At 33.4% G+C, this 72089-nt stretch overlaps 1 pseudogene; it reads left to right on the plus strand.

Moving 5' to 3' along the window:
* Positions 1 to 16563: 16563 nt before the first annotated feature.
* LOC101721807 (small integral membrane protein 19 pseudogene) lies at positions 16564 to 16908 on the plus strand (annotated as a pseudogene).
* Positions 16909 to 72089: the final 55181 nt, after the last annotated feature.

Raw genomic sequence — 72089 nt, forward strand, 5'->3', positions numbered from 1 at the left:
TGTCTAAACTATATATGATATATTTAAATTGTTCATTTTCAGCATGTAGTTGAGCATTATTTACTCAAGCTGACACAATCAACTGTCACAATCTACCCCTTGTCAACTTGACAACTGGACATATTTCTTTAGACCATAGTCTCCAGATAAAAGGACAAGTAAAACAGAAATATATATATGATACATATATATATATATATATATATATGTATCATATATATGTTCCTGTGAACAAATACAAAGCCCATGTTAATGCTTTGGAAATGTATCATTTTTATTAGAGATTTTGCAACTGTGGTAGTTATTACTGGTTCCATTTTATGTTTTCCTTCTACTTCACTTTTAAGAAGGTTATCACAGAATATATTTAATATTTTAGTGGAGAAATCTTAGGTAGAGTATATTTATAATCTTATCCATGTATCTCTAAATCATCTTAATTTAATCTTTTATCTAAATTGTAAAAATTCCATTAACTTTTTGTATGTAATTCCAGAAAATAACATGAGAAGAAACTGAAAATATCTTTAATTCTGTTCATTATTAATAAACTAGCTGTGGCTGATGGAAATTTTTATTTGTTTCTTGTATTTGATGATCAGGACAGCTTTGTGAGAAATATTCACATCATCAAAAAATGAGTTTGATGGAAGAATGATACAATTTTTCTAAGCTTCAAACTTATAAGGATATAAATTTGAACTGAGATTTCCTAATTCTAATGAAAATGTTGTCAATCTATTTCTCATTTCTTTTTAATATGCAGAAATATCCAGACAGCTGGATCAGAGGGTGGGATAGATGTATCTAGTGGTCTTACAGTCTCATTCACAATAATGTCAAAGCAGTCTTGAACAATTTAGGTCTCTGTATCAGTTTGTATTTAAGAAACAGATATAATACAAGGTACACAAATGCATAAGAATTTACAGATTGGCTTACAATGGCCACCCTCAGAGGCAGATGTGAAAGAGTGCAAATCATCCATCTGCCCCCTGGGGACCTGAAGGATCCAATCAAAGTCCTGGAGCTCTGTGTAGTGTCCCCTGCAAGTCCATATTGGAAGGCCAAAGGGTCTGTATTGGAATATTGAAAAGTCTGAACCAGGAGGCTGAAGATTTTGTGCTGGAAGCCAGGAGATGACTTCCAAGGTGAAAGTGAAAACTGGAGCTTCTCTGAAGAAGACAGAAGAATTCTTCCCTGTTTATTTCCCTTTTATAGCATTCTAACAGTAATCATTCCTAGGATAAGCCTTCCACACCCAGAGCTATTCTGAGCCAATTTAGTTGGGCATTACTTACTCAAGCTGATATAGTCAACTATCACAATCCACCTCTCGGCAACTTGACAACTGGATACATTTCTTTAGACCACTGTCTCCAGATACAAAGGCAAGTACAAACAGAAACACACTAATCCCTTCCCCAAAATAGAAGGCAAGTTTTCTTTGAGTGATGCTTACTCAACATTTCATAACTTAAACATTATAACATAAGTTTAACAATATTTAAGAATCAATATGAAGTCTGTCAACATTATATTACATTGGAATCATACTAGGAACAACCATTACAATTACAATCTTTATTTCTGTAGCTGATCATGGGGTCATAGCTGGTATTTAGAACTGCCTTCTTCTACTACATATTCTGTATTCCCTTGGCCTTCGGTAACAACTTCAACAGGTCTTGCTCCCCCATTCTGTCCCTATTTCCCCTACCCATTTGAACAAATATTTTTACATCTTTTGCCCAAATAAAGTGGTCTATCCACATACCTCTTCCCCAAATATCTTTTTCACCAATTTTCCAGTTATGTTCCTTCCAAATTCCTGACCATCTGGCCAGACCATTGGCTACAGACCAGGAATCAGTATACAGTCACACATCTGGCCATTTCTTCTTCTAGGCAAAATGTAATGCTAGGTCCACTCCACAAAGTTCTGCCCACTGTGATGATTTCTCTTAACCACTGCCCTTTAGGGATGTCCTGGAAAGGGGCTATAATGCTGCAGCTGCCCACTTGCAAGTGGTGCCTGCATAACATGAAAAAACATCTGTAAACCAGACCCTAGCCTTCTCTTCCTCTGACACTTGATAATATGGTACACCCCCACAAAGCCATAGATGCATGCTGGAAAACAAAAGGCAATGTAGCAGGCATAGGAACCATAGACATTTAGGCAACTTCTTCATGTAATTTACTTGTACCTTCTGGACCTGCTCTGGCTTGATCATGTATATACCATTTCCATTTAATGATAGACTGTTGCCGTGCATGTCCAACCTTATGATTTGAGGGATCAGATAACACCCAGGTCATGATAGGCAACTCAGGTCACATGGTGACCTGGTATTATCGTTCTGTTGGTGACCCGATCAAGGATTCATTTTCCACTAATGCCCAGTAGCAATTGGAGTCACCACTTAATTCAGTTTAAAATAATCTACCCTCACTGCCCAAGACCCATCCATCTTCTGCAAGGTCAAATGGGAGAATTGAATGGAGATGTGATGGCAAACCACCACTGCTGCAGCCTTCAAGTCCTTGGTGCTGGCACTATTCCTTACAATCCCTCAAGGAAAGTGATACTGTTTTTGGCCTACTATTTTACCAGGCAAAGTGAACTCTGATGGCTTACACTGGGCCTTTTCAACCATAATTGCCCTCACACTATAGGTTAGGGAACCAATGTGAGCATTCTGCCAAGTACTAAGTATATCAATTATGCATTCTGGAACAGGAGAAATGACTACAGGATGGATTAAAGAGCCTGCTGGATACACTGTCAGTCAGACTTATGCTAATACTCCATTGATCACCTGACTTCCATAGGCCCCTATTCTTACTGGAGGGCTACAATGACATTTTAAATTCCCTGGAATCAGCATTAGTTCAGAAGTACTGTCCAGTAGTCCCCAAAATATCTGATAATTTTTCTTCCCCAATGTACAATCACTCAGGCAAAAGGGCTTAGGTCTCTCTGGGGAAGGATGGGAGGAAGACTGACTGTATAAATTTTTGGTGAACTAGAGTCTTTCCCCGAGGTGGCCCAGCCTCCCCTTCATTCGAGGGGTCCTGGGTCTGTAAATTAGCTCAAATCTGGGAACTGGTTGAGGGGCTGTGATTACCTGTTATCATGATTTGAAGTAGATTTCTGTTCATTTGCCCTAAAATTTTTTGATTACATAAATCTAGTAAAATTTTTGTAGGCTTCCCCTCTATTTCATTTTTGGGAACACAGTGGCTGTGTGATCATCCATTGCCATAGGTCTACACCTGTCAGACCATTCTAGTCATTGCTCTGCTTCTGCTGTTCATTATGGTAAGTAAGGTACACCCTGCCTTTGGTGATTAGGTGCCTGCCACTTGACCTTGACACTCCAGGATTCAATCAAGCCCATTGCCCTTAAATTTCCCAATTGACTAACTGCACTCCCCACTGTAAGATCTGGCATACAGAGAAGAGAAATGACAGAGCTCTTCGGGGATGCTGGTGCTCCCTTCACAAATCTGTTTCTCAAGGTGCTAGTGTAGGATATTTTCTGAATCATTCAGTGTGGAGGATTAGGTTTAATATGACAGATCCATTCCAACATTCCCATTTTCCTAAGCCTCTGAATACCCTCATCAATAGTAAATCAGGAAATAATCAGTCATCTCTAATTCAATCAGTGGGGCATCTTTTGATCCATACTTCTGCCAACCAGACAAGTAAACTATTAACACATTTCTTTACTCCATGAGCTGCAACATTAAATTCAGGATCCCTGCTTAACAGGCCCATATCAGCAAACTCAGCCTGATCCAAGTGTATATATTTGTCACCATTATCCCACACCTGAGAAATTTATTTCATTTGCTCATCAGGCCTCTGCTTATAAGAGTTAGAAAACTCAAGAAGTTATCTGGGAGAATACCAGACCTCCTAATGAGTCACATTGTGTGCCTCACTATTAGGATCCTTCTGTGATTTGAGCCTGGGTATACAACTAGAGGTGAAAGTGAGTGGTGAGGGTGGGTCCTGAGGAGTATCAGCATTATCATGATTGGTCAACACAGGATTAGTTTCCTCAGGTATACCAGGAGAGGCCAACACCACAGGGAGAGGGGATGGTGATGCCTCTGCCACTGTGAGTGAGGAAATCTCTTCCTTTTTCCAAATTTCATTAGCATCTAAGAACTCAACATCCTCAGCCATGTCAGGATCCTCCTAAATGTCTCCACCCCACTTCGTGGGATCTTATTCTTTTCCAATCAGTGTCCTCATCTTTGCTTCAGATACCCTTTGAGATTGAACTTTGAAGTTACCTTGAAGTTTGGCTAATCAAATCATGAGGGCCTGTGTTTGGGTTTCTGCAATCTTGGTCTTGTGGCTAAAAGAGAGATTTTCTTTCAGGACACACTTAGAAACTTTTAGATTTTTTATGTGTGTCTGAAGCTGGGAATTTGAATCTTTGAGCTCTTTATTTTCCTTTATTAATTTGGTCTCACAGATGAATTTAGATTTCCAATGGATGTTTTGAGCTTATTGTTTTCTTTCACTAGTTTGTCCAAAGATGCTAAGACCAACCAGCCAGCATCATTATATTTCCCATTCTGCCAAAAATATTCAAAACTTTCATATATGGAGTCACTAAATTCCTTACATCTCACAAGTGGTGAATTAGGATAATCAAATGGATCTACATTGCATATTACTTTAAACAATTCACACTAAGGACTATCAATAGTCCCCATGGTACTAGGAGAGATCATGGCATCTTTAGGTCTCACCAAATGAAAGAGCAGACTACAGGAGGCCCTAAAGCCATTAAAGAATTTCATCTCTACAATTATGTTTTTCTAGAGCCACTCTTGTTACCAGAATCTGTATCAGTCAATATGTACTAGAAAAACAGATATAAAACAAGATATACAAATTATAAAAATTTACAGATTGGCTTATGATGGCCACCTACAGACACAAGTGTGGAAAATGCAAAAGATCTGTCTGTGCACTGGGGATCTGAAAGATCCAGTTTAAGTCCTGGAGCTCTATGTAGTGTCCCATGTGAGTCTAAGTCCATATCAGGAGGGTAAAGAGTCTGTGCCAGAAGGCTGAATTGTACACCAGAAGCCAGGAGATGACACCCAAGGTGAAAGTGAAGACTAGAGCTCCTCTGAAGAAGACAGAAGCAATCTTTCCTTCTTCATTTCCCTTCTAAAGGATTCTGATGGTAATCCTCCCTAAAGTGTGTCTTCTAAACCCAGAACTATGTGGAGCCAATTTAGTTGGGTGTTATTTACACAAGTTGACACAATCAATTATCACAGTCTCCATATATTAACACTCTTTACTACTATCCAGAAATGTCATATGTAATGCAAACTAATGACAGTTTACACAAGGAAAAGACAGCACAACAAATTAATATCTTGCATATAAATTTAGTGCTGGCTTTACTATATTGGTTTATGAACTTTCGTTTCCAAAATAACATATCTGGAAATAATAGGAGAGCTATTGTTTCCTAAAATAAATATTTAATATTAAATAGATTCACAGAGATGTCTCCAGTTACCAGGTCTGTTTGCTCAGATACTCAGATTTAGATTTAGGGTGTACTTGGGGTGCCTGTTTGGAATTTCTCCTCTTAGCTAAAGCCTTGCTGAATTCTCTGAGAAAGTCACTCTTCCTTCCCAATCAAATTATCATAACATTCTATGTATTTCTCTTTTATAATCTGTTAGCTGATAGGAAGCTAATTTCTCTCTAATCTCAGTCTTCCACTGTTCTACCCACAAAGTGGAATATTTCTCTGAATAATTCAGTTAACATAATTTGCCTTTCATGTGTTTGGTCTCCTAGAAGACTTGCATTGTTTTCCTAGAAGCCTGGAGCAATGAGATGCCTAAGAAGATTCAGTGATATTCTTACCTGTTTTTCTTCTAAGACCCTTCTTTCCATGGTGTGTAAGAAATAAGCAGACTGAAACTGACCCTTCTTACTCAGAGTGCTGTCTAGGGCAAAAACCCCAGCTCAGTGCAAGGCATGGGCTTAGTTTGGCTCTCTTCTTGCAGCTGCATTTTATGTATGTACTGTGAGTTTCTCTAGGATAGATCTTTACTCATCAATAGAGTAGTAAAATAAAAAGACCTAAACACCAGATGGATGCTTGAAAACAAACAAGCCAAAGGAAAGATTTTGCCTACTTTGATTCTGAGCCTTATGCTGGCCACTATTCTCAAAAATATAAGTTTCTGTGTTCTCTAATCATATCAGGGGCTGAACTAAAAGTTGGAGGTCAAAGACTCAAATAGAAAGTCTGGTTTTGTACTTATTTATTTATTTGCTTATCGCATCTTTTGTCTAGATAGTTTCTTTGAAATTCTAGGAAAGTAATGAGTGGCCAATTAAGGAAAATATTCAATGTTTCCAAGATCTGGACTCTGTCTCTTGGTCTCTTCCTATTTTGAGCACACCATGTGTTTGTAATATTGTGATTATTTGTTCCTATTCATTGTCATTTCTGTCAGCTTATACTCCTTATAATAATGGACCATTTATTCTTCACACTGTGTTTACACATTATCTTATAGCCTAGGAGGAACTTGATCCTTGGGGAATAAAAGACCAATGGAATGAAAAAATTACTACATGGCAGCCATTAAAATAACTTAGCATTTGAAAGATGGAATTCAGAAACTATAGCTTGAATGTTCAATTCACATAAAAACAGGCTTTTACCTAATGCTTGGCAATTAGATGCTCCAGCCATATAGTTTGTAAACTATAACAGCTTCAGTTCTCAGCTTTTTCTACTTTTATACTTTTTAAAGTTTTTTTTAGAAAACCACTTCACATAATTGAAGATTATGTGGAAGTGTGTAAAAATGAAGCAAATTTCCCTATTAATCTCTGAAAGTTTCCCACACAGTTTTATGTCTTAAATTCAACTTGTAGACACAACTTATGGATCATTTTTTCAGAAACCGTGAACAAAACAGAATAGACCTATACCTGACAGTTTATTTTATAAACCTAAGTTCCAGGAGTTCCAGGAATTGATGCTTCTCTTCTCTTTATTATAATATCAAAGGACATATTCAAACTTTTTGTAGGCAAAATGCAATTTAGGAGACAAAGTGAATATTAGGAAGAATGGTTCTAATTTATTATGGGTTTATCCAGCAGCTTGTCAAATAGTAACTCTGAAGAGCTTTGTAAAAATGTAAAATTGAACGATTTCTCTGCTTATTTACTTTACCTCTTTTATTTTGGTAATAGTGATTGTTTTGGATGTTTGTGCTTTGCAGTTTTAATTCACTTGGTGAAAACAACGTTTATCTCTGTTAAGAAGTCATCTTCTCTTAAGTGCTATGATCTGAACAAAGAAAACAAACTTGGCATAAATAGGAATGAGGAATGCATTCTAGCCAGAAACAAAGGCAATGTTTTGCCAACCTAAAAAGAAAAGCAGTCATTACAAGCTTCAGGGGGAAAGGATTTAACTACCCCTATATTTACCTAATTTGTATTCAGTATAAGAGTCTTATTTTCTGATATTCATTGAAAGAATCTGCACTAGTCTTTTAAAACAGTCTGAGTTTCCTTTCTTTTGTTTTGGCTGTTCTAGCTGCAGGAGAATCAATAAACAATGAGGAATAATATTAACATTTTAGATTTTATTTAAAATAATTATTCAGCTGTCCTAGATGTTAGTTCAGGTGGTAATTTTGAAATAATTGTGCTGTGATGTTTCCTGCCTAATAGACTAATGTTTATTCAGTTAATAAACATTATTTCATGATTAGCTTTTTCCCCCCCTTGGAAGTTCTTGAATTGGCTCATGTGGAGTGGTTCTAAAATAACTTGTTTCAACGTGAACTACGGATGGGATTCAGAGTTTGTTGTCATATTAATGTGATTTTATAATTTGGCAAAGAGCAATCTTAATATTGAACCAAATCAGCAGTATTCATTTAATTATTTCTATGAAAGTTACTTTAGGGCAAGAAGAATTACACTGCTAACTATAAAGTAAGCTTTATTCATTTATTTTAAAATGACTGTATGGGTATATGTAAAACATTTTCTCTTATTTCTTGCCTAACAGTTAGCCATCTACTTTATTTGTGGATATTATCTTATTAGCAGATATCGTCAAACATCCATGTACATTTTAAAAATGATTTTTGACATTCTCTAGGTCTTGATCTTCAGAAAATACACAATAGCTGAACTCTATTTTATCATGTAACAACTGTTATATTCCATCATTTAATATGGATAAACTGAGCAAAGAAAATAGACTCCTGCTTTGCCCATTATTTACCAAATATGAACCCTTATTAATTTATTTTCTTCTAGGACTTTTAATTCTTACTTAAAGCTCTTTTTATAGGAAAACTCAGTGTTTCAATATCAAGAACAAGAAGGTCTTCTTTAGGTTAAAAGGTTCATGCTGCAATTTCTTTCTTAATGTAACACTCAATACAAGCGCAAATAGAACTATGCCCTAAACACATCAGTGATGTTTCCTATTTAGATTTAGTGTCATAACCAGAAGGAGAAGAAAGAGAAAAGACAAGAGGAAAAAAGGAAGGTGGGGGAGGAGATGGAAACAGTCCAGATAGAAACAATAATATGGGACAAATATCCTAGAATTTGTGTCAGATATTAAAGTTGTCAAAATACTATTTCTTTCTGAATTCTGTTTTTCTCTGCATGATCCTCACAATCATTTGGGGGGAAAATAGGACTATCAACAATAGATGAAAAAAATGAAAGCATGTTTGGAGCTTATAATCTTTTTTCCAGTAGAATTAAACAAGATATGCGTGGCTTTCCTAAGATGAGTTACCTACTCTGATTCTGTTTGGTTATAATAGAAATAATAACAATGTATGTTATATTGAATGCACCCAAATTCATTTCATGAAGTTTAAGTACTAGAACACTAATTTATAATTACACATAATCTTTTTGCTAACTGGAACTGAATCAGAACGGTTGAAGTTTCATAATCTCTTCCAGAATATAAAAATATTTTGAAATATATTGGTATGTTTTAATACATTATCATAGCACACAATTTCAATGAGAAAATATTGCAGTTTAAGAAGAAAATACACTTCTATAAAATGCTCTACAATTAAAAATTCAAAACTCATCACAAGATCATTTATATAGTCACATGCTTGTATTTTGGTCATGTTTCATAATCAGACAGTTCTTTAACAAGATTTAGAGAGCAGCAAAGGAACTCAAACTTAATAGCTTCTCATTTAGTTTTTCTTTTTATTTTATAAATTAAATATAATTTCTGTAGAAAATGAGTCACTGACTACAAGTCTTTTAAAATTATTCTCCTTTATTACAGGAATGTTATGTTTAATAGGCTTAACCATGCCCTCAGAGGTTTATTTCAAGGATTTATACTATTTACAAAATGTCTTAGAGTCTTATGTTTTAAAATGAATATCCATATCTTACAGACGAAAAGTCCATCTGGCATGCCAACTGAAAGTTAACGTTTATGTGCACTCACATATGTTTATATAAAACAATGTATCTTATTTATATTACCAAAAGCTAAAATGAGAAAAAAAAGATTGATAAGAGAAAATACTCAGAAACACTAAAGAGAGAGATTTAATGAAATATATGGCTGGAAGAGCTTGGGAATGAAAAATATATAAAAAGGAGTACAAGATCAATCCAAGGAAATGAAGCAGAAATCTATAATCAGATTCAATATATCTTTGGAATCAACTCACAATAGAAAAATGTAAGGAATTATAGATGTTTTTCAATCTACTTATCATGAGATTCTGTGATTATCTTATATCTTGTTTAGTTTCTGTGCATGGTATAACCTTAAATTTTTAGCTAGACATTCTAGATTAATTTACTTGTTTTGAAAAGGATTTAATTTCCTTATGCTTTAATGCTGTTACATACAAAATGGGGGGGGGCAATGTGTCTTATAATATAATGTTAAATAGAATGTATGAAAGCATCTAGCATATATTTGATCGTAGTATGATGAGTACTGTTCTATAAAAAAGATATATTGAAGTTCAAAGTCTCAGGACCCATAAACATGACCTTCTTTTAAATTAAGGAGTATATAGATGTAATTAAGTTAAATATTTCCAGTTGAGAATATCCTGGATTTAGAGTGGGCCCTAAAGTCAACAACCAGTGCCCTTCTAATGGAAAAAAAGGGGGAAATTTTACCTATAAAGGAAAAGGCATGTAAAATTAGAGGCAGAGATTGGAATTATGAATCCCCAAGCAAGCCAAGGATGCCCTAGAGCTCTACATGGCCACCAGAAGTTAGAGGAGAATATTTAAATCATTGGTTCCCAGCTGTGAGCACAACACAATCACCTCTGAAACTTCTAAACCTCAGGCCATACCCCAAAATAATTAAAATCAGAATCTTAGATGTGAGATCTAGTAGTTGTCAGTCAAAGTTCAAATCTCCCAGTTGTTCCCATGTGTCACTTCACTGTTTCATCTACTTCAGATATTTGAAAGTACTCACAAACCACAAACTCTACAAAGTTTACTCACATAGATTTGTATTTAAAGACAAAGGATATGACACAGCAAGAAAGGCAAGAATTAGAAGTCTGAAAACATTCCATGACGTGACCTAGACAATACCACTTCACTCACACATATGGTGTCTTTATGTGTCTCTGACTTGAACTCACTAAGTTTTGCAGGAATAACCTGGCCTTTGCATGTGTTCCATGTGTGTCAAATAAGTCATATCAAGTTCCAACCAGTTACGTTTTAAAACTTTACACATCACAAATTCCACTTGCATTTATTTTACTCAAGAATAAAAATACGTATTTCTTTAATATTTAAAACTAACCCTCCTCCTGAAAAATCAAGCTTCCTCAGAGATAAAGCTAGAGCTAGTCTAGTTTAGCCATGGAATTCTTGTCCACAGCAGCAATACTTGGAGTTACTTGTCTTATGTTTGATGAACATAGTTTCCTTTATTTTTAGATTTTTATTAATTAATTTATTTGCACATTCAAGTTACACATAATGATCACATTCATCATAGAGAATCTATATCTGTACATGATATATCTTACCTGCTCTTTTTTTCCATTCCCTACTCTCCCTTCAACTCCTTTTCCCCTCCTTATTTACAGAGCTTTTTTTCTTTTTTTTTTTTTTTTTACTTTGAATAACATCTCATTACCTTTTCATTTTTTGAAACAGGGTCTCACTTTGAAATGCAGGCTGGCCTTGAACTCATTGCAATGTTCCTGTCTTCTTCTCACCAGTGTTGGGATTACAGGTATGTGCTACCACACCCAGATCTCATTTAGTTTTTTATAAATTTTGTAGGATTTCTCACAATTTCTTGTCTTCTGATAATACTCTGTCTTATTTTCCATGATTCTCATGGCTTTTTCCTTTTGTTCATTATTAACATGGTTTATTTTAAATGTACGTTGGAATTGGGTAGAGGTAGGTTACATGTTTTCAGAAGACCTTAATATTGAACCAGAATTGATCTTCTAACGTTGGTTTATTTTTATTCATTATCTTAATCATTCTTTTATTGTAAATTATAACTAGTAAATGTCATAAGATTGTGTCTACACAAGTCAACTGATTTCAGCAACATACAAAATACCTGATTTAATGAAATAAAACAATCTGACATGTTTGTAATAACTTCTCTCTGGTTTTGACTCATCTATTTTTGTCTAATTTCATTTTGTAATGTTCTGCAGAAATCCCTTTTCTTGTAGTTAAAAGCTTTAAATCTAATCCTAATTAAATTATTGTTTTTAGAATTCAAGAATTTTAACATTAGTTAATTTTAATATCACCAACAGTAGTTACACATTTTCTTTTCTTAAATCATTAAGGGTAACATCTTTGGAAACACAGGAAATTATAACTTATCTCTTTGGAACTCTCAGGTATTATTTCATAATGTAACATATTTCTACATTTTAATCATTTTTTGTCACTCTATTGGTTAAGCTCCATAGTCTCTGAATCAAAATGTCTTTGTTACCTTCTAAGACATGTTCCTAGTACATTTATCTTCTCAAAAAGCCACTTAGCTGAAATAATTATTAATTATTAATCATTATTAATTATTAATAATAATTATTAATTGTTATCATTACCTCTTGGATTATTTTCTTGTTAAAGATCTACATGGAAAGCATGACCTATGTGGGAAGATTAGAACTACCATATTATTGTAAACTATTCAATAAATCATCTGGTTTATCGAAATACATGAATGTATTTTTATATTTTGAATGATGTTTCAATGAATCAGGAAAGTATCAAAAAAGAAAGAAAAGTACTAACTACTAATATTTGTAATCAGCAAAAACCAAAATGACTGACATTATTCTACTTGCTCTAAAAATAAAAAAAAAAAAACTAAGTAACTATTACAGAGCAGTTCTAAGATGAATCAATTTTACAAAGGTTTCCTTGGGGGGGGAATAGCTTGAAATTTTAATGGCTTTTTTTGATGCCAATTCAGAGTTAAAGAGAAGCCTAAGTTATTTTAAAATATTCCAGTTCTTTTTTTATTCTAATGACTTTAAAATTCAAATAACTCACTACCTTGATAAAATTTCAAGCATTAGCTTTTTCCAACTGATTTTTCTAGACATTTTTCTTTGAGGAAAATAATCATTTTACCATTTTCATAAGCTCAAATTCAGTCATTGTTGCTAAGATGAATAATTGTATATTCATCTTCAAAACCTGGGCTTTAGAATGCAACCATTACTCTAATGTAAAATTTAAAAGCAAAGATGAAGTTATGATCTCACTTATTGAAAATTGTGATTAAAAATTTCATCCCTATAAACTATAGGTCAGGTTTTACCATAATTTAATAATAAGATAAAAAATCTCTATATTACCATAAGAAAATTTGATCAAAAGTATTGCAAAATGGCCTACATCCCATCAATAACATTAGGATTGAAAGAGTTCTTATTAAGACATAAGTGGGGCTGCTCTTAACTTTGTGCCACCTGGCTATCAATATTCTATTTATCTCAACAAATGTAGAGGAACTATTTAAGCAATTGAGTTGTTAAGAGGAAAAATAAAGGGATAAGGTCCCTACATTTAATTTGAAATAACAAATATTGATAATAAATGATAATAAATTACATGTGTATACTGCAATTCTTTGAGTAACCATTAAAAAATTCTGTGAAGAGGTATACTCAAAGCCTATAGATAAAACAAACAACACTGCTAAAAAAACATTCAAATGACAGTGAAAAGGGCAAGAAAAGAGAAACAAATAACACATAAAATGACCAGAAAATGCATTAAAAATATTTTATTTGCATTTCTTAAGTGGTGAATCACAGACCTATAGAAAAATAAGATAAAATGATACCTTCAGTTTTCCTTGACAAAATTGTTGACCTTTTCCTAGACTTTAAGTTCATTTTCTTCTCATTAATGTTTAATTCATGTAGCAAATGAATGAAAAGGAAAGCATTCAGATTTGTAAAACATTATCAAGCATTGCATAATGAAAAGGAAACTGATTGGTTACTTTCTCTGATTTTAATGTTTAATTAAAACATTATGTCAATTTAAGAGCAGTAAACTTGGCTTTTCTGATTTGTGAGAAGGCAAGGCATATTTCTTGCCAATTATATTTGTTGTGCCTTCAAATTCCCAATTCATATACATCTGTGATCATAATCTCAAATTATTTTTAGTAATGGAACCAAGAAACTGAAATATATTTAAATCTTAATATGTAAGGGAACTATTTAAAGTAACAGCAAGACCAACAAGAACGGAATTAATAGGTTGGATTGTGCCAGTGAAAAATGATCACTAGCCTTCAGAGTATTTTAAATAAACATTTTGTTTAAGAGGAAGAAAAATGATTGAAATTTTTAACAATTTGACACTGATGCACATGTAAAGATAACTATTTTCTTTCTCACAGTATCATATATTTCCCAAACATTATAAAAATTGAGAATTTAAACAAATATGCCCCAAAGAACTTAGCTTTCCTAAAACTGCTTGGCTACCTACCATCAGTGTGAGCATGGCAGCAGTCAGTCCATGCAGGACAAAATACCCAGGATGTCTTAGTTTCCTGGCTGCTGTTTCACAACTGAGAGCAGGAACCAAGTATTTAATCAGAAGTTACCCTGGGTTGAATTTCTTGTCAGGTGTATTACATGTACTGAATAATTAATTGCAGAAAAGAACCTTTGAAATAGGAAATGACCTCCTTTAACAAATGGTGACATTGAATCTCTGGGGCACTTATAATTTACCACAGTATAAGAGGCTCAGTTAAATGTTGAACCAAATTCTTTTTGTCCAAAACCCGTCCTATCCAAAACTTAATCTTGAGTTAAAATATTCAATAATTAATTAAATATCTAATGGATTGCCCTAGGGCAATTACTGAGAATGATTTAGAGGCCTAACTTAATTTACAGAAAGCCTATTTTATTTCTCCCTTGCTCACTTTGATGGTTCATCTTAATATTTCATACTGGACTCTAAAAATGGAAGGAAAAAAACTCTGTCTTGGATATAATAAATTTGTAAGCAAAAACAATGATGTCAATTGTCCTTTTTACTAATTACTACCTGTTCACAAATGAAAAGTTTTTAGAATGTTCATTAAATTGAATTAGACTCACCTTTAGATATTTGGTTTTGTTTTCACAATGAAATCTTAGAGAAGAGTGGAGAGCAACTTCCAGAGCTCAGCACCTCATCCTTTGGAACCAAGGCACAGATGCATTGACTCCTGTCCCCAAGATTAATTTCTTTCAAAATTAGAAAAATAGGTGTAAGTGAGACTAAAAGAGACAGTCTTTCTATAGGTAACCAAGGGAGAAAAGTTCTAGTGATATATATCATAATAATTCCTTGTTAAATTTTTCTAGAAATGCAAAATTATCAGAATTCTACTATCCAGTTAGTAACTCCCGGTCCTGCTAGTTGGTCATCAATAATTACCTCTCCAAATGCCAAAGTGTCTTCCATATATCTAATCTGGAAATTTTTCATAATGCTGCTTCAATTCTCCTCTGACTGTGCTGGGGATTTAGCTCAGTGGTTCCACCACCTGCCTCACAAGCGCAAGGTCCTGAGTTCGATCCCCGGTACCAAAAACAAAAAACAAAATCAATTCTCCTCTGATTTATCTCTGTTAGCTGCTTTATTGAACTATTCCCACCTGGACTCTCTGGAAACCATTATTTCATCGACTTTTTACTGAAAGGCCTATCCTGAGCATAACTGGTCCTTGAACACCCATATATATACCTCTGTGTTCCATGTCCATGTTATTGAACAATCCCCTTGAACATCTCCTGTACATGATCATGGGGACCCATTAGCTTCGGTGTCCCTCTTCCTTCCTACTCCCTTGAGTACATGGACTGTCCTGTGGAAAACTAGTTCAGGATTGAGAATTGCTAGCCTTTCATTAGCTCCATGATTAGCACCCATGGAAATCCTAATTGAAAAATATTTATGTTAATACAAATCAAGTTAGAAAAAAATTAAAAGTAATTCATTCATCAGTTTGTTAAACAAGCATTCATAATCATGAAATTTTCTTTGAATTTCAAAGGCATTACTACAAATTATTTGGACCTTGTACAAGGCAAGAGTCACTGTTGAGTTCTCCTTCACATACTTCACCTTTCTTGCCCTCTAAATTATGATGAAACCTCAAAAACCTTATTTCTCCATGATTCCAGCACCTTCCCAACTTCTTGAATAACCCATAGAAAGTGTAACTATTTTTTAATCTGAAGGTATCTCCTTCAGTATTCAGACCGGTATTCTGTAAAGCCAGTGACACCAGAATCTTGAACTATGTGTGATTTTTATGGGAAGTAAATGAACTGCTTCTAGGTAAATTTCCTTTATGGTATTTTTAATATTTTAAGAATTGGCCAGTAGACATGTTTTGTTATTGCATCTATTAAAATAGATGAATTCATGACTTCATAAAATGAAATTAATTTTCCAGGATATTAGATTGTAAATACAGATTATAAAATAATTATTTCTTTATTTAGAAAGTTTTTTGTTTCCTCCCAATATCACAAAATCAGCACACACATTTACCTTATCTATCACTATTTCAACTGGCTATTTTCTTATGTATCATGAAAAAACAATGCAAAAATCTACTTGGAGGAATCCATAGGTAGATAAAATTAAAATTATTATTACAAGAAGACTTTTTTTTCTATTTATTACTTTTATCAAGAAACAGTGTGACAGTCGTGTCCAAAAGGATGTATTAAGCTCTACTTCTAGATTAATATTCTAGAAAGGACCCTAATATATAGAAAAATTTAGTGAAATAAATATGGATGTTCAAAAGCATGAAAGTTAGGTATATGAAAAAGGTCCTGAAATCAATAACTCCGTACTGAAATATTCCACTAAAATACACGTTTAATAAAGTTTCTAGATATAAAGATATCAAAGAATATAGACCCGGCCCGGCCCGGCCCGCAGGACTCCGGAGAGACCCGCGGCCACTGACAGCTCACCACCAGCAGCCCCCATGGCTGGGAGTTACAGAGTCATGGGGGACGACGGTTCTATTGATTACACTGTTCATGAGGCCTGGAATGAAGTCACCAATGTCTACCTGATTGTGATCCTTGTTAGCTTCGATATCTTCATGTATGCCACAAAAGGAATAAAAGGAGAATTATGAAGATATTCAGTGTGCCACTACAGAAGAAACTTTGTCAGAGCCCAACTTTTATGACACAATGAGCAAAATTCATTTAAGACAACAATTGGAAATGTATTCCATTTCAAGGAAGTATGACTATCAACAGCCACAAAGCCAAGCTGACAGTGTGCAGCTCTCAATGGAATGAAATCTCAGAAAATGAGAAACAGAAGTAGCTGCTAGCTGCTGTGGTAACCCAAAGGCCTCTAATTCCAGCACTAGGGAGGCTGAGGCAGGACATTCACCAATTCAAGGTTAGCCTGGGCTATATAGTGAGTTCAAGTGTAGCCTGAACTACAAGGCCAGTGAGACCTGTCTTAAAGAGCAAAAATTTAAAAAAAAAATTTTTTTTAAAGAGTAATTGTGAAACAGTACCATAGCAAATGCCTGCTTCCTTCTACTAAATCACAAATGATATTAAAAAAAAGAGAATATAGAAAAAAATTAAAAAAATATATTGATAAAATGTTGGTTGAAGCACCTTGTCATATGATAGAAATATAGGGGGAAATCACCATTTGTAGTAGATATCATAATAAATACAATTCAGAAAACTAATATAGTATATTATGTTAGTAAGTAATGTGCATTTCTAAATATAAAGACTGACTTGTCCTTTTATATATAAGCAAAAGTGTCTGGTGTTAGAAAGCTATTGCTAAGAGATTTGTTCTCAGAAGTATTTTTGCTTTATTTTATTCTTCCACCAGCCCTAAGTTAAAAGGGCACAGTACGAATCTTGGCAGCTTCAAATGCTCTGTCTAGTGTTCCTGAGGTGCCATCTGGCACAAAAATCTCAGCTGCACACAGCGCTTAATGACCATCCTGGCTGACAGCTATTACGGATGCATCATTGCTAGTGTTGCACAATCTATGAGCAATTCTAACCAGAAGGATGACAGTCACAAATCTCAGCAGAGTGTTAGGTTGTTTTCAATTCCAAAAGCCTTTTAAGACTGTGATATTTAGCAAGAGTAAGCAGACTGGTTAACAAAGGTGGAACATGTCCTCATACATAATGAAACAGTCAATAAAAAGCAAAGGCTCAGTGTTTATAACACATTGTTGTTCTGAGCAGTCCTGCTGCAGGACTTCTTTGCTGGAAGCTGAGGACAATTCATTTTCTCAAAAAATCCAGAAGCCATTATTCCTTTGAAATTCAAACAAAATGAAGACATGATATATCAGAGAAAAATATATCTTATATATATATATATATATGTTTACAGTCTTAAATAGGCAAAAAGTGGAAAGAAAACCAAAAGAATCTTGAAATGAAAGTGAACAACTTATAGCACAATCTTGCAGTGTGATGTTGAGAATTATGGAAATTATATCTAGATGCTAATTTTTATCAAAATATGTACCCATGACACTATAGTCATAGTCCAAGTGTATCAGGGAACTTATAGATGATGACATGTTTAAATTCAGAAATCTCATTAGAAATAAATCATTGGAATCTCAACACATAGAAGGAATATATTATGTTTTAGGGCAGTCAACTTCTATAGAAAACAAACTATTTTATATCTGGTCTTAAGAAAGTAATTCACCTATATAAATAAATCTGTTTTATTTGTACAATATTGCCTCTCCTAAAAAATCTACAGATAAAAGCAAATGACTGTTAGTCCCATTTTCTACCTGCATATTGTGACAGAAAGCTATATCTAAATATATGTAGGTGGAGTATTGAAATATTCCATTGCAATAGTGTATAAAGCACAGAATTAACTAACATAAATTCAATGCTATGCTTTTACATATAATTTATATTATGATTATCAGTCATTTCAGGGAGGATTTTCAATGTGCCATGCATGTACTAAATGCTAAGCCTGCTAAGCATAAAAGAAAAAGAAAGAGAAATACTTCCACACAAGGATGCCTTGCACCAAGGGACATGCTATTCAAGAAATAAGGATTAAAATGATTAAAATGAATAATTGATAATCTGAAATAGGAAGAAAAGGTCCAAAGGGTTAGGGGAAGTGGGAAGGGAACAGGAAAAGAAAGAAGGAAAAGGAAAAATTATGAGAAAAGGAAACAAAGTCTTTGTAAATAGGGAAGGGTGGAGTCGGGGAAGGGAGCACAGGGAATGGGGAAAAAATAAGAACTAAGATACATCATGTACAGGTACAAGCACCCAGTGATAAACATGAAATTATTGTGTACCTAAAATGTACCAATAAGAGAATTTAAGCACAAAAGAGAACTATGTATTCAATATTTTCCAATAACATGGACTAGATGGATGCAAACACCCATGTTCTCTAGTTTTATCACATTGTGACTATTCCTATGGTTTTAGAAGAGGGTTATTAGTGAAGAAATACCATTGGCTAAAATAATAGTATAATGCCAGAGAAGATGAATATTCTATAATCAATGGAATCATATTTAGACATATTTGACATCCCCGTAGTCAATTTCAAACATATTATCTTTAAAATACTTTCTGAATAGAACAAAAGAAGAAAAGAAAGAAATGAGGAAGGGCAGAAGGAAAGAAGGAAGGAAGGAAGGAAGGAAGGAGAGAGAGAGAAGAGAAAGAAAGAAAGAGAAAGAAAGAAAGAAAGAAAGAGAGAGAGAGAAAGAAGAGAGGAGAGAGAGGGAGAGAGGAAAGGATAGTTGTATTTTTGATTGGAGCCTGCACCTACCTCATCTCTCAAGAAGTAGAAGTCCATATCATATGAATACTCCTAGTACCATCTTTTAATTTAAAAGCAGTGTCGGGGCTGAGGATGGGGCTCAGTGGTAAAGTTCTGCCAAACATATGTGAGACCCTGGGTTCAATCTCCATTACCTCTAAAAGTAACAATAAAAATAAAAATAAAGCAGTATCAGTTACTAAAATTTGGCTAGCAACAGTCTCTGGATGTATCAGTCAGTGCTTACTAAAGAAAACAAATTTAATGCAAGATATATAGATATAATGATTGACAAGGTTAGCTTACAATGGCCATCCACAGAGTGGGATATGGAAGAGTGTAAAATGTCTGTCTGCACACTGGGGATCTGAAGGATCCAGTCGAAGGCCTGGAGCTCAGTGTAGTGTCCCATGTGAATCCGTATCAGAAGCCAAAGTGTCTTCTATGGAAGGCTGAAGGGTCTGTGCTGGAGGCTGAAGAGTCTGCACTGGAAACCAGGAGATGATCTCCAAGGTAAAAGAGAAGACTGAAGCTTCTCTGAAGAACACTGAAGCAATCCTCCCTTCTTTGTTTCCTTTTATACTATTTTGGTAATAATCCTTCCTAGGGTGGGTCTTCCACACCCAGAACTATGCTGAGCCAATTTGTTTGGGTGTTTCTTATGCAAGTTGACACAATGAACCATCACACTGACCATCCTGGAAATGCTTTGTTATCCTGATATATTGGAGTATAATTGACAATTAGGAATTGTATCCATCTAAGTTGTATGACATGATGAATCCACATATACCTTGTGTATATATTATTCATGTATACATTGTGAAATTATTACAAAATCAAGATAGAGTATCCCTCACCTCACAGTTTCCTTTGTATGTATTTCTGTGCTTATGTGTAGAAAGAGAATGCTCAATATCTACCAGCAAGAAGTTTCTGAAGCACTGCTTTACAAATTTAGTGCAATCCCTATTAAACTGTAAATGGTGTTTTTCACAGAAATTCCAAAAAAATTCTAAAATTCTTATAGAACCAAATAAAAACCCTGAATAATAAATCTTAAGTAAAAACAACAAAGTTGGAGATATTATGATTCCTGATTTTAAATTATATTACAAACCTATAGAAACCCAAAAAGTATGGTATTTATGTAAAAGCAAATACATAGAACTATGGAAGATAAAACAAACGAATATATGATTAACTAAGCTTTAGTAAGCACACTAACAAAGTTTAATGAGGAAAAATTTTCTTCCATAAGTGGTGCTGGGTATACTGAATATTCACATGGGAAAGGATAAAATTGGATCCTTTACACCACACATGAACATAGTTCACTGTAGATTCAAGACTTAAACATAATGACTAAATCATAAATCTTCTAGAAAAAAACAGGCAAAAACTTCCTCGACCTTGGTCTTGGTGGAAATTTTATAAAATATGATACAACAGCACTAGACTGAAAAGCTAAAATAAATGAGTGAGAATACATCAAAATAAAAAGCTACTTTACATAAAAGGAAACAATTAACAAAGTGAAAAGGTAACCTGTGGACATGAGAAAATATGTGTGGAAATCATATATCTCATAAGACGTTAATATCCTAAATATATAGGAAACTCATACAACTCAAGATCCAAAGCGACCAAATAACCCAATAAAAATGGGACCTGAAAAGAGTTTTTCAAAGAACTAAAAATGGCCAACAAGTATAAGAAAAAGTCCTGAAGTCACTAATTAACAGGAAAACATAAATCAAAACCACAATAAGTTATCAGCTTATACCTCATAAGGGCTTTATAGTAGCTATGATCCAAAAGAAAAGAGACAAGTGTGGACAAGGATATGAAAAAAAGGAAGTCCTTGTACACTGTTAGTGGAAAGTAAATCAATTCAGTGATTATAGAAAACATTGTGAAGATTCCACAGTTAAAATAGAACTACCATGTAATATAATTTTACTTACAGATATGTATCCAAGGGAAATGTTCACCTTAGGAAGTCACTGAATGGCTTTCATGAAAATAGAAAGTGAGTTTAGAAAGGTATTTTATATGAATCTCCAAAGCCTCCCTTTCTTCCTGGCCTCTTGCAATGTTTTGTAAGCCCGTAAAGGACATATGGATAATAGAACAAACCATATTAAGATATAATAGTTACTAATTGTTAATTATAATCTAGTTCAGAAATATTTAAATTTTATATCTTGTAAAGTCAGCCTGTGAAGGAATAGTTATAATTTACTAACACACATATATCACCCCACTTATCTTTTCTGTGGTAAGAATTTTTACTCTTCTTTTTAGTAACTTTCTAATATATATCATCAATTGTATTTAATTAACACTCTTGCATATTCCTTTAATCTTATTTCTACCTTTTTTCCCAAACTTATGCATTATTTTCCATGTTTACATTATCCACATGTGTATATACACCTCTGTTTAATTTTATATTTTAAATATCAAAAAAATAGTAAGGATTATCATTCTTTTGGAAGTATGAAACTTTAAGATTACAAAATCTATTCCATTCATAGAAAATTAATATCAAAAGTTATAGCAATAGCTTATATATTGTACAGAGTTTTTGACTTTTTAATGTATTTTGAGTACAATATACCTTTTACAAAAAAATTAGAGGTTATTACCCACACTCCTCACACACAAATTTGGCTGTTTAGTTTGGGTCACAGTAATATGGAATGCATCTCCAGCACTCTTACGTCAGCAGCTTTCTACCACTTTGCATATATTTCTCCATACCAAATTACCTACTGAACCGCTAAAATGATCCATTCATGTTACAAATCTGATTGTGATTTATCTGTTTAAAATAAGACAAAACAAATATCAAAACCCCTTATATTTTGAAAAATGACTAAGTCTGTACTCTTTAATAAGATATACAAAACCCTTAGCAGTCTTAAATATTTTATGCCACCTCAAATTTTTATTTTCCATTCATGTTTTAATTATAACTCATATCCTAGCTGTATTAAATAACTTAATTCACTAAATGAATTTCATTATGAAAATATATATGAACTTTTTAAAAAAGTAGTTCCACTAATTCTTATGCTTGTTTCTGCTTTTTGTAGAGACCTCTTCCATCAGTCTCTGACTGGTCACTCCCTACTGATTTCATGACCCTATGATGTATTTCACTAGTAGGCAACTTTTGCTTGGCTCCTTCCTGTGAAATCTCACAGCAATTTTCTCTTCTTTGACTATAATTGTTCATTTAAATGTCTGTATCCTTCCTTTATTTCTTGTGGGATAAAATCAGTCTTCTTTTACTGATATAATTCATCTTTTTATATTTGGTTTTGGCTTGGCTGAGAGAAGAGCCAATTATTTTATGAACAGCATAACCTTTATTTCAATATGGGAATTATTTCTGTATAGTTAGTTGCATATTATTGCCATTATTGCCATTATGATCAATTTCCATTTTATTCATTTTGGGTCTGGTCTGAATGTGAAATTTTTCATTGTATCCATCAACTGAAGAAACAGCATGGGTCTGCGAATGTAAACCCGAACTAAGAAGGAAATTTTTAAGTAAACTTTAGAGAGAAAGAACATTTAAACTCTTTTGTTCTCAATAATCATTTGCAGAGCAAAGATTTGCAACAGATTGTGTAGTGGTTACTGCCATGTGGTGAGTGGACAGACTTAAAAAGAGAAGTGACAAAGTTCCTCAAACTCTCTGGGGCTAGAAGAGAACCACCACAGATGATACCTGGGTTTTAATGTGGGTTTTCAAGCTCTGAGAAAAGATTAATTATGAAAGATCTACTGTATGTCTTTTTAACAGCTTTTCTGGTATAAATTACATACTATAAAATATTCACCCATATTAAGAGTACAGTTCACTGATTTTACTAATAGAATTGTGCAACATTCACAAAAGTCCAGTTTTAGAACAATAGCATCACCTTAAAAATAACTTTTTTGGACAATTGGGGTCAATTCCCATTCTTGTTCCCAGTGCTAGGTAACCACTGATCTGCTTCTGTGTATAAATGTGCTTTTTCTATGACTGTTATACAAATAAAATCATTAAAGTAATTTGCTCCTTCAGACTTAGCATAATACTTTTAAGTGTCATTCATTTTGCTGCATGCACCAGCAGTTTATTCTTTTTGTAATCATTAAAAAGTATAATATTACATTGTATAACATACCACATTTTGTATTTTCATTTGGAAATTTGAGTTTCCAGTTTGTGGCTATTATGAATAACGCTGCTGTAAATGTTCATGTATATATCTTTGTATGAATATTTATATATTCATTTTAATTCACTTTTTATAAAATATAAGATAATGTCCAGGTTTATTCTTTGGCAAGTGGATATCTAGTTGACAAAACACCATTTTTTGAAAAGACCATTTCAGTTAAATACCTTGACACCCTGTCAAAAAACACTGACTATGGAAAGATAGTACTTACCCTCTCCATTTTACTTTACTGATCGATATTTATATATCAATGACAACATGCTGTGCAGCATACCTTGGCTTTGTAATAAGTTTGGAAATTCTAAGTCCTCCAAATTTGATGTTTTTAACAAGTATATAAAGAGTGATAAAAATATGGAAAAAATTGTAATAGTAATAATAATTACAGTTATTATAATATTATAATAATTAATTGCTATTAATCCCCTTCAAAAATTTCCTTTTGTTTCAAACACATTTATGCTTTCACAACTACCATTCTCTAAAGCATTTCTGAAAGTCCTTTTTAGTATCTTTAGTTATAAAGCTGGTTGATTTGATTTCCTGAATTGACTTAAAATATTCAACTTTCGTGGTCATTTAGACTTTAGAAAGAGCCAAGAGTCACATGATGCCAGATCTAGTAAACAGGTGAATGAGGACAGGCCATAATGCTTTTATATCTCTGCCTTTCTGTTGGATAGCACTTAGCAACTACATTAACCATAATTTTGATCACATCTTGCAAAGACACTGATGAAAAATGTCTTCCATAATTTCCTCAAAAAGTGCAAAGAATGATGGGATAAGTGTGTTCAAAACAAAGGAAAGAAGAGTATTTTGAGGGGGAATAATGGCAATGTGTTTCTTACTGTAATAAAATTTTTAATTTAAATGTTCACCACATATTTTGATCATCCCTTGTATGTCTGTTCTGGTCATACAGAACAGTTTTTGCATTTCCATATGAATTTTAAGATTAGTACGTCCAGTTCTGTAACCAAGTGTGTTAGGGTTCAATAGAAGAACAGATTTAATATGTAATTATTTAATATATTATTAAATATAGATACAATTAAATATCTAATTATATGATTATATAAGACTTACAGTATAAGAATTAGAAGAATCCCAACGTCTGTCTGTTAGATCAGAGACAGAGGAACTAAACTGATCTTCTGAAATTTGGAGAGCTGAAGGATCTTGCAGCAGTCCAAGGTTGAAGGCCTAGAAGCTAATTGTGCAATCACCGTGTGTAGGACAGTGGAAGAGTCTGTGTTGAAAGACTGAAGAGTCTTTACTGGAAAACTCAAGGAACTGAAGACCATCATCAAAGGCAATGACAAAGAATGGAGCTCCTTTTAAGAAAAGGAAAGACTTCTTTCTTCTTTACCCTTAACCCCCCTACAGGCTACAAGCCTATTGATTGGTGCTGCCTACATTCAGGGTGAGTCTTCCCTCCTCAATTTGTTACCTACATGTCAATTATCCATGGCCACACCTAGAGCTTTACTAATCTGCTAGGTAGTTCTTATTCAAGTCAATTTGATATATCACAATCAATGATCACACAAACTAATTGGAATTTGTTAGGGATTGAATTAAGTCTGTAGATCAATTTGAAAGGTATAAATCTTGATAAAATTGAGTCTTCTGATCCAAAATCAGGAACTACTGCTCTAAAGATGACCAATGGGTGAGAGTAGCCCTGAAGCCAATTTCCTATGACTTTCACTCTTATTTACCTGGGATTCAAGAGCTTTTTAAAACTAAATGCTTTTAAAATTTTGCATACTTTGATCAATTTCCATATCCTTATATGACTGTTCTGAACAACTTTTTTAGTATATCATTTTGGTTTGAAGGGAGGATTTCCTGGGTTTCTCACTCCACCAAACTAGAATTTCTACCTCAGGATTATATCTCTTGGACAAAATATTTCTGTGTTACTGTACCAGTAGTAACAGAAATTTAAGGAATACAAACAAGAAAAAATATGAGGTTAAAGTTTTTTACTATGTGCAGTTTTCTAATCTAAAGATCTGCCTTCTAAAAAACCAATTGAGAAGTTTTCCTTTTGTTTATCAAGAGTTGTAGAAATCTATTATAATTTCCTACTCAAGTATTTTATCTTCTCAGATATGCATCAGTTCTATTGTGGCTTAATCAACAGTATTGCTCTGGTCCTTTCTACAGTAGTTGACACCTGAAGAAAAGATTGTTACATAAATGTCTATATTAATAATAATGTTCACTGAAAACATCTACATATACTATTCTCTGTATAAATAGATACTCAAGGGCTAGTGAGGTATATAACCAAAATAATAGTTTATCACAGAGGACTACTTTTTCTTTTTCATTTAGTTATTAACTTGATTTTCTGAGTCTTTATTCTTAGTTATAAGAGTGTAAATTATGTTTTTAAAAAAATTCTGCTGTTAGGAAAAATTAGAATATAATTATCTTATCAATTTACTTTAAATTTGAAATTACATCTGTCAATCTTTTGCAAGAAGGACCTAAAATTTTGTATATGATTCAAACTTAGAGATATGGGTTTGACTGTGATTAAAGGTTTTTCCCTAATATGAAATTCTAGTTTGAGGAGATGAGATTGCAAAATAAATGCTATTTAAGTAAATGAGATTTATTTAAGCATCAATGCTCATATTTAATATATGCTTCATTGAGAAAGTTTAGTGTTATTATAAAGGTTAAATATCAGTAGTGTAGTTGGAATTATCACACATTCCCTTTCTACTATATAATTCCATTAGGAAATTAGGCTATCTTATATTATTTTCTTTTCATATATTTTTATTGGTACATTTTAGATATACAAAATGATAACATTCATGATAGAGAATTTGCATCTTTATATATTTTGCTTCTTTTTCCCCCCATTCCCCTCCCCTCCCTTCAACTTCTCTTCCACTCCTTATTTACAAAAGCTTTGTTTCCATTTTTCCTCCTATTCTTTTTATCTTGTCCCTTCCTTCCTTTCCCTCTCAATCCTCTTTTGTTGCCCTTCTCATTTGCACATTTGCTTAGCATATCCCAATATTTATTATACATTTTTGTCATTATTTACACTTTTAATTTCTCACACTGGAGAGCAATGTGGTATTTAAACACTGGTGCTCAATTTATTTCATGTAGTAGCATGATCTCCAGGTACATCCATTTAGCTAGAAATGTCTCAAAATTGTCCTTATTTATGGCAGAGTAGTACTTCATTGTATTTTAAAAAACATATCTTCTTTATCCATTCATAGGTTTATGAGCATTTAGGCTGTTTCCAAGACTTAGCTATGACAAATTGTGCTACTATAAACATGGGTGTGCACATATCACTGTTGTATGGTGCTTTAAATTTTTTGGAAAGACTCCAAGAAGAGGAATAGCTGGGTCAAATGGAACCTCTAGTTTTAGTTTTTGAGGAGGCCTCACACTGATTTCCACAGTGGATATACCAATCTACACTCCCACCAAGAGTTAAGAAGAGTCCCTTTTCCCCCACAGCCTCACCAGCATTTGTTATTAGTTGATTTCTTGATAATAGCTTTTCTTTCTGGAGTTAGAATGTCAGAGTCATTTTAATTTGCATTTCTTGAGTGACTAGTGATGTTGAACATTTTTTCATGTATTTATTTGCCATTTCTACTTCTTCATCTGAGAAGTGTCTGTTCATTTCAGATGCCCATTTTTGGAATGGGTCTTAAATTTGGGAGGTCTGATTTTTTTTTAGTTCTTTATATATTCTAAGATAATAATCCTTTGTGTGAGGAACAGCTGACAAAAATTTTTCCCACACTGTGAATTGTCTCTTCACTCGGTGGTTTCTCTTGCTTTGCAAAAGCTTTTTAATAAGATAAGCAACAAGTTATTGATTCTTTGTGATACTTCCTGTGTAATCAAGTGTTTTGTTCATAAATTCTTTGCCTACACTAATGTCTTCGAGAATTCAACCTATTCTCTCTTCCAACAGATTTAGTTTTTCTGCTTTAATATTTATATCTTTGGCCTATTTCAATTTTAGTTCAGTGCATGGTGAAAGATATAGAATATAGTTTTAATCTTTGGCAAGTTGAAACCCAGTTTTCCCAGCACCATCTATAAAAGAGGCTATCTTTCTTCTAATAGATGTGTTTGGCTCATTTGTCAAAGATAAGGTGGATAAGTGTGTTTGGACTTGTTTCTGCATCTTCTAATCTGTTCCCTTGAATACTCCCGTCTTTTTTGTTGTTGTTCCATTGAAACCCATTTTGGGGTTTTTTTTGCCAGTACCATCCTGTTTTTCGTCACAGTAGGTTTGTTGTATAATTTCATATCAGGGACCATGATGCCCCTTACCTTGCCTCTGTTACCCATAATTGCTTTTGCCATTCTAGGTCTATTCTGGTTCCAAATGAATTTTAAGATATTTTTTAATTGTGTGAGATATGCTATTGGCATTTTGATCAGGATTGCATTAAATCAGTATAATAATTTTGGATGTGTGGCCATTTTCAGTATACTGGTTCCTCCTAGCCAAGAACAAGGGATATCTTTCTATTTTCTCTTATGTTCTTTAATCTTCTTTTTCAGAGTACTCTAATTTTTTTAATAAAAGGTCCTTTATTTCCTTTGATAGATTGATTCCTAGATATATCCTTTTTTTGTTTTTTTTGTTGATGTATAACTTTATTATCATTCACTAAACTCACACATATTCAAAAATTAAAATTATTCAAAGAAAAACAATGCAAGAAAAAAACTATAATAACATTTAAATATAATAGAACTCAACTAAAACAAAACTGGAAAATACTTAAACATTTTTCCATATAATTAAAAAAAAATCTCAAGCATTAACAAGACATCAGAAGATGTAATTTGTTTTAGAAAGATTTTCAAAACTAATATTGGACAAATAGTGGTCTGGAGAAAAAATTCTAATTAACTAGTAGACTCCACATAGGCCAAAAATTTTTTTTATTTAAATTTCAATGCAGTCATATGACACGTGATGGAAATATAATCTGAGAAATATGTTATTAGGCAATTTCATCCATGTGTATCACAAAGTACCACACAGACTGCCAAATTCTAAGTGCAAACTGAAAAGGTGTACATCAATCATCTGTGATGGCCCCTTGATATTATCGAAATATGCAGTTAAACCTGAGATACATGAGGCTACCACTGGCATAGCAGCACATTGTTTTACAGTAAACTCTTTTATATAAGTAGGATTATGCTCTAAAGGATGAAAAACACAGCATGTTTTGATAAGTACCTAAAACAGTAACAGTCACACTATCGAGTACTGTGTACTATGCACAGTTGTATGTGCTTCTTCTGGAAACACACCCTTCTCTCCTTTGATCTCAGTGACTCTTCCTTCCCAACCCACTGATGAGCTCCAGCCTAGTCTCTATCTACATTTCTTTCTGTAGTTTTAAACTGGTCCCTCTTGATTATTGGGCATTGACTTTGTATTCAGCTATGCTACTGAATTTGCTTTTTAAATCTAGAAGTCTTTTGGTGGAGTTTTGGGAGTCTTCTATGTAGAGTATCTATGTAGATACTCTAGGTAGAGTATCATGTAATCCCCAAATAATAATTTAATTTCTTCCTTTCTTATCCTTATTCCTTTTATTTCTTTCTCTTGTCTAAGTTCTATGACTAATGTTTCCAGACCTGTGTTGAGTAAGAATGGTGATAGTGGACATCCCTCTCTTGTATCTGATTTTAATGTGGAAGCTTTCAATTTTGACCCTTTAGTATAATGTTGGCCATCAGCTTGTCATGGATGGCTTTTATCAGATTGAGATAAAGATCATCTATTCCAATTTTCTACAGTTTTTTTTATCATGAGGGCTGAACTTTGTCAAATGTTTTTTCTGCATCTATTGAGATGATCATATGGTTTTTTTCCTTGGCTATATTAATATGGTGTATTACATTTATTGACTTGCATATGTTGAACCATCACTGGGGTGAATCCTACTTGGTCACATGTATAATCTTCTTGATGATTTGCTGGGTTCTGTTTGCCAGTATCTTACCAAGGATTTTCGCACATATTCACAAGGGAGATTGCCCTGTACTTTTTTCATTGGGTCCTTCTTTGGTTTTAGTACCTGGGTAATGGTTGCTTCCAGATATACATTTGGGAGTACTGCTTTCCTTCTGATTTCATTAAAGTGTTTGAGAATTATCAGTAATAGGTCTTTCCTAAATGTCTCCTAGAATTCAGCAATGAGTCAGTCAAGTCCTGAGCTTTTCTTTGTTGGTAGGTTTTTATTAAACCTTCAATTTCATTAACTGATACTGTTTATTTAGTATTTTTATATATTCATGATTCAAATTGGTAATTCATATGTATCTAGGAATCTGTCCATTTCCTCTGTGTTTTCCATCTTTTTATAATTCAGGGGTTCTTTTTTTTTTTTTTTTTTTTGGTACCAGGGATCGAACTCAGGACCTTGTGCTTGTGAGGCAGGCGATAGAATCACTGAGCTAAATTCCCGCCAATTTCTTGAAGTAGGTATTGGTGATCTTCTGGATTTTTGTGGACCTGTTTAGTTTTCATGCTTTTTATTTATAATTGCATGTACTTGAGTCTGTTCTTTCTTTTTTATATAATGTTGGCTAAGAGTTTGTCAATTTTATTTAATCTTTTAAAGAACGATCTCTTCAATTAATTGATTCTATGCATTGTATTAGTCTCCATTGCATTTGTTCTTCTCTGATCTTTATAATTTTCTCCCTTGCATGAGCTTTGGGCTTGACTTGCTCTTCTTTTTCTAGAATCTTGAGGTTCAACATTAGGGCATTTATTTGAGGTCATTCTATATTTCTGATAAGGAAGTTCACCATTATAAATTTCCCTCATAGGAAACTGTGTCCCATAAGTTTCAGTACGTTGTATTGGTATTATAGTTTATTGTAGAAACTTTCTAATCTCTTCTTTAATTTCATCTATTACCTATTGATTGTTCAGGAGGGAGTTATTTAATTTCTGTGTTTATGAAGTTTTTATGATTTCTTTTGCCATTGATTTCCAATTTCATTGTACTATGTTCAGATAATATGCATGGAATTATTTCAATTCCTTTGATATTACTTAAGCATATTCTATGGGCTGGTATGTAATCTATTTTATAGAACTTCCCATGTGCAGCTGAGAAGAATGTATATTCTTATGTGGTGGGCCAGAACACTCCATAGACATCTAAGTCCATTTGTTCAAAAGTTTGGTTCATTCCTGATATTTCTTTGTTGATTTTGTCTAGTTGATCTACTTGTTACAATGGTCCCCAATTACAGTTTTACTCAGGCTTATTTGATTTTTCATATCTGTTAATATTAGTCTTGTATAGTTGGGTGTGCTAGTATTTGGTGCATATATATTTATGATTATTATTTCTTCCTCTTGAATTCTTCTCTTCACAAGGATGTAGTGACATTCTTTGTCTCTTTTAATCAGTCTTGGCTTGAAATACACTTTGTCTGCAAATAAAATTGCTACCTCTCCCTTTTTTCAGGTTCCTGTAGCATGGAGTATTGTTTTTCATCATTTAACTTTCAGTCTGTGAATTTCCTTTTGTATTAAATGTGTTTCTTGTATGCAGCATATGGTTGGATCTTGCTTCATAATCCATTCTGCTGGTCTATTTCTTTTGATTGATGAATTGAGAACATTAACTTTGATTTTTATAACTGATATGTATTGACTTATCCTTTTTATGCCATTTTCCTGTTGGTGGTTTCCCCGTTGTTTTCACCCTCTGTTTAATTGCCTGCTTTGACTGGAGAATTCATTCTGATGGGTTTCATGGAGTTGTGTAGTCCTGGTTATTTCTTTCTAGAATATCCTTAAGAATATTTGGAAGTGTTGGTTTGGTAGTCATGAATTTCTTCAGGTGTTCTTTGTCATGGAAGCATCTTATTTCTCCAATTTTGAAAGATAGTTTTGCAGGTCACATCAATGTGGGTTGAATATTGTTTTCTTTTAGTGCTTGAAATACTTCACTCCAAGCTCTCCTTGACTTGAAGGTTTGTGTTAAAACATCTGCTGTGATTCTGAAGGGCTTTCCTTTATCAGTGATTTGTTTCTTTTCTCTAACAGTTTTTAAAATTCTGCTCTTGTGTTGAATATCTAGAATCTTGACTATTCTATGCCTTGGCATCATTTTTTTCATGGCTAATAGAAGTTTTATATGCCTCACTATCTGTATGTCAAATTCTTTTTCCATGCTTTGAAGTTTTCCACCACTACTTCTGTGAACAGTGTTTTTTTTATAGCATTTGCATTATCTCTTGCTTTTTCATTGACTTCTATCAATCTTATGTTATTCTTCTTTGCATCATCTACCAGCTGTTGGATTTTTTTGTGGTCTCTTGCTATTTTTAAGAAATCTTTCTTTTCATGCATGTTAACCACAATCCTGTCTTCTATTTCTGATATTCTATCCTCCTATTGGCTCATTCTACTCTGTATACTTTCATTTCAATTTGTAATGTCCTGGATATCTCTTTGAATCAGTTTCATGAATTCTATTTCTTTCCAATTTTGGGCATTCATGGTTTCTATCATTTTCCTAAGCTCCTCTATTTTTTTTTTATCTGTATCTGTTCTAGAATTTCTAACCATGCCTGTCTTTGATCACTGGCCTATAGTATTGTTTATGACCCTTAGGCAATCTCAGTCTTGGCATACCAGGAAGAACAACTGATTAGAACAATTATGTCACCTTGGCAAAAGTGGTAAAATCAGCAATAACAATAGCTTCAAACACAGCTAGAAAATTACAAATTGTTGTTAACTATTAATTTGCCCACCTTTAACCATATTAACAAAGATTGTGGTTATTTAATGAAATCTAAACAAACCAGAAAATTGTATATTGTAAATATACCTCAATATGGTAATTTTACTCTAAGGGGAGAAAATTTAAATGGGTTAGGGAGAAAAAATAGAGAAATAGAAGAGGAAGAGATTAGAAACAAGGCTGGAGGACAAAAGTTATGTAAACTTTAGGAAACTATTGAAGAAGACAGGAGGGAAAGAAAGAAGGGAGAAATAAAACAAGAACAGAGCAGAACAACAAGAAAACCAGAAACAATGCTCACACTCATAAAAACAAGAACAAACAAGAAAAAATAAAACAAAACGAATCAAAAACAAAAAAAAATCTCCACTTTAGGACATGTCTTTGGTCTCACTGGTAGAGAGTACCCAGATGGAGCCCAGATCCATGTTGATTAATTCCAGAAAGTCAGCCACAGATTTACAACAAGTAGTGGATAAGTAAGCCTACACCTATAGTTCTATTGAAGTTCAGGTTGATTTGTGGCTGTGAAGCTGGAATCTACTTCGCTCAGCCTGAACAGTCCATGTGCCTCCTGCTAGCTTGAACTAAGGCCCATGCCAGCTTGAACTAGGCTCCATGACCTCCAACAGACTTGAACTCAGTTGCACTTTGCCCTGACTTGGATCCACTAGATGGACCCACCCTGCAGCTGCTCTGAGTTCAGAGCACAGTTAACCCCTCTCTGAGATAACAACTAGCCTATTGCCCTCTTTGGAGGGATGTTTGAACCCAAATTACTCATCAGCCACAGCAGTCTGCTGTGTTCACTGCTCCATTCTATTGGTATGTTTCTCCATGAAGTCCTCTGGGGTCACCAGCAGTTACTTTGCATCACAGGTTCAAGCCACCCCTCCCACACCATAAACTGGGTCAGAGAGAAAGCATCACTTGCCACTTCCCTCTTCTGCATTGAGGTTTCTCTCTTCACTCTCAATTCTCACTTCAGAGCCTTACTTGGTCCTGGGGACCAACATCCCTCCTTCTTCTGTTTCTCACATTGATAAAATCCAGTGCCTGGATTTTGAATCTTGAAGAGTCTATTTCTCTGATCCTCACCACTCTGCCATCTTTTCAGATGTCAGGTTTGCAAATTTTAGTCTATTCTGGGAAACTTAGTGACTTAGGAAGACCCTTGCTTTCCATCTGTGAAGTAGTGCTTTCCTTCTAGGGTCCTCCAATGGTGATAAGTATTGTTTTTCAGGTATTTGGAGTAATCCCAGGCAGATACCAAGCTCTGTGAGAGTTCATGAGCATCCAAGAGATGCCAGCCTAGATTCCCATCCTGGGAGATCAGGGAGGGTCCCTTGCCTTTCCATGAAGCCTGTTTGGCTATCCTCTGTTCTTGATACAGTGAAATGACTCAATGTATCACATGCTGGAGATAAGGATTCTTAAAAATAAATTAACAAGAAAAATGATAAATTTTTGTCCTGATTCAATTATGAAGATACACCATTTAATAGTTTGTGTACATATATTTCTTACTTCTTGTAAGTGATAATTGATGTCTATACACATCAGAATCTTGGCTCACTAGAAAGACTCCGTTTGTTGAATTTGTAATGTGTCATTGCTGATCCATCTGAAACACATGACACCATATGTTAATTTACTTACTGAAGCTGAAAATGGATCCATCAAGAAAAAGAATGTTCAACCGGTATTTGTCCTTCTTTAAAGGAATTTTCATATTTCCCAATTTTATTTGTTCCTTTTTTGGTCTTGGCAATTTAAAATTCTGATGACATTTTAGCTGATTCAACTTGAAATGTCATTTTCTAGAATCTGTAAATTGTTATAGGCTGCAAACCAGACATGAATTTGTTGGGCATAACAGTTAAATCTGGCCTGTCCCTTTATGTACAGTTCATTTTATTTCCTTGCAAAAAAAAATCTAACTGAAACAGCTGTGGCCAGTTCTATTCTAGAAATAAACATCATTTCCCACTCCCTCTCTGTGTGCCTGCATAATATGGAGAGTGTTATTTGAATTTAGAATGACTGGCTTGGCCAGGTTCAAGCAAGCCCCGCCTTACTAAAGAAAAAGTTGAGTTTTCAGCTACAAGGTCTTACTGTGCCATTCATGTATAGAGTATAATCAGCAGTAACAGTCCTAGCAGACAGATACAAAATTTGTTTTTATATTTCAACATCTTTGCTGTCTAAATGTCTTAACTAAAGGTTGCACATTTTGCACTTTGGCTCATTTTCACACCTATAGCAAAAAGAAAAGCATATTCAAAACACTGTAATCAGCTGCTGTCCTATGTAAGCCTAATTTAATTCATTGGTAAGAATCTCTTCCCTTTGCCTCAATGTCCATTTGAATGCAAAAAGTATAATTTAATCATTTCATAATACTTGCATAAACAGATATTAATACATTTTGACTTGGCCTGGTAAAACAGAATTTGACAAAATCTATTCTGATGACAAGAAAATATTTATTCAAACAAAAGGTTATGTAAGTGTCATTTCTGAAGTCTGAAGTCTGGTGTCTCTCCAGAACAGAATTTGTGCAACACATTGGTTTGGACTGTCTCTCATGCTGTTGTCAATATTTTGGTAGATCATTATTACTACATTTTCTAAATCTTGCAACAGACTTTATTCTCTCTTCCTCCGTTTTATTTTTGTAGTTGTTGGGTTTTTGTGCCTAAAAATAATTGAATCTTTTTTATGTCTTAGTAGTAGTATACCAAAGCAACAATAATATTGTAATAGCTTTAAAAATGTATGTCAAAAACATTATTTTTAGTCATCATCATAATGCACTATTCTTTTTACAGAAAACATGAGAAAGGTAAGAAACTATAAAACTAATGGCAAATAATGTTCCACCTTGACTAAAATATGTTCAGAATACTAAAATAATAGCCATATACCTTCTGCAATTGCACTTGTATTTAATGACACTGGAATCAGGGATCCTTGGTTGTCTGACTTGAGATCCTAAGTCATGTGTAGTTTTAAAATTAGTTTTAAATAGCTCTGTTATCAATGAAAACTTACAGCAATATCGCTTATATGAATATATAGTCAATTAAAATATGTATTTTGCCAGTGGGTAGGATTTTTATTCCTCATATTTTGATTTTAGTAAGAAGAATAATCCGCCAGTTCACCCTTTGGCTATAGTAAAATTCTTCTTTGAAATGAGATAGAATCAATCATTAGATATGGGAACAACTTAACCATTATGAAGAGGTGTGATACTTGACATGAAATTTCTTATTGCCTCATCCTATCTTAGCTGCTTTTGGCTTTGTTTACAAGATTAAATTCATGTCAATATTAATGTAAATTATGATTATGTTCTTGTTTTGGGAGCAGCTCTTATCTTCTTGATAGTTTACATTCTGGGAGGAAGAGAAAATATTTTGTAAATCTAGAGAAAGGGATTAAAAACTATGCCCTTTCAAAGTTAAAGGATGATTTGTCCATTACAGAGGGATTAAAAACAAATTGAAGATTAACTGTAGTATCAAAATACAGTTTCATACAGTTATGAAGCAGATTATTTAACTGACTCATAGAGTATAGGGTATTAATTCATTTATTCATTTACCCAGCCATCTTTTCAACGTTCTTTGTTCATTTACAGTGGGTAGTATAGGTCATATGGTGTGTGCTTTTAACTGAGAAGTGGTGTGTTATTTGTTTATTTATGCAAGATTAGAGTACTATTGCTTGGCACAAGTCAAAAGGCTTACAATTTATTTTTTAAAATAAATAGCCTTAACATTTATTTTAAAACTCAAATGAAAAATATGTATGGATACTGTAGATAAATTGTCTGTTGCTAATAAGCAACAAAATCCTTTCAAGTTGAAAGCCATAATAAGCAACAGTGATATGAAAATTCATGTATAAGATACAGATGTAGAATTTAAATTACACAAAAATTCTAGAGTGGGGGTTCCTGCACTATAGTTGGAAATAAGAGAGAGCAATAAGTTTTGGTTAACAACGTGACATTGTATTTGTGTTGTGTGGGATGGAACCTAGGATTTATTTATCACCCATGACCTTTGGAATCACAATGTCTCTGGGCAGATACCTGTTAAACTGCATGAGGGAGAGTATTATAATAACTTACTTCCTCAAGTTATATAAGAATTAGAAGATATCATGCATTTAAATTCCTTAGCATAGTGTCTGGCCCTCAATAAATATTACTTTAGTTTTCATACATATGAAAATTCATTGGTGTGACATCCTCAAATTTTCACTTATTTTGCTTAATATTTAATATCTAAATTTCAACTTTAGCACTTTACAGGATTAGTAAACATGCAATCATGGTAACATTGTCATATGTGCCATATAGAAGATATGTGTGATAAAATAGTAAGTGAGTAACTAAATTAAACCTGGAGAAATATTTTTAGAAGACATGATGTTGTACTTACTAATTTCAACATAAGCAATTGACAATGAATATTAATGAGCATCATATCTTTGGATGATGAATACTTTTTACTTTAAGATTTTATGGGAAATTGAGATACAGAGGTATTGCAAGAATGATGATTAAAAAAACACCTTTGATTCTTCTTTATTGAAATCATAATTTGGGGATGAGAATGTCACTTTAGTAAAATGTTGGCCTAGTATGCATGAGGCCTTGAGTTCATATGCCAGCACTGCAAGATAGAAATAATACTTTGACATCTTTAGATATGTGAATTTTCAATATTTTCAAAGAATATTTTGTTTTCCTATTTGAAACCCTTGTAAGAGAGGGTGCTTACTATTCTGATGAAGTTTATTTATACAGTAGTTTAACATAAAACTAAATGGTTGTAAATGTGTGTGTCTATATAGATGTGGTTATTTCCACGGCAAATAAATATGCTACTGTCACTTGATAGAGCAATGGTAGAAGTATAATAAATATGCACTTTGGGATTTCCAAAGATAAATTTTCCTCTGCAGCAGAAATAAATAGGACACACATGTGTAAATACCAAATAGTTTCTCTAGTGTGAGAAACTGAAAGTGTAAATAAGGACTAAAAGGTATAATAGATAATGTGAAGTAGGAAGAAAAGGGCCAAAGGGGAAGGGGAAGTGTGAGGGGTAGGGGAAAGAAAAGAAAGGAATGGAATTAATATGAGAAAATGAAAAAATGGAAACAAAGTCATTGTAAATAGGGAGGGATGGAGAGGTTGAAGGGAGGGCAGGGAAAGGGGGAAAAATAAGAAACAAGAGAGATTATGTAAAGGTGCAAATTTCCAATGATGAATGTCATTATATTGTATACCTAAAATGTACCAATAAAATAATATTTTAAAAAGGGTGCTTGTTTGAGTGTTAAAATCTATATGGAATACCTACTCTTACTGCAAATATAAACCAGAAATTTGAACCATATGCCAAGCCATTGGTAGTTTCCAAATTGTTTGCAATCAGCTCAAATGTATCAATTAAAAAATAGAAACAGTAATACTTCTGCATCACTATGAGAAATTATGATTTAATTGATTTGTGGTGGATATTGATCCTATTTGCTTGGGAAGATAGGAGTGGGGTTGACTTTTAAAATTTTAAAAAATATTCCAAAGTGATATCATGCACAAAGAAATTTGGAAACCTCTGTGGTAAGCAATCATTTTTTAAAAAACATTCCTAGTCTTTAGTGGAACTCATAATTCTGTCATGAAACAGGACCAAATCTCTATTACTTTCTACAAATAGAATCAAATGAGATCAGTGTCTCAGTTACTTTTCTCATTGCTGGACAAAATATTCAACACTCAAAGTTAAAGGAGGAAAGGTTTCTTTGGCTCACAATTCATAAAGGTTGCAGTCCATAGTCAGCAGGCTCCAAATTAGGGTGGCACGGCAGAGGGCCATTGCAGAGGAGAAACAGTTCATGGAAAAGCAAGGCAGGGACAAGGCAGCAAGCAGCAAGCAAGTGATAAGTAATGACCCTCTTTCTGTTCCTAATATTCTATCCAGGCTAGTCACCCTTAAGGCAGGTAGCACTCACAGGAAGTGGGACCCTTTATTCTACCCAGAACTATGCCAAATCAATCATTGGGCTAATTTAGTAATCACACACTCTTGATCCTAGCATTACACATTTAATCTCAGCATCACATACTCTCAATCCAGCCAATTCTGAAAAGATCTATGATGAGCACATGAAACTTTGGGAGGACATCTAGACACAAGCCATAACAATCAGTTTGCATGAACTTGTTCAAAGATTCCTAATATGAGAGTTTTATATTTTCTATGATGTAAATGTTCATTTAGTATAATATCTACCAATTTAATATTAGCAAATGTTATAGAAAATAAGGTTTTATTCAAATACCTCATGAGTTTTTTCTTGCTCTAACTTCCTGAAATGGAAATCTACATCACACAAAGAAAGGTGGCCTAAGGGGAAAAGCACATATGTATTCATACATACATTCATAGATACGTATTCATTTATTCATTCAATCATTTATTTATTCATTCATTTATGTTTTAGTTTATTACACTTTCCAGTCTTTAATCAGTGGCTTCTATGGGACAGGTCCTATGCAAACTTCAAGTAGATAAAAAAATACTATTGTTCCTTTTTATTTTTAGAAATTCCATTAGTCTTTGGCATAGGAATAGTAAATTATCCAAACGAAAGACTATGACGTGAGAACAAAATTCTTATATAAGAATACTAAGCAGTATATGAATTATAGTAGAAATTTCAAAACCGAAAAACTTAAAAATTATAGTAAATTCATATTTGAGGATGTTAGGGATAATTTGTACTTTAATTTTTAATAGCCCTATGTAAGTATTACAATAGTTTGTGTTGAAGAATGTGGAAAAATTTCTTGTGATCTGTTCATAATTTTAGCTTTCAATTTGGAGTATATATGCATATACATATATATATCAGACACTGATAAATCTTTTACATGCATGACCTCATGCTAATATTTACAGCAAAGGAATTATGTAGATTATATCAGTCCATTTTATAAGTAATAAAATTGAGGAAAGGGAATAAATTGCACAATCCAATAAGACAGAGCTCAGTAGGGAAGTCTCAAGACATTTTTTCTTAAATATTAGTGTATATTGTTAATAAAGAAAGAAGAGTATATAATCTTACAGGTAACAGAATCAAAATTTTATTTTACAAAAAAAAATTTTTAGTATAGAAGGATACTGAGTAATTTCTGCTCAGTATTATTATTTTATTATTTTTTCTTCTCTATTATTTTGCATAATAAATATGGGTCATATTTATTATCAGGAGAACAAAATAAGTATATGTGCAAAGAGTACATATGTGCTCCAGAAGCTCCCATCCATCTGGGGAACTGTAATTCCTTCCTCCTTTCAGGCTTCACTCAGCCTAGGAGCTGCTGTAAGGAGAAGAGGGTTCCTTACTCTCTCCCACCTTCATCTCATCATCATTTGTTAAAATTGATGTGAACATGGCCACCTTCAAAAACTTATGGAATAAGAAAATGTAAGGGGAAAGGTCATGCCCTACGTAACTGGCTACTTTTGCACTATTAAATCTTGCATATATGAAAAGCATCCTCCCTAAGTGGTCTGGCAGATGAGAGAAGCCAAGTCTTTCTGTCAATAAAATGTTCCTGTCTCTTTCAATGTTTCCAGTGAACCTTCTCATTAACCCTTTGTTGAGGTGGACAGAAAGCATCTTGAATGTGCATTACTTTGTGGGCTCCTTTCATAGCCATGTATATCGTGTGATATGTTCAGGCCTTTTCTACTAAAATCTTCTGTCCTCTTACTTGGATCATGACTCCGTAGAACAGGATGAAGAAATGAAAATCTTCACATTGTTTTCTCCCTCTTGGACACATTTGGCCAACAGAAAATATTCACCCATCCCTTGTCCCAATAGAAATTAGGCAAGCAAGATAATTTATCTTTTAAGATAAGTGAAAATCTAAAAAGGGAAATTAATTTCCTAGATGTAAAAAGAAAGACACTTCTTTTATTTTAGAGCACTTTAAAATATTCTAAGTGGGAATTGTTTACTTCTATCAGATATATATAACTTTTTTTAAAGACAAATCATCCCTCTTGTCATCTTTACAACCAAAGAATATCATTCTCAAGGACACAGGAGGCATCTCCTTGAATTGTAATCATCAAGGAAGACAGGGTTTTATCTCCCACTGGCAGGATAAGAGCTAATTTTGGTGGGTTACCTAGCATCAAATTGCAAAACTACCTTCTTTTGTAAAGATATGATTTTTCCTCTAGAATAAAGCCATTAGCTAGTACAGACAGCCCAATTACCAACTGAGTTTAAGATGCTGTCAAATCTTCTTAGTTGAAGACTAGTTATTGTTCTTAATGTATGTAATGGGTTGCATTTACTTGACTACATTAAAGGGTACAACTTCATTCTGCTTTTGTAGTCTTCAGAGACTTCTTTGCCTTTTTTAATAGACTGTGATATCCTTAATGTTCTGGTTTACTAGTTATTCAATAACATTGTTTGGTTTTTTTCTCTCCTGCCTCCATGGAAATATCTTCTGGGTTGGGAAAGATTTTGTTTTTAGTCACATTTTTTACAACTAAGTGCCACAGCCCTTATTCTCTGACTCCCCCACCCTGCCCTTCCACTGCCTCGAAAAGCTTCCAGTCCGAACCCCTTCATGAATTGGGCACCTAGGTTTTGATATTTTTCCATACACTACAAACTCTTCCTTTCCCTATAAGGAGGAGAGGAAGCTAAACAATTAGAATTTGTGTTTGTTATTAATTATAGATTATCATCTCTTTCCCTTTCCTAAAAGAAAGTTTGGAGGTATAATTATGGTAACAATTTTCTCAACTTCTTCACCAACCACTTATTATTATGTTTCTGTCCTCTTTTTTACAATATTCCTCTGATATGTGGCTCTAACAAAACACAAGAAAATTTTTCTTGGAAACTTTCTAATTCTGTACATGGAAGTAAGGGATCTATAGTCACTGTGGTTTTCTGATGATTTTTCTGTGGAAAATTCATTCAAAAGTAAAGAATCATTCCGCTCCAATTACACTAAATGCACTAATAAAATATATATAATGCCTTGGAAACCAGGAAGAGCTATTTGATGTACCTGCAGGTGGACAGAAGGTTTTAATAGTTAGAAAATCTGTTCAGGGAAACGTGTGTGTGTGTGTGTGTGTGTGTGTGTGTGTGTGTCCTTTTGTTGTATGAACTTTTAAACCATTTTCTTTAATTGGTAGTGTAACTGTTCTAATTAACAGATCCCCTCCTCCTGGATAGGGTGGTTAAATTACAGGTAAGAAATTTCCCTCTTTTGAAATTCAAGGTCCGGGGTATTCAGGCACATTTTAATCTGAAATGCAAGACTCAGCTATCCTTGACCCCAAACAACATAAGCTTTGCTACTTTAACTACAATTGATTTTCATTTTTAAAATGAATGGCTTATTAGCTAATGATTGTGAGAAAGAAGCTCTCCTTGGTGAAATTAATTACATTAGAAATATATTACTTGGAAAAAGAATTCTGGAGACGTATTTCTAATATGTGTTAATATGCATAAGAGTCTAGCCAGGTTGATGCATGTTTGGGAAAATAAAGCACTGCTCTCCAGGCTGAATTCCAAAGAACTCAGTTCAGATGAGTCTTGGTATCCCACATATTCAACTTGCACATTATCCCATTTGGCTTAGGTTATCTTCCCAGAAAAAAAACTTCAGATAACCCAAAAAGAGAAATACATATTTTTCTAAACTCACTGAGATTATATGACTATTTAAGAAATTATTAGGTAAATAAATTGGAAAGCATAACTAGTACTCTAGTTATTGGGAAATAACTATCAAGCTATCTATCTTATACTATATATGGTTAGAGATTAAAAATAAAGAACCTGACAGTTTTGCAATACCGAATATTTTGGACCAATTCAAAATAGCTAGTGAAAGATGGGGGTCACTGAAGATCATGAGGAGGAGAGTGCTTAAGTAATCCACAGTGCAAATGATATTGAAATTGATGGTTAGACAATGAGTAAAACAACCTGAAGTTTATGGGAGGGTGTGATGGGAAATATATTACAAGGAAATATACAGAATGTCCCAAATTGTGACTGAATATGGATTACTTCAACTGAAGTATGGTTGAAACTTTGAGATTATGAGGTATAGATAAAATCAAAGGCAACATTATGAAGGGAAATATGTGATCAACTGAAGTGTTTATCATACTTTTGAAAACAATCCATAGTAAAATATATTAAACATGATAAAAATATATTATAAAATATATTAAACATGTAAATATATTAAACATGAATTAACACATAAAAATTAAAAATGTTTGACCTATTACATCTTACTGCATAACATGGACTCAGATATATTACATTTTATCCATTTTATTTCACTAGAATTGTTGGTTTTCAGTAAATAAATTGACTGCCTGGCACATTAATAGGTCATTAACCACAGTGTGAAAACTCTGCCCTGAGGGCAATCCTCTAAAGTCCAGAGCTACTGAAAGGTTTTGGTGATTGCAAAGATCACTAGTTTGGTAGTCCAGAAAATGGCTAGAGATGTGGGGCTGAAGATGGAGAAAAGAAAAGGATTATTACATCATTTTACACCAGAAACTGAGTACATGAGTTTGACCCTGACTTTGTGATTTGGGGCTAGTGAAAGATAAGTGAATTGAGAGATAAGTGGATAGAATTAGCAGGACTTGGTCACTGATTCTGTGTAAGTATTCAGTTGTAATGAGGGAGGTGGAATGACCTAAGAAACATTCAAGAATTCTTTTTAGATTAATGGGTTAGATGAGAAATGTGTGCATGAATGGGGTGTTGGATCATGCAGATATACTAGATAAGAGAAGAACTATAGTTCAGTCTTATTTTTTTTTAAGAAATGATCATATTCAATTTTTCTCTGTGTGGTTTCCTATTTTCCACTATTATGTAATTTTCTTATGGAACATATTTTAAGGACATGTGTGTTTAACAAATTCCAGAATGAATCTTTGCATCAGTGCTGTGACTAGAAGGTTACTATCACTGTTCTATTTTACACACAAAAAAATATAATGTCTTGGATTTGGTGATTTCTGAAATTCTCACTATTTAGAGGCCCAGATAAAACTAAAATCAACCAGGGCTATCACTTTTTCCTACATCAGTGCTTTATTTCAAACTCTCACACTTTATTAGTCACTGTAGACTTTGCCTCATACTTTTGAGGCTGACAATTTCACCTTAAAAATCTTTCTGTACTTTCATATTTCCACTCTTCCTTCAATTCTGTCAGTAAGACAAACTCTTCTTTTTGGAACGACTCCTTTCTACCTGTTTCTATGGTTCTCTTTGCCCCTTTTTTCTTCCAAGATCAATGTGTTTTTCCACTTGCTTTCTAAGATCAATATTTTTCAGTGCTCCACCAGCATGTTGTCTGGAAACACTTCATTTAATAGTTATGTTATTTCCATTTCATTAATGTTTAGAAACTGCTTTTCTATATACAGAGTTAGGCAGAAAACAAAGTGATATTTAGCTTTGAATAATATATATGTATATATACATATACATATATATATATATATATATATATACACATACATACACATACAGTCGACTAACCTTATTTATTCATTTAAACATTCATTCTTCCCAGGGAATTAAGATGATTAAAGTTACAAGCATCAGTAATCTAAAATACTAAGGAAGTAGGGGAGGAAGAAGAAAAAGTTGGCCTATGTGTTTTAACCTATAGTTAGATGGAAGCAAGAAGTTTTGTCAGAGTGGGGTGACTACAGACAACGATAATGCAGTCAGTATTTCTTTTTTTTTTTTTTTGCCTAAATTATTTTATTGGTACATGTTTCTTAAAGTTACAAAAACAGTTTAAAAATTAATGACAAATGTTTGAGGAGATAAGTTTGTTTAATCTGATTTAAGCATCACACAATGTGTACATATATAAAAACATCGTACAGTACTTCATTAATATATACAATTTCCATGATTTTGTATCAGTTAAAATAAAATAAATAAAATAAAACAAAATTTCATTTAATATATTTATTACCAGTATGACTCCCTTCAATTTTCTTGGGTAAAACGTAATGATTTCTTTACAGAGCTGTCTTAGAGACTATGAGTGAAGAAACAAGTGTATATTTGCATGGAAGACATGGTTTAACGCAGAAGAGTTATTTTGGTTGTTTATATATTGGAATTTCTTCTAAGATTCTTTTAGAGTATCAGTTTATACCACCCAAAAAATGCACAAAAAAGTCAAATAAATATTAATACCGCATTTCCTCAAAACATTTTTGGAAGCACTCCACAAACCTACAGGAAAGTTGAAAGAATAGCATAACTAACACTAACATAACTACACATAGCTTAATTAATTATTAACAGCTTCCCACAAATGCTTTATATTTCTTCTGGACCATTATGAAAACCTCTATATATGAAAACCCCTAAATATTTCAACATATATTTCCTAAGAATAATGCTATTCTTATACATAAGTCTAAGCTAAAATGGTTATCATACTAAAGAAAAGTAACTTTGGTATCAAAGATATTCTATTATAAAAATCTTATTCTGAATTTTTCCATACTACCTTAATAATATCCATTGACATTTATTAGAAAATTTAGAATCTTCTATTGTATTTACTTTTTATGTCTCTAGTTTATTTTTACTAAAACCATTTCTTAGCCTTTTTTTGGCTTTCTTCCATTACATTGACATTTTTTTAAAGACTGTAAACCAGTTATTTTACAGAATAATCCTCCAATTAGATGTGTCTCATTTTTCCTTGATTATTTTTAACGTTGGCTGAAGTGCTAAAAATGTCACTTTTATATCATTATTGGTAATATTAGTCATTTGGGTAAGGTGCAATTTACCTAATTTCTTCCTTATGAAACCACCTTTCCTACTACAACTAATACGTAATCTGTGGGGTGATATTTGACACCACATGGATATCCTGTGCCCCAAAGTAGATTTTAGATAATGCTTTCAGTATCCATCATAGTCACTCCTTCTACATTTACTAATTAACCACTCTCCATAGTCTTTACTTATTGCCTATAGTTTATTTTTTAAAATTATACATGCATTCATTTTAATTCACCATGTTATAATCCATTATCATCAGGGTTCATTTACATGTTAAATTTTTCCTACCTTGAGTGACTGGAAGTTTCTTCAAGGCTCCACTTCTGGGGTTTTTTTAAGCATTTATTTACCTGTGGGCATAAACTGCATAATAAACTTGAGACATAAAAGTGTAACTCAAGATTACCTTTTATTTTTTTGACCCAACTCTGAAATCAGCTATTTGTCCATTTATTCATTTTATTGGAAGATTAGTTTTAAAAACAAAAATTTTGGCACTAGTTTCCTTGTGGAAACTTAGTGTCTTTCCTTCTAGGCTCTCTTGGAAAATATTAACCCTGTATGCACCAAAAAAAGGTAATCATTCTCTACATTTAGCCATCAAGATAGATAAAAGTTCACATGACATTTGTCTCTCTTTTAATACTACAAGTTACATACTAACTTCCCTTTTTTTTTCCTGTCACTGCCTCTCTGAAAGTTAGAAGTCTGGTTCCCATCATTTACCATTCATTTACATCTTTGCTTAATCCTAGTGCAGTTATGAAACAGTTCAGAAGTGTTTAACCCATACTCAAGTGACAAACTGTCCAGTGTTTATAATTATTTTAATTATAAATTATATAATTATTTTGATTTCTAGTCAGAATATTACCTTATAAAGTTAATTATATCAGTTCTTTTTTTTACTAGAACCACTTTAGTATGATTGTTTCATACATTTGCAACATATTATTCAATGAATTTTGAAAAATGTATGGAGTTCATTACCCCAATCCTATATAGAACATTTCCTTCAACCTAAAATTCTTTTACAATGACAATCATCCTACTTTTAAATTCTTTTCTATCCCTGTGGTTTATCTATTCATAATATTATATAAATAACATTCATTATATCTACCTTTATTCTCTTGCTTCTTACTCTTAGCAAAATGTGTTTGAGTTTAACCTATGTTGCTTCCTGAATTATTTACTCAATCTTTTATCATTACAGAATAGTATGCCCTTATCTGGATATACCACAGTTTGTTTACCCATTCTCTTTTTGAAGTAAATCTTGGTCACTTCCATTTTTTAAAAATCATATCGAAGGTTATAATAACCATGTTATACAAGCTTTTGTGTGGTATATAACTTTACATTCTACTTGGGGAAACAACTAGGAGTATGGTTCTAGATTATGTGATAAATTTATATGTTTCTTTGCAAGTGACTGAAAAACTGTCTTCCAAAGTAGCTGTACCATTTTATATTCTAACCAGGGTGACCGAGAGTAACTGTAGCCCTTGATTGATTTTTTTAGGTTTAATTTTATATCATACACTTGTCATGGGATATTAGATATTTTACTTTTATCATTGATTATAATTTCTAGTGATTTCTCTTTAATATCTCAAAGCTAATATCTGAAAGAAATAGTGAATAACTATGGAGATTGTATTTTTCTTCTTTCTTTAATCTTAGTGCAAATGCCTCTGTTAATTCTCCACTAAGTAATTGTGTAGATGAGAGTATCCAACAGCTCCTATCTCATTAATCACTTTTTATAAGAAATTAGCATTGGATTTTGCTGACATCCTTTTCCATTTAAGCAATATGTATGTTTCCTTAATATGGATGATTAATTGTATTTATTCTTATTTTCTTTAGACTTTTTCTATGGATAGTTGTGTGACAGTAATCTATACATTGGGGACTGTGGTACTGGTTACCTGGGTTAATTTTAAGTTTTATATTACTTTCATGGAATTTAGTGTAAATTAATTTTATTTATATGATTTGGAATATAACATTGAAAGTAAATTGAAGTTTTGGTAGAATTTACCTGCCATATCATTTTTTTTTTTGATGTGCTTAAGTTTTATTATTCTTTCTTGCTTTCTTCTTAGGTATTTATTTGATAGTTTTCCCATATTAAAAAATATGCATTTCCTCTGCCTCTTTAAGAAACTGGTACAAACTTTAATCAAATATAATAAATAAAAGTTTTTATTCTTATGCCTCTTGGATTCATAGTTTATTGATTCTGTTTTCCGTTTTTCAGATTTTGCTTATTTTTTCAACTTAAATATTTCATTTAATCTATTTTAACTTTTTTTTTTATGAGTACATGTTTGTAGTACATAATAATTACATTCATCATGGGAAGCTGTAATCTTTTTTTGAGAGGTCTCAAGTGCCTCATTCACTGAATGTGATTGCTGTGGGCTGTGGCCTTCATTTTCAGTCTTTCACAATTTGTTCTTTATTATTTGTACGGAAGTTTGCTGTAGTCAATTTAATCTTTCTTTAAATACTAATCATTGCTATTATTAAAGAAAGAAACTCCCTCCCATAAATGATAAAAAATATTCAGTAGAGGAAATGACCACATAATTCCCTTCCCTTCCTAGCACTAGTATCTGTGATTATATTCTGTCTACTGACTGCTACCAAGAGGTGATTTTTAAGTCATATTTATGGAAAAGTCACTTCAGAGTCAGGGTATGAGTTGAGAATTGTATATACCCTTTTAATGGCACATTTTCTGTGCCCTTTAATGGTTACTAAAATGCCAAATCCCATACACATTTGAAATTCCTTGACAGGTCACCCCCCACTATCCGTAGTTACTATATTTGCCAGTAGTGCATATGGTAACAGACACTTTCAGTCTCTCTCTCTCTCTCTCTCTCTCTCTCTCTCTCTCATGTCTTTTAGCTAGAAGAGCTTAAAAAAGCTAAAGATCAGTGTATAAAGAATATATATAGAGGGAAATATACTCTCCTTGCCCTTTTCTTCCTACACAAGTGCTAAATACCAAGTAGAAATAGAAAGAAAGTACAGATAATATATTAGTCAGGTTTTCCAATTGTTGGGGCAAAATAGCTGACACTTTCAACTTAGAAGTGAGGTTTATTTGGCTCTCTTATACAAAGGCAGGGAGAAATGAACAGCGTAACACCACCAAAGAGGAAAGTGCCAGGGACCAGATATAAAACCCAAGGTCACATCTCGATGATCCATGCAGTCAAAACCAGATGTGTGATTTACTATTCCACGAGACAGCTCTCAGGCCAATCAAGTCAACAATCCAGTTTAACTGTGACAGACAAATTTCAGTCATTTTCATGTACTTATTGATAAATTAAAAATGAAATCATAGCTTGAAAAAGTAAGATTGTTTTATTAAATGTATTCCTTATAGCTTTTAAGATCCTTCAGTGTCACTTTGTGGCTCACAGATGATTGATTTCTCTATTTCTTTTGTGAAATATGGCAAAAAGTGAATGAAAAGACATCACAATTGTACTTTAAGGGCTTCTTACATTTAACCTATTTATTGTGCACTTTGAAAATTATTCTTTCTTATATATATAATCTGTTTTCTTTAAAATAAAGAGTTGGAAAATTGCTGCCGTTAGGCCAAATCCTGTTTTTATAAATAAAATTTTATTGAGACACAGTAATCCCCATTGTTTAGGAAATGTCTTTCTGTATTCCTGCCAGGATATCAAGGTTGGATAGTAGCAATAGATAAGCCAGTGCCTACAAAGTCCAAAGTGTTTATCACCAGGACTTTTATAGAAAAAAAAAAAGTCAGTTCTTATGTCAAATGTTTGTACTTTGGATCATTTGTGAAATGGCTTCTCTGGCTGTGTCTATTATCTGTTACTTTATTGTTTATGGAAAGTCTTTAATGGGAGCTAGAACCAAAAGGACTGTCTGATTTCCACTCACCATTACACATGAAAATGAATAACAGATTTAGTTATATTCTGTATTCTCAGCTTCAAAATGGTAGTAGAGATGGATTTATGATTGACGTAGATGACAGACAGATTCAGCATATGTGGATGATTTATGCATATAGGTCTCTAATATGCTTTATATATTTTTTCAATCATCCTTACAAAACAATATTCCAGTGAGTCAGGGATCCTAGACATTGAAACATCTTTGTTTCTTGAGTAATCTACATGAATAAGTTAGCCATGTTCCATTTTTCTCTATTTTCTCATGTTTATTATATATCTTAAATAATTGTAGTATCTGTGGTACATTGAACACGTAGCAAATTACCTTCCCTCTAGGAACCAAAATAAAATGTTATGCACAAATAGAGGTGTATATATCCGAAAGGAAAAATCTAAAAGAAAAAGATTAAAATTAGAGAAAAAATATATAATCATATTTAGAAGATTGAGTGCATCTCATAGGGTGACAGCGGATTCAAGAAGCCACAATACAGTAACTAAAGAGTAGGCCAGAGCTTGCCACCAAGATATCCAAAGTAGAAAGTCATTAGGGCAACAACAGAAAATATGAATAATGTCTTTAGTTGAACTCTTAGTTTTGATAAGTATGCTTTGTAATGGAAAATGTTAACATGTAGAACAGGTGAATTTTTTCTGTAACTTTTCTATAAGCCTAAAATTATTTTGAAGAGAAATATTTTTAAGAGACATTTTTCTACCATGTTGCAACTTACCATATAGTACAGAGAACAGAAACATTAATAAAAATGAATATCCAACAAAGTCTCTGATAACAGATTTTCCATGGCATCATGGAACCCCAAAATAATCATTCATAGCCCAAACAGCAATAATATGGGATATAGAAGCAGGTAACCATCTGACTCCTTTTCTAGAAAAGATGTTTCTATATTTTGTTGTAAAGAATAAGTAGATTGTTTTCTGGTGCTAATGGCTAAATTTGTTTCCCAAAAATCATGTGTTAGAAACTTTATCCACAGTTCAACAGTGTTTGGAGGTGGAGCTTTTTGGGAGGTAGTTAGATTATGAAGGTTCTACACTCAGAAGTAGATTAATGCTACATTAAAAGGGGTTACATGAATGGATTCTCTCTGTCTTCTGCTCTTCTAATATGTGAGTATATACCTTCTCTCTCTGGTAGATGCCCCATGGAAGACACAATCTTATAAGCAGAAAAACTGAGCCCTATCCTTCTAGCACCTTGATCTTAGACTCTCTAGCCTTCAGAATTATGAGAAATAAATTTCTGCTCTTTATAAATTACCCACACATTGACATTTGTTTTAGCAGGAAAAAAAACCCAAAACTGATTAAAATTCCAAGAACAGAGAGGTTAATGAATTCCAAGTTGAAGTAATCCCATATTTTATTTTAATTTTTTATGTAAAGCCATATTTGAAAGATATACAAATAGGAGAAAATATGGTATAGCTACGGATATTAAAAAAGAAGAGCAATTACTTCTTAGAGATAGAATTGAAAGAGATGAAATTGAAAATATTATCATTAAATATAATCAAGGAGAAACTTGCATAGATTACTAAATAACTCAGATTTTAATCTGAAGAAAATAGAAAGAGTAGAGAGTAATATATCCAGTTTTGTTTTTTTATAAACTCTATCTCTGAGGCCCAGTGGGAAAGATTCCAAGAGATACTAAAAGACCAAGAATAACGTTACTGTATCATTGTATTTCAGGTGTGGTAGGGCATTACAGACATTATTTCAAGAAGTATACAAGGTTTTCAATGTTTTTATGGTAATACAGGTATTAGCATAATTTGTGTCATTTGGACTTGGAGCTGTTAAAATAGAGAAATCTGGAGTGATCTAAGTTTTGGCTTAGAAAATCAGTGCAGAAAATGTTTCATTATAAACCTTAGAGACAAGTAAGTAGGTTTGGTTGGAAAGAGAGTAGAGAGCTGACCATGTCAATGTTTACATATTATATTTATTTGCTCATAGGACACAAAAATATTTCAAGAAGTTCTTAGAGATTAGTAGAGTCATTCCATGTTAGCTATAACTTTGAGAGCTTTGCATTAAAGAAACTAAATATGGCTGTTTTAACAACTTTCTCATTACTAGTCCAAAACACCCAGAACCCACAAGTTAAAGGAAGAAAGGTTTATTTTAACTCACAGTTTGTAGATGTTTCAGTCCATAATCAGCTGGCTCCACAGCCGGGCAGCATGGTACAGAGGCATGGCAGAGGGTAAACAGTTCATGGCATGTAGGCAAGAGGCAGTGAAGCAGCATCATCAAGCTTCCCTTTCCCTTTTACTTCATTCAGGTTACAAGCCTACTGGTTGTTGCCACCCATACCCAGGGTAGGGCTTCTGTCTTCAGTAAATCCATTCAGCCACACCAATACTGTTAAACCAATTAGTGGACTAATCTAGTTATCATATGCCCTTGAACCAGTATCACACATCTATGATGCAGCCACCTCCAAGAGCCCCAACTATGAGCACATGAGGCTTTGGGGGACATCTGTATATAAGCTATAACACTTGCCTAGGAAGTTTAAAGTCAAGAGGAGAAAACCAAAAGTAAAGTTTTGGAAAACCAATATTTGAGTGAGATGATGAAAACAACACATGCAAAGGAAATTAAATCTATAACAGAGAAAGAGAAGGACAAGTAAAACAAAAGATAGTAGTTTCCCAGGGGGTGAGAGAAGGAGTGTCAAGAAAATGAAATCAGAGTGCTGAATGCTTTGAGTAAAAAATAAAATGATTGAAATTACTTTGGGTTTGGGAAATAGAGTATCACTGATGGACTCGAGAAAGCTACTATTTTAGAGAAAGGTAAGGTTAATTTAATGTCATAAAGAAATATGGAAAAGATGTCACTATGAACTTTTGCGTACAAGTAGTGAAATCTTGTTCAAAGATTTTGTTGATGCTGTGCATTGTAACCACAAGTTAAGATGAATGCAAAGTCCAAGTAGAGAGTCTGGAGAAAGAAGAAGGCATGATCTATGCTAGAAAGGCCTCTAAGAAGTTACTAAAACTTAAATTCTGGGCTCAAGCTCAAATTTTATTGTTGATCAGGTAACAAGATTCCTTTGCTATATGAAAGCAAATGAAGAGAAAAGTAAATTATAGTTCATCATTTCCCTGAGCCAAAGAAAAGGTTCTGGACTGAAATGACTTAACCTACTAAGCAATTTTAATATCAAAGATAATTATCTATTCCATAAAACTTCAGTGAAGAGTTTAAGTTGCAAAAGGAAACAATTTTAATATTTGAAGTTAAAAGGAGAAATCTTTTCCACTGCCTGCAACAGATAAAACTAGAAGACGCTGAAGAATGATATGGACATTTTGTGAGGGAAGAGAACTGAGACCTAGTAACATCTTCTTTGCATTGATATGTGAAAATCAAAACAGACATTCATACTTTTCAACAGAAAGTGTTCAAATTAGTTCTCCAGATCAAGCCATCTCTTCCTCATTTCATTCCATACTGTTCAAACATCTCTTTTAAAGGGGATTTTCCTAAGCACCTCAACTAACATGCATGACAAACTGTCTTCTGTCTGATTTTGCTTATGTGGCTCATCATCACTTTCTAATACATCAGTTAACTAGCATGCATTTTTCACTACCTACAGTAGTACCTGTATTCTGAGTGTTCGACAAAATATAAATTTATGGCTGGAAATTAATTTTAGGATTTTAATTGTCTGTTAGAAGCAGAAGGGAATATTTGTTTTAAAGGAAGGAGAGGAAGTAAACCTGTAAATACAAGGAACTGGTCCAAGAGGGATTGCTAGAGAGTTTTTTATGGTTCATTTACTCATTCATTCAGCTACATTTACTGAGTTCTTACCATGCAAATATCATCTCTTCCCTGTTGCCCTTTTAAGCACTTAGTTTGTAGGATCCTTGAGAGTCTGTCTTTGCCTTCTCTTTCCCAATCAATATACTGTCTTCTTTTCAACTGGATGTTTACCTGGTCATGTAAACATGCACTGGGAAATCTTATTCTAAACTATGCTTTTCCCTTAACTCCACATCCTACTTTAATCACTACTCATTTTCTTTTCTGCTGACCTTTACAGTCAAATATTTTCAGTTTATGTTATCCCATTATCACACACTATTTTTTAAATGTGGAAGAAGTTTTAAACTATAAAAATTATAATGACTCATATGCCATTTACCTGCACAGTGCCATAACTGGATTAACAAATATTAATATTCCGTAATATGCTTAAGACCTATTTTAATGTAAAGACACAAGAAATAGTTGATACAATTAAAGTTTCTTTGCTATTATGTATAAATGATCATTCCACACCATATTAGAAATAGCCAATATTATGAATTTTATCTTTGTCTACCTTACAGGTAGTTTACAGGTGCTTAAATCTATAATAATACACATGTTTTAATTCATATAAATTTAGTATACTATAGGACTCTTTGCCTTACCATGTTTTTGTATTTATCCAAGTATGTATTTATCCTTTCCCCTTCCCCTCCCACTTCCCCTACCCCTTTAAACCTTTTCTTCCTACTGAAAATTATCAATTATTCATCTTAATCCTATGATTTTTGTCCTTGCTTTTGTTATGTGATGTGTGACCTTTATTGATTTGTGTATGTTTACCACCTTTGCGCAATTGGTATAAACCTTTCTTGGTTATGATATATGATCTTTTTGATGACTTGTTGCATTTTGTTTGCTAGATTCTTGCTGAAGATTATTGTATCTTTGTTCATTAAAGAGATTGGCTAATTATTTTTTTTTAGTTGGGTTCTTGTCTAGTTTTTGAATCAGAGTGATGCTAGCTTCATGAAATTTCTTTGGGCTTATTCTGTCCTTTCCAATTTTATTAATGATTTTGAGGAGCATTGGCATTAGTTCTCCCCAGAAGTTCTCATTGAATTCAGTTGTGAATTCACAGGGTGTGGGCTTTTCTTGGTATCTGTTTTTTAATTTGCCTCAACTTCATTGTCTGTTACTGGATTATTCAGAGTTTTACACCTTCTTGGTTCAGTTTTGGTAATTCATATCTATCTAGGAGTCTATCCATTTCTTCTGGATATTCCAGTGTCTTAAGGTATTATTTGGCATTGAAAGAATCATTTCTCCATCAATTTTGAAAGGTGGCTTTAAAGGATATATCAGTCTGGATTAGAAATTCTTATCTTTTAGGGCTTGAAACACTTCATTCCAATTTTTCCTGGCCTTTAATATTTTTATAGAGAGGTCTGCCATAATTTGTATGTATTTACTTTTACAAATGATTTGTTGTCTTTCTCTAAAACCTTTAAGATTATGACCTTATGCTGGACTTTTGAAATTTTGACTAGGATATGTTTGAGTTCTTTTCTGATTTTTGCTATTTGGGATTCTGTATGCATAACATATCTATGATATATGATGATAAGTACATACACAATTCATCAATTTTAATCATATCAGTCCTTAGTATGTGTTGATTATTTTTATTTACACATTTTCATATTGAATGACTATTTGCATTTTCATTAAATTTGCATCATTATGCTTTGCAATCTCAACTCATATCTATCATGTATTAATGTTGTACTATCTTAGAGTAGAGGGAAAAAGTCAAGAGACTAAAAGGGAAGAGTTTAAAATGCAGAAGAAACTGTTCTAATATTTATTAGGTGAGTGAGTAGGCCAAAATAAATTATTATTATTATTATTATTACTATTATTTTGGTACTGGGGTTAGAGCTCAGGACATTGCACTTGAGAGGCAGGCGCGGTGCCACTGAGTTAAATCCCCAGCCCATGATTATTATTATTAAATAATTAAATTCAGAGTTTTAAACAGTGATGACCTTAACAAAGTACAGTTTCCATAAAGTGATGAGACAGAATCAAGATTAAGCTAGATAACTATAAACTATTGACCAAATGGGAAGCTGTCCTGTAAAAAAGCAAACATACACATAAACACACCCATGAGCATGTGGCCTTGTGCACATGCATGCACACCTATAGTAGAGCAAAATGGTTAAAAACTTGCATGTATTTCTATATTAATGGAAAAGAAGAAAAGTTGTAATCACAGTGAGAAGTGATAAACATAGGAGTACATTTTAGACTAGGTCATAGTAACTTCTCATAAAATTTTTTAAAAAGATGCTCAGGAATTATTTCTGTTCTAACATCAGTTTAATATTCAGGAAAAGCAAGCTGTATATAAGTTTGGCAAAATATGCTGAATCAGATTCATCAGAGCATGGTTAAATGTAGAACACTGTGAAGGAATATCCACATTGACCATGTTTTTTAATCTAATTCGCACTTTTTAATCATATCATAAAGGAAACATTCTTACCATGCAAGAATTCATTTTATCATTTAAAAATCAAGATTAAAAAAGCACTACTTAATAATTAAATTTGTGGATGACATCTTCCTGGTAGTAAGCATTAAACTTTAAATTTAAAACTAAAAAATCAATGAAAGTAAAGGGTCCTAAATCATGAAAGAATGTATATGTACTATTAATCTGCTGATAGAGTGAAAAAAAATTTTTTAAAGTTCAGATTTTATATGAAATGAAGGAAACATGAGCAACGTATAGTGGTAGATGCCTGTAATCCCAGCACTCTGGAATCTGGGTAAGAGGATCATAAATTTGAGCCCAATTTGGCACTTTTGTGAGACACTGATTAAGTAAATAGAAATGAGATGTAGCTCAGTGTCAAGACCCTAATTCAATGCCAACACTGCAAAAAAGGGAAGAAATATTAAAAACAAAAATATTCCTCTACCACAAGAAGATAATCTTATGACTAAATATATCTGGAATAATCTCTGCATTAATTACTTTTAAGTTTATGGGCTATAATACTAGTTGAAAACCAAACTTATTTGTGAAATAACATTTGAGTTGAAAGGAGACAAAGTTGAAAAATCAGAGAATATACAAAACAAAGATACACTAAAAGAAGTGCACATTAGAACACACGAATCCTTCTTAAAATACAGCCTACAAAACATACAAATTAAAAACAAACTTAATTTTCCCTAGAAACAACTGAGGAATCTCCTTCCTCTCCCCACAATATTGCTTCCCTTTCTCTTTAGAACACTCACTTTAAAAACAATTTTTTAAGTGCTTTCTCTGTCTCTTTGAAATGTATGTGAATCTTTTTAAAGGCTAAGTAAACCTCTTGACAGCTTTAAGTTCCAACCAGAACTTTTTGAAGGACCTGATAGCCACCTCTTCTGCTAGTCATGAAGGAAGGGATCATCCTATTTCTTCTCTCAGTGGAAGAGGCCCTTAACTTCAGCAATGACACTCTGGTGCAACATTGTTTCCGGTAATAAACACCTGCAAAAGTTTGCTTTTAATAGTCAAGTAGCTAAGACACATGGTCGCCTGAATTACAGATGACGGGAGATGAATTATGTGTGGCAAATGGCGCTGTCAGGCCCTCTGAGGGTGACATCTTGAAAGTATGTAAATGGTGACTTATATCTGCTTATTTGTGTAAAGGGAGAGATTTTTTTCTGTCTACAACCTCTTTAGTGGATTATCTGTAATACACATCATATTCTGCTTTAATGTTGATTCAATCATAAGTTATTGCTATCTTCTACCTTTGGGGAAAGCTTCTGAGTTGGAAGAGATTTTAATTGTGCTTGTTTTTAATCATACATTTTCAACACCAGTAGAAGGTCCATTGCTTAAGTACTGACATAAGAACTCAAAAGAGAAATGGAGTAACAATTAAGGCTATTTGTCAGTGTTTTTCAGCTCATTAATAAATCAGGTGAAAAATATAATTATGTAATCATTTTCCTTGTTATTACTTTTAATTGGAATTATCAACATTCATTTGGATGGAATTAATTTGTTTTATGTTGCTCTTTCCTTGCCATGGTTTCTTGACTCCCTATGCTCATTTTTCTTTAATTCATTTTTGGTTTCACTTGAATCATCTCTTAGCTTATTCTTGAAGAAAATATCTGGTGGTGATAGTCTTTTCAATTCTCTGTATATATGAAAATGATTTTAGTTTTTATCCCACTGAGTTATTTAAATATAGTGTAGGAGTCTCAGTTCAAATCGATTTTTTAAAAAACTTTTCTCAACATTGCTATATTGTCTAGTGACATTGGGAATTAGAAATAAAAGAAGCAGATGCACTTATGATTTTAATTAGATCTTTTTGAGATTTGCTTTCCTTTTACAAGCATTAATAATTTTCATTTCATTCTTGTCATTAAAAATTCATGAAGATCTACTTAGGCATATGTAGTAGTAGTAGGCATTTTGCCTAGTGTTCAGTGGTCCTTTTTATCTGAAAATTTGAATTTTATTAATATAAGCAATTTTTGTTTGTTTTTCTTCACTTTTATTCATCTCTAATCTCCAAATTAATAATTCTATTAATTATTTTAACTTTTGCATGTACATTTTGTTTCTGTTAACTTTAATCTATTGTATTTAAAAGTTTGGCAACTTCAGGAAGACATGTCAGGCCTAATTTTCCAGATCATTAAAGATATATATATAGCAATTTAGCTATTTTTCAGGGGTGGGATGGAGTCATGATGATAAGAATGCTACATCAAAAAGCCTTATTTTTCTTGCATACAGTGTTTTCTTCAATATTTCAAAAGTATTCCAACTTTAGACTAATAATTTGGTATTTGTTACTTTTCCTAATTCAATTGCTTCTCTGTTTTTTCTCAAAAGTTTAATTATTCTTGTTTGTATACCATCCTGAGATAAATTTCATATTTCTTTAAGTGTTCCCTCTAGCATACCCTGTTCTGAAAATGGTAGTAAGATATGAAGAGGTTATATGAGGGACTTCAAGAGGGATTGTATTGGTGGAGCCTTTCCATGATTGTGAAGACATACTTCTGCATGGGACACTGCCTGCCATTTGATTCTCTTTTCCCAACACCAATGATTTTTCCTTGGTTAAAGTGTCCCTGCCCTCAAGGAGGTGGCAGCATAGAAAACCTGGTTTTCACTTCACCTCTTATTCACAGCCCTGGTTATGTTTTCATTCCATCCATCTGCTGCTTTGATGTTCAGGGATTGCTGGAATATTAATCTTCCAGTGGTTTCCTACTAAATGAATGTTGGGGGAGATGTCCAGGATTTTCTTTCTCCTTCATATATAAGTGTGGCTAATTTTTAAATTTTGAGCAATTCTTCAATATTTTTAGTGCAGTTTTCCTTGTTTATGCATAAAATAAGTTTCATAATGTTCATATCATGTTAGGATACATTGCACAAATAAATGAAAATTTTAAGCATTCTGCCCATTTCCTCTTTCATCTCTTGATAATCTTTATGTTCAGCAGATTTTAATTTATAAAAAATTGTTATATTATTCTAATGGTATCATGTAATATATATGTTAAATTCTTGTATTTTAAAAGACCCTTTACAGAGGAGAAAACTACGTTCAAAAATTAACGTGAAAATTATTAAAAATACTTTTTTCTCAAAGATACCAACTTAAGATATTTGAGACAAAAACATTTTCTTATATAAATATATTGGGGTAATTTGATTATCTATATATTCAAACATAATTTTGTTTAAAAGGGAAAAAAATCCAATATGTTCCTGTTAGCTTGCTAACTGTAAATTATAATTTTATTCTGTTTGCTCTTAAATGTCTTCATACTAATTCCTAACTTTTGCCCACTCAATCAGGGATGGACTATTGTAGGGAGAGATGAAAAGGCATCATGTTTTAAAGAAATTTTCAGTGTGAGTCACATCTTAAACATAATGAGAAATCATACATATGCTGATCTAGTGATCAGAATAGGAAATATATCAGGAATTGAGTTATTAGTAAAGAGTATTAGGCTGTGTAGGTAAATAGAGCACATGTACAGAGGGACACCTACAGATGGAGGGGGGTTATAATAGAGCAAGCACATGGCATTGTTCTCAGAGTTATCCTATCTTTCCTGATCCTTCTAGTAAAAGTCCACTGCTAGCTGAACTTAGAAAAGGCATTTCTACCAGAAACTCTGTGAGATGAAATACAGGGAGTCCTACATGTCTTGTGATGTCAAAGTGTTAACCAAAATGGTGGAGAGTTCTATGTGTTTCTTGACAAGTCAGGTGTGATCTTATGTCTTCAGCACATTGAGAAAGCTAGAAAATGTGATGCCAGTTTAGTGCCCTTGGGGTCTGTGACTTTGGAAGCACCTATCCTTTGGCAGAGATGTTGTTGGTTCAGTAAAGAGTCGTAGCAGAGACAGAATAGAACTGTCACTGGCATTAGTCTGTTTTGTGTCGGTATAACAAAATACTCAAGGCTGATTATTTTATAAAGTATACATGTTTGTTTGGTTCATGATTTTAGTAGCTGAAAAATCTGAACAGCATGGCATCAGTCTCCAGATGAAGACCCTTAGGCTACATCAAGATAAATAGTGGAGTAAAATAGGAACAAGCTATATGAAGAAGAGGTATATATGTATATGAACACAAGAAAAAATCAGCTGATTCCTGGAAGACATCATTAAATGCTTCCTTGAGAGCACACATGATATAATTACTTTTCACTAGACACTACTTCTTTTCTTCCCCCATATTCGTTCCTCCCTTCACTCCCTCCACCCTTCCCTATTTACAAAGACTTTGTTTCCATTTTTTCTTTTTCTCATAAATTTTCCTTTCCTTTCTTTCCTTTTCCCTACCCCTTCAATTTCCCCTACCTCTTTGGACCTTTTCTTCCTACTTAACATTATCAATTATTCATTTTAATCATTATTTACACTTTCACTTTCTCACACCAGAAAAACTATTTGGTATTTATGTGTGTGTACTATTTATTTCACTTAAGGGTATGGCCTCAATATGCATCCATTTCACTATAAATGTCTCTAGTTTCTCATTATTTATGGCTGAGTAGCACTACATTTTATAAAAAAAAAAAACATCTTTTTTATCCAGTTTCCAGGTGATGGGCATTGGGCTGTTTCCAAGCTTTCTCTATTATAAACTGCCGCTATAAACATGGATGCACATATATGTCTGTGGTATGATTCTTTTAATTATTTTGGGAAGATACACAGCAAGGGAATAGAGGGATCAAATGAGACTTTTAGTCCTAGTTCTTTGAGGTATCTCCATACTAATTTCCACAGTGTTTGCACCAGTCTGCACTCTCACCAACAATGGAGAAGGGTTCCTTTCTCCCTACAAACCCACTAACATTTGTTATTGGTTGATTTCTTGATAACAGTCATTCTTTCTGGGGTGAGGTGGAATCTCAGTGTTGTTTTCATCTGCATCTCTCAAATGGCCAGTGATGAACATTTTCCATATGTTTATCTGCAGCTTTTACTTCTTTGTCTGAGAAATGTCTGTTCATTTCAGATGCCCATTTTTGAATTGGGTATTTGTATTTGGGGCTGTGATTATTTTAGTTTTTTAAATATTCTACATAGTAGACCTTTGTCAGAGGAACAGCTGGTAAAAATTTTTCCCACACTGTAGGTTGTCTCTTAACTCTGTTGGTATTTCTCTTGCAGTGCAGAAGCTTTTTAATAAGATGAAATCACAGTTGTTGATTCTTTGTGCTAGTTCCCGTGCTACTGAGGTTTTGCTCATAAAGTCTTTTCTTACGCCAATGTCAAGAGTTCTACCTAACTTATCTTCCAACAAGTTTAGTGTTTCTGTTTTAATATTTACATCTTTAATCCACTTCAATCTTAGTTTAGTCCAAGGCAATAGATATGGGTCTAGTTTTAATCTTTGACAAGTTGAAATCCAGTTTTTCCAACACCATTTATTAAAGAGGCTATCTTTCCTCCAGTGAGGATGGTTGGCACCTTTGTCAAAGATGAAGTAGCTGAGTATGTCTGGAGTTGTTTCTGGATCTTCTAATCTATTCCACTGATCCTCAGGTCTGTTTCTTTGCCAGTACCATGCTGTTTTTATCACAGTAGCTTTGTAGTATATTCAAGTTGGGGATTGTGATAGCCCTTGTCATGTCCCTGTTGCCTAGAATTGCTTTGGCTCTTCTAGGTCTCTTCTGGTTCCAGATGAACTTTTGGATTGTTTTCTCTAGTTCTGTGAAATATATTGTTGGAATTTCAATTAGCAGTGCATTAAATCTATATATCAGTTTTGGAAGTATGGACATTTTCACTACATTGATTCTTCCTACCCAGGAGCAGAGGAAGATGTCTCTCCATTTTCTTATATCCTCTTCGATCTCTTTTTTGAGAGTGCTGTAATTTTCAGTGTAGAGGTCTTTTGCTTCTTTGTTAGATTGATTCCTAGATATTTCATTTTCTTGGATGCTACTGTGAAAGGAATTATTTCCCTAATTTCTCTATCAATGAGTCTGTTATTTGTGTACTAAAAGGCTATTGTTTTTTGAGTGTTGACCTTGTATCCAGCTACTCTACTAAATTTGTCAATTAAGTCTAGAAGCATTTTGGTGGAGTTTTGGGGACTTCTATATAGAGTATCATATTGACAGCAAATAATGACAGTTAAACTTCTTCCTTTCCTATCTTTATTCCTTTTATTTCTTTCCCTTGTCTAATTTCTGTGGCTAATGTTTCCAGAACTATACTGAATAGAAGTGGTGATAGTGAACATCCTTGTCTTGTTCCTGATTTTAGCATGAAGGTTTTCATTTTTTTACCATTTAGTATGATGTTGGCTGTTGGTTTTTCATAGACTGCCTTTATCAAATTGAGATAAAGACCATCTATTCCAATTTTCTGCAGGGTTTTTTATCATGAATGGGTGTTGAATTTTATTGAATGCTTTTTATGCATCTATAGAGATGATAATGTGATTTTTGTCCTTGGCTCTGTTCATACAGTGTATTACATTTTATGATTTACATATGTTGAACCATCCTTGCATCCCTGGGATAAATCCAAATTGGGCAGGGTGTATGATCTTTCTGATAAACCTCTGTATTCTGTTTGCCAGTATCTTATTGAGGATTTTTGCATCTATGTTCATTAGGGAGATTTGCCTGTAGTTCTCTTTTTTTGTTAAGTCTTTCCCTGGTTTTGGAATCAAAGTAACACTTGGTTCTGGGAATTAATTTGGAAGTATTGCTTTCCTTTCAATTTCATTGAAGAGTTTAAAGAGTAGTGGCAACAGATCTTCTCTAAATGTCTTGTAGAATTCAGCAGTAAAGCCATCAGGACCTGGGCTTTTCTTTGTTGGTAAATTTTTAATTATGCTTTCAATTTCACTCATTGTTATTGGGGTGCTTAGAATTTCTATATCTTCTTCATTTAACTTTGGCAATTTGTATGTATCTAGAACTCTGTCCATTTCTTCTGTGTTTTCTATTTTATTAGAGTACAGGTTCTTGAAGTAGGCATTGATGATCCTCTGGATTTCTGTTGGATCTGTTTTGACATCAGCTTTTTCATTCTTAATTGCATGGATTTGAGCCTTTTCTTTCTTTTTTTGATAAGGTTGGCTAAGGATTTATCGATTTTATTTCTTCTTTCAAAAAATCAACTCTTTGATTCATTGATTTTTTTGTATCATTCTCTTAGTCTCCATTGCATTGATTTCTCCTCTGATCTCTATAATTTCCTCTCTTGTATGAGCTTTGGGTTTGTTATGCTCTTCTCTTTTGAGAACCTTGAGGTTCAGCATTATGTTGCTTATTTGAGCTTGTTCTGTTTTCCTAATTTGGGGATTCACTGCTATGAATTTCCATCACAGAATTGCTTTCATTATGTCCCATAGATTCCTGTATGTTGTACTGGCGTTATCATTTACTTGTAGAAACCGTCTAATTTCTTAATTTCTCTGTGACTATTGGATGTTCAAGAGAGTGTTATTCAATTTCCATGTGTCTGTGTGGGTTTTGCGGTTTCTCATGCTATTGATCTCCAATTTTATTGCACTATGTTCTGATAAATAGAGGGGGTAACTTCAATTCTTTTCCATTTACTTAAACACGCCCTATGATCTAGGATGTGTTCTCCTTTGTACAATGACCTGTGTGAAGCCAAAAAGAATGTATATTCTGATTTTGTGGGATGGAACACTCTGTAGACATCTACTAAGTCCATTTGTTCAATAGCTTGGTTCAGTTCTAGAATTTCAATGTTGATCTTTTGTCTAGATGATCTGTCTATTTGTGACAGTGGGGTATTGAGTTCCTTCACTACAATTGTATTAGTGGTTATTTGTTTTTTCATGTCTATTAATATTTGTTTTGTATAGTTAGGGGTATTAGTATTTGGTGCATATATTTATGATTGTCATCTCTTCCTCTTGGATTGTTCCCTTCACAATATGTAGTGACCATCTTTGTCTCTCTTAATTAGTTTTGGTTTCATATCTATTTTGTTGGCAAATAAGATTGTTACCCCTACATTTTTCAGGGTTCCTGCCACATAAAAAACTGTTTTCATCCTTTTACTTTCAGTCTATGAATGTCTTTTGGAATTAGGTATGTTTCTTGTATACAGCATATTATTGGATTTTGCTTCTTAATCCATTCTACCAGTCTATTTCTTTTGATTTGTCAATTGAGGCCATTCACATTAATGGTTATAATTGATAAATTTTGACTCATCCTTGTTGTGATGTTTTACTGTTGTTGGCTTTTTTATTTTTCCCCCTTTCCCTTTATTTTCTTGCCTTATCTGGTGACTTCACTCTGTTGGGCCTCATGGAGTTGTGACCTTCATTGTCTTTTACTAGGATACTGTTTAGAATTGTTTGGAGTACTGCTTTGGTGTCCATGAAATTTCTCAGGCCTTCTTTGTCATGGAAGTATCTAATTTCCCCATTCATTTTGAAATATTTTTTTCTTTTGGTACAGGAGATCGAACTCAGGACCTTGTGCTTGGCAGGCAGGTGGCAACACCACTGAGCTAAATCTCTGGTCCCTTGAAAGATAATTTTGCAGGATACAACAGTCTAGGTTGGAAGATATTTTCTTTTAGGGCTTCAAATACTTCACTCCAGGCTCTCCTTGAATTGTGGGTTTGTGTTGAGAAGTCTGCTGTGATTCTGATGAGCTTTCCTTTTTAGGTGATTTGTTTCTTTTCTCTAACTGCTTGTAGGATTTTGTTCTTCTGTGGCATTTCTGGGATCTTGACTGCTATATATCTAAGAGTAGTTTTTTTTTTATCATGGCTAGTTGGAGTTCTATATGCCTCACTTATCTGTACATCAAATTCTTTAACTCTGTCCGGGAAGTTTGCTACTATTACTTCTGTGAACAGGTTTTAATGTCATTTGTACCTTCTCCTGCTTTTTCGTGGACTCCTATCAGTATTATGTTATTTTTCTTTGCATCATCTAGTAACTGCTGAACTGATTTCTCATGATCCCTTACTATTTTTAAGAAATCTCTGTTTTCATGATCACTAACTGCAATCCTGTCTTCTATATCTGATATTCTATCTTCAGTTTGGCTCAGTCTGCTGAAAATACTGTCAATGGAGGTTTTTTTTTCTTTTTTCAATGGAGTTTTTAATCTCCTGGATATCTGTTTGAATCTGTTTCATGGATTCCATTTCTTTCTTATGTTGGATATTCATGGTTTCCATTTCTTTCTTATGCTGGGCATTCATGGCTTCCAGCATGGTTCTGACCTCATCTATTTTTTTTGTATCTGTTTCTGTTCTACAGCCTCTAATCATGTCTTTCACTCTGCTCATCATCTCTGTAGTTATCTGGGAAATTATATCATTTCAGGCTGTCCAGGTAGTTGATTATCATATTTTTCCAACTCGTTTCCCCCAGAGTTTACCTTTGGTGAGCTGGAGGTCTGTGTTTGTGTTCTGCCAAGGTGTCTTCTCATTTTTAATTCTGTTGTTGGTGCTGTTTTTTGCTTTAATTCCTGAGATGATACTCCAATATTTCTTATTTTGAGTATCTTTATTACTGGTGCTTAGAGCCCCTACGGAGTAATTACTTCTCAGAGACATCTTCCAAATATAGCTGGACTTTTTAGACTTTGAGTCTCTGATGACTCTTAGGCAATCTCATTTTCAGTATAACAGGGAGGACAACTGATTAGATCAATCACAACACCTTAGCCCAATTGACACAATCAGCATTAAACACAGCTTAGAAAATGACAGTTTGTGGTCGCAGTTAATCTGTCACCTTTAACTTCATGAGCTAGATCAAAATCTAGGGCCAGCCCAAAATATGTTTGTAGTAAGTAAACCCTTCAATATGGCAAATTTACCCTTTGGTATAAGGACTTATCAGGAGTTGGGGAGGGAGGGATAGAGAGATAGAGAGAGAGGGAAAGGCTAGAAGTGAGGCTAGAGGACATAGGAAGATCACACAAATTGTGGGGATCTGTTGAAGACAGGAGGAAAAGACAGAGGGAAAGAACAGAGACAAGTACAGAACAAACTGACAACAATAGGGAAGCTAGAAATTGTATTCACCTTCTTATAAAAGTGACAGTCAAGAGGACAGAGAGAGAAAAAACTCAGAATGGGACAGGAACAGGAACAAAGAGGGAGAGAAATATAGAGCCAGAAGGAATAGAGAGAGAGAAAAAGAAAAGAAAAGAAAAGAAATATATATATATATAAAAAACAAAACAACAAACAAGAAAAGGTCTCCTTCAGGATATGTCTCTGCTTTCCTGGTAGGCAATGTGGGCAGCAATGTGTGGGTCTAAATCAATTAGTCTCAGCAAGCCAACTGTAGTCTACTGAAATTCAGGCTGATTTTGGGCTGTAAGGTCCAAGTTGAGGTCCCTGACTTCCTGCAGAATTAAACTCTGCAACGTTCTACTGCAAGTTTCAGCTGTCCTCCCCCATGAGAGTCCAAGTTTCTATGGGAAGTGCTGTTCCCACCAACTTCCCAACCACGATGGTCCAGTGTGCTTTTATTAAAGAGTTTTCCTTCACTTTCCTAGTGGGCTTCAATTTTCTTTGAGGAGCATCAGAAAGGCCCTCTCTGTTGTTCACTTCTGCTCTATCTCCTGGGGCTCATAATCATGGCCTTTATGATCCCCCTGGCTCCTCTGCTGTGCAGATTCAGATGCTGTGCAGCATCGGCATAGCATGGGCCAGCCAGGCATGAGCCACTGGCATCAGCAGGACCGCGTTCCAGCAGACTAGACACCACTTCTTAAAGATTCCATCACCTCAACACCACCAAACTGGTGATAAGGGTTCCGTCACATGACCTTTGAGGGACAAGTTATATCCAAACCTCAGCATTGGCCTTAAAGGCTCTTAAAATTTAGTGAACATTTGATGGGTTTAGACTTGTGTGAGACATCAAGCACTATGAAATTTTCTACATAAAATCTGGTATCAGCAAACTCTGACCAGAGCCAGCAAAACAATATCACTAAAAATCAATCAATCCATGGTTACTATCTAACTATTACTAAATTACATGGGAGTTTCAAGTTTTTTTATTTTATAAAAATTAAAAACAAAATTTCATAATCAGTAGCAATAATTATTATCCTGTGTATCATTATCTTCAAAGTTGTTACTCAGAGAAGACCAAAACCAAAAATATTCTTACAAAAAAGAAACAGATAATAAAGTAAGTCTTTTTAATGAACTAAGATAAATTAGTAGTATAAATGGAAGAAATTAGCATATACTGTAATATTTTTAAAGCAATGGAATTTGTAATTTGGGAAGTACTTGAACTTCTCCCTCTTTCCTATTTTATTAACTTGAAAGTTTTCCAATGTATCATATTTTCATGATTGTATAAAAATGCAACTTAGCAGGCATTTTTCAGAACCAATTTAAACCATAATGCCACGTTTTTGTACACTGAAATCAAAGAGTATGTCTACTTTGTAATTTCTCTCTTCATACATCAAGCTAATATGAAGAAGTTTGATCTATATAAATCATTCCAAAAGTGCACCACACCAAGAAAAACAGCCAAGTTATTTCAGGTATATTTCAAGGAGTTAATTTTATGTCCCAAGTGATTTGATTACTTAAATTACTTGTACTAAGTACTCTCTGTCAATTATTCTTAAGCTAAAGTAGGAGAAATAGAAATCAAATCATTTGGGAAGGTGGGATGATATAGATTGGTTGGTGCAGTGAAATTCAGAATTCTTTATTTTTCCATTTAATTCTGTGATGAAACTGAATATGAAAACTACCCTCTTAACAAATTGTTAATAATATATTAATGTTGTGTATAGTTAGAACATTGTTCAGTTGATATCCAGAACTTATTTGACTGAAACTTTATGCCCAATGATTAGTAGCTCTCTGCTTTGTTTTGAATTCTTTATTTTTTTCCAATGTGACTAGTCATTATTTGAGTCCACAAAGACAAACCATAAATTACATTACATATTATCTTTATGTGTTATCATTTAGGGATTCAAAGGATGTTTATCGAATATATTATATTATCCAATGAAAATATTAGTGTAAATAGTATAACTCCAGAACAGAACAGACTTCACAGGGGCCAGGGATTTAGCTCAGTGGCTCTGGCACTTGCCTTGCAAGTGCAAGGTCCCAAGTTCAATCCCCACTACCAAAAAAAAAAGGGCTGGATGTTTAGCTCAGTGGCTCCAGCACTTGCCTGGAAAGTGCAAGGTCCTGAGTTTGATCCCCAGTTCCAGAAAAAAAAAGAAGGAAACTCATTTGTGCCATGGATTTAGCTCAGTGGTTTCGCCTCCTGCTGCCCAAGTGCAAGGACCCGAGTTCGATCCCGAGTACCAAAAAAAACAAGAACAGACTTCACAGATATATATAGTGAGTAATTAATTTGAAATATGTATGTCAGAAAATTATATTTTACCAGAAATTGAATAAAAGTAATAATTACTGTTCTATGAATCAGAAGAGCCATATTATAGTAAGAAATTAAATAATACCCTAGAAAAAACATATTACTAAAAAAATTTATTATTTAAACTTAATATTATTTGAGGAAATGTATAATTAATGTTTTTACACTGTCAAGGAATATTATTGAAAGGGGAAAAACAATAAGAGTGATGCATAGATTATGATAAATATGTGTTTATTATGTATTGCATGGCTTTGTGCCGAAGTATAGATATTTGGTAATGTGCATGCATTTATGTATACATATATATTTATATTTATAACAGTGCATATGTTCTATTTCAAAGTGATAATAGGGCATTAAAGGGATTTATACAAAATATTCTATATTTTTCTAGTAATTATATTACCATCATAGTACATAATGATTCTGTAACTTGGCATGTCACTGCAATGAACTTACCTGAAAGCAGGAGGGGGCATGAAACTGTTCTGGACAAATAACGCAAGATGAGAGCTTTTTGCAGGCTATATGCAGGTGGAGAAACTATTTTGCATGTTCAATGTGAGTTTAGACTGCATTACTTCTAAGAAATTTCTTTTGCCCTTGAGTATATTACTTTGTGTCTGTTTCACAAATAACTCAAAAGAGTAAATAATACAGTATCACAGCAGTAATGAGGACTTAATACTGTTCATTTCAACCAGGAACAATCATTAAGGACAACGGACTAGGAATGAGGGATCTCCATTTGCTCTGCTCTGGTGGAAATGACTAGTAAAATAACAACTTAAATTTTGTCGTAGTATTATTTTTTTTAACTGGAAAATCCATTATCAAGAACTACTCTGCTAAAGAAGTCTCATATGTCATGAATTTCCCTGATGGGAGACCTAAAGTCAATTCTGGAATGACTCCAGTGGGTGGCAGCCAACGTAGACTAGAATGAAAGAAGGCATATCTGAGAAAGAGAAACAAGGCAAGACTAGGAACTGAGTTCTAGCCACAAGACTTTGTGAAGTGATATTCTTTTTATGTGAATTCTTAGCATTCAATTTTAAACCTTGTTTTCTACAATTTTAGTCATCCATTTTAACTCTAGATCATCAGTGAAGATTCTCTCTCTCTCTCTCTCTCACTCTCTCTCTCTCTCTCTCTGTGTGTGTGTGTGTGTGTGTGTGTGTGTGTGTGTGTGTGTCTTTCTCAGTTATTACTATTTAGGGAAATTAAAAGTTGAATAAATAAAGGTAAAGTTTCCTCTACATTACTCTGGCTTTGAATTCTAAGTAATTTCAGGAATATGATAATAGGAGGAATTAGAGAGGAACTGCAATGACTTGACAATGGGCCAACAGAAATGTAGAAGCAATAGATGAAACAAAAAGAAGCAGCTACTGTATTAAGAGGGTAATTCAGAAAGGAACACGAGGCAAACTCCTTTTTTGTCAAATATACTAGAAACATTATTGGGACAGAAATATGACATACATAGCACATAATATATTTTAAACACCAAAAATAACCCTCTTGTTTCTAATTACCAAATTAACAATATATACCATGTAATTCCTGAAATTAGCTTTTTAGAGAACTCTCTAAAATGGAACACTAATCAACTTTGAAGAGATATATACCTTATAGTTGGAAAGAGAAAGAGTCTTGACTTTCTTATTTACACCTGATGAAAACTAGAGGCCTTGAATAACATAGACTATTGAGAGATAAATTAGAAAAAACACAATAGATATATGTAGAGATTTTTGTATATACTATGTTACACAGTGATATGTAAATTAGCATTTCTTAAAATGATATGGTTTAGTTGAAAAACTGAAGATCTTTCAGCAATTCCTTCAAGTTATGAGAGATTAAAACACTTCTATTGTCTAAATCATACATTGTTTAAAAATTTTTAGACTTATAAATTTACACCAAACTTACTGAGAAATGTTGCAGTGATAACAGTACTATTTCTGGTATGTTTTCATCTGCTCAAAGCAATCTTTAAAAATATTTTGGGTTGCCACCTGTGGACTGTGAATCTGGCGTAGCTCTTTTAGAAGGCAGTCAGACCACCCTGACAGATGGGTTTGACCGGAGCCATGTTAATGGGCAAGAGTATCCATCAAATGTAATTAAATTTTGCAGATATTCCAAAATGACAGTGGTACCTAAATTTTTCTTGTCTAATTTTAGTCTTCTTATAGGAAAATTTGTCCTAGTTTTTCCCTCTAAATTCTTCTGTTTCACAGCTTATCTATGTGAAAGTACGGAGAATTTTCATATCTCCTATATTACATTCCCTCAATTATTCTCTTTTTCTTTTCTCCTTCACTCTTTCCTATATCATGAACTTACTTTGCATCAACAATTTCAAAATTTTTAAATTCTGTCATTTCCATAGTTTTGTTTCAGTTATTTGTTCCTCTGGCCAACCTCCCTGCTCAAGACTCTATCATTTCTTATCTGTATTGCAGTAATAGCTTCCTAAGTGTGCCCTTGAGGTCTCTTCTCAACATGGTGTTTGATGCCAACTCATTTATAAGAAGTGGTCAAGAATATGTCGCCCAGCTGTTGAAATGCATTCAAGTCTTCCAGCATCTTTCAAAGTAAAACAAATTTATTTAAAAACCCATTAGGTCCCAGTATGATCTGAGCTTTCTCCATTATATCATTTGATTTCCTCTCCTCTACCTCCATTGCCTCCTCCCACACCTCATCAATTTCCTTCTTCTTGTTCTTCTTAACTGAACTTTACATACCCCAACTTCCTTGCAAACTCTGTATTTGCTTTCACCTCAGAACATTCTATCTTCTAAAAGAACTTCCAGACTATACAGACACATATCAGAAAAATAAGATAGAGATATTTGTGTATGCTACATTACATAATGATGTGAAAAATTAGTATTTCTTAAAATGATACAGTTTTACCTTTTATCGATTCTTAGAGCTCTTTAGAAATAGAAACAAACACAGATTGCATTGACTGGAATACTCTTCTGCAGACATCAGAATGTGGTATTTCTTCTGCAAAAAAATACATATACAGACAGAGAGAAATCCATATAAGTATATGTGAATACATGCTTTATTCTGCATATATTTCTTGGCTCTGTCTCCTGAAAAGTGCTAAAATCAGTTAGCACTCAGGTCCCAAAGAGCACACTTAGCACCATAATTTTATGAAGTATGATTCTTTAATATCAGCACTTGCCAGAGATTTAAATATGATGCTAGAAAAATATAAGATAAATCTGAAACAATATGAATTGCCATAAGGTAAGAACATACTTTAAAACAAAAGTGGAGACAGGCTTACAAAAAGAAATAAGAACCAATGAACTGACATAATATAATTCCCACCATTCAAATCTGAAATAATTTGAGTAAAAATAAATAATAATAATAATAATAATATTGGATGATAGTTTAAAAATAAAATAAACATCCTTGAGTCCACATTAATAAAATGAGAGAATGAATAACGGAGGAAGAATGGAAAAATCCTCCTCAAGAAAAATTTCAAATGATAAATATAGAAAGACCAAGGGAAAGGGAATACTAGAGTAATAAAGTATTGCCTCAGTAAAGATTCATTGAACAATGACTAAAATGAATGTGATAAACTACAAAAAAATTGGGTGTTAAGTAGACTCAGGTAGTTTCCCCACTGTATTTATTATTTAGTCATATTAATGTATGGTCATGCATTCTTTGTATTCCTCTCTCTTTAGGAGATGAACAGCAATTATTTCCTCTTTGAGTGTAAACAAGACTTACTGATTTTTCTAACAAAATGTAGAAGAGGAAAAGTAATTTTTCGAACAAGCAGAGTGTGGATGAGGGAAAGTAGGACATTTTGTTAGAGAAACAAATAGTGGCTTATCTAGTAATCATTGTTTACACATTGTCAGTATCAGTTTTCTGTTGCTGGAACCTGTAGTAGAACTTTACAGAGTTCAACCCTGC

Source organism: Heterocephalus glaber, unplaced genomic scaffold (assembly GCF_053883595.1).
Source record: "Heterocephalus glaber isolate CG9 unplaced genomic scaffold, H.glaber_assembly_v1.0 deba00000546, whole genome shotgun sequence".
Classification (NCBI taxonomy): domain Eukaryota; kingdom Metazoa; phylum Chordata; class Mammalia; order Rodentia; family Bathyergidae; genus Heterocephalus; species Heterocephalus glaber.